General features: G+C 61.0%; 2 protein-coding genes across 7 annotated transcripts; both read right to left on the reverse strand.

Annotated features, from left to right (window-relative positions):
* Window positions 1-2,758: 2,758 nt before the first annotated feature.
* Window positions 2,759-28,369, reverse strand: LOC138806035 (maestro heat-like repeat family member 5). Of its 6 annotated transcripts, none has more exons than XM_069991499.1 (29): window positions 28,286-28,364; window positions 27,609-27,863; window positions 26,649-26,811; window positions 25,826-25,943; window positions 23,180-23,328; window positions 22,388-22,477; window positions 21,984-22,100; window positions 21,697-21,816; window positions 21,019-21,162; window positions 20,561-20,707; window positions 20,080-20,156; window positions 19,469-19,604; window positions 17,273-17,368; window positions 15,942-16,046; window positions 14,404-14,539; window positions 14,154-14,248; window positions 13,019-13,168; window positions 12,660-12,814; window positions 11,750-11,894; window positions 9,342-9,526; window positions 8,988-9,125; window positions 8,685-8,796; window positions 8,341-8,484; window positions 7,693-7,869; window positions 6,803-6,958; window positions 5,652-5,774; window positions 3,296-3,398; window positions 3,077-3,151; window positions 2,759-2,948 (listed from the first exon to the last, which is right to left on the reverse strand). In XM_069991499.1, the coding sequence occupies exons 4-29, from the start codon at window positions 25,911-25,913 to the stop codon at window positions 2,851-2,853; spliced, it is 3,261 nt and encodes a 1,086-aa protein (XP_069847600.1). In that variant the 5' UTR covers window positions 25,914-25,943; window positions 26,649-26,811; window positions 27,609-27,863; window positions 28,286-28,364; the 3' UTR covers window positions 2,759-2,850. The 6 variants fall into 6 exon arrangements, with proteins under 6 accessions (XP_069847600.1, XP_069847601.1, XP_069847602.1 ...); XM_069991500.1 differs by having other exon boundaries at window positions 27,609-27,664; window positions 28,286-28,358; XM_069991501.1 differs by lacking the exon at window positions 27,609-27,863 and having other exon boundaries at window positions 28,286-28,369.
* Window positions 28,370-43,315: 14,946 nt separating this feature from the next.
* On the reverse strand, window positions 43,316-46,501 carry LOC138806038 (activity-regulated cytoskeleton-associated protein). Its single transcript, XM_069991507.1, has 3 exons — window positions 44,656-46,501; window positions 44,330-44,454; window positions 43,316-44,101 (listed from the first exon to the last, which is right to left on the reverse strand). Exon 1 carries the CDS (start codon window positions 46,429-46,431, stop codon window positions 45,241-45,243), a length of 1,191 nt encoding a protein of 396 aa, XP_069847608.1. The 5' UTR covers window positions 46,432-46,501; the 3' UTR covers window positions 43,316-44,101; window positions 44,330-44,454; window positions 44,656-45,240.
* Between the last annotated feature and the right edge of the window lie 14,552 nt (window positions 46,502-61,053).

A 61,053-nucleotide genomic window follows, 5' to 3' on the forward strand; every position in this document is an offset into this window, starting at 1 on the left:
CGCTGAGTTGGGGCTTCTTCTCATGATCTTGGTTTTGAGCTCCTCTTCCCCACGTTGGCTCCGGTTCTCTTGACCCATTTTTCAATCTCTCTCCACGACATCCTTCCCTAGTTCTCTTCCTTCACCTCCACCTTAGCATTGTGCTTGTCATTGTCTCTCTTCTACCATTTATTCATTCTTCTGGGATGTATTGGCTAGGCATGTGCTCTACCATGTGAGCCAGGCCTCCAGCCCTTTCTGCTTTACGTGGGTTTGTTTTAGTCTGTTTGCCTGAGGCCGGCCTCATCTCACAATCCTCAGGACTGCTGCCTTCTGAATAGCCAGTACAGATACACACTACCATGCTTCATCCTTCATTTTAATGCTGTGCTTTTTAAAGAATTCCTCTTCTGTTTGTTGGGCAATGCATCTCTGTGTAGCCCAGGATGACCTAGATGTCACGTGCCTCCCCCCGCCCCCCCCCCCCCCGCCCGCCGGGCCTCTCAAGTCCCAGGAGGTCGGCACTTTGGAGTTTGCTGGTTGGTTAGGTCCTGGCCAAAATCACCTGTGTTGTGTCACATTCTCCCCATCAGCAGGGCGCCGGTGGCTCACGTCTGTAGCCCTAGCTGCTCAGGAGGCTGAGATCTGAGGATCATGACTCAAAGCCAGCTCAGGCAAGAAAGTCTGTAAGACTCTGATTTCCAATTAACCACCCAAAGAGCCAGAAGTGGAGCTAGAGCTGTGGCTCAGGTGGCAAAGCGCTAGCCTTGAGTGCACAAAGTTCAGGACAGTAATCAGGACCTGAGTCCAAGCTAAAGGACCAGCATCAAAAAAAAAAAAAAAAAAAAAAGTTCTCTTTCATTTTTTAGTATTTCCTTCTCTGGCTCATTTCTTGGTTCCATCTTTCACTTCTTATGAATTTGGGCTGCTGCCTTGGTTTAGTCTGGGGTCCGCCTGAATGGGTGGGCGCTGCTGTCCGCAGGCTCCGCCGTCCTGGTTCACGACAGCCTCAGCTCAGCTCCCCGCCCTGTGGTAGCCAGGCGGGTCAGTCCCCACAGCGGCTGCCCACGGCGGTGGCCCCTGGGCCTCCACTGCCGGCCTCCACCACCCTGGTGTCGGCTCACTGTTCATGCTGATTTTGTTTCTAACCCTTTAGGATTTTCCAGCAACACATTAAAAAGCATATTTACAGTCATTTGTCCAGCCCAAGCTGTATTCCTGTGGCAGTCTTCAGAGCATAGACTCCTCACATGGCAAAGGCTGGAAATCCCTGCCCAGGCCCCTCCCCCCCGCCTCCCCCCCCCCCCCCCGCCTTCCCAACCCCCCTCCCCCCCCCCCCCCCCCGTCCCCTCACAGCCTCCAGGATCATCCCGCACACGGTCGGAGGCTGGTCCCTTGCCCCGTCCATCGCACACACGGCCTCTTCACCCCTGGCTCCCGGTCCACACTTCCTCCACCCTCCCTTTCTGTCTCTGACTGTGTTTTCCTTTTTGAGGAGGGATGGTGGTCCTGGGGCTTGAACTCAGGGCCTGGTCACTGTTGTTTAGCTTTTTGGCTCTAGGCTGGAACTCCACCACTTGAACCACATCACCACTTCAGCTTTTTGATGAGTAGCTAGGATTACAGGTGTGCACAATGGGTGTGTGGCTGTGTGCTCTGTGTCCTCTGCCGACTCAATCTCTAAGCATGCCACCCTGAAAAGCTGCAGTTCCTCAAGACGCATTCCCTGGCCCATTCCTCCCCCAGGCAGCCCCCACCCCAGCCACGGCCTCAACTCCATCCCAGACACCGCCATCCACCAGAGCTCCCAGCCTCGGCCCACCCTTGCTCCTCTGTCCGTCCACGTGCCGGCACAGCACTCCGCTTGCACAGGGGCTGCTGGGCTCTGAGCTCGGGCCTAACACTTCTGCCCTCAGCCTGCGGGGAAGGGCCGGGCTTGGGTAGACCTGCACAGACCCTGTGCGGTGTCCTCAGTGTCTCCAACTGGCTTCCGGGCCCATGGCCTCCATGAGTCCTCCTCACTCCCTGGTAGGTGCGGAGATGGGGGCCCTGGTTAGTCCTGGTGTCTGACGTGGCCCCCTGGCTGCACCCTGCACCTCTGCTGGGTTCGCCTGCGTCTCCCAGGAGGCCTTGGAGCCCTTGAAGATAAAAGCCACGTCCAAGGCGCCAGCTGGGACTCCCTGAGCCATTGCTGCCTGGCACCGAGGCAAGATCACTGTGAAGACCTCAGATGCTCAGGCAGCTGCCACCGGCTTACCCTGGTGCGCACCTCTGCGTGCAGGGAGCAGAGGTCCGGCACTGCTGAAGAGCCCGGCGGGGTGGGGTGCATGGCCAGGCTGGGGGGAGGCAGGGCTCTGCCTGGCTGGCGGGTTCCTCCAAGGCCCGGTGTGGCGTCAGCTCAGGGCCTGGACAGAGCGAGGGGCCAAGGGCTGCAGCTAGCAGGGGAGCAGATCGGGGGGCCTTGGCAACACTCCCAGACCCAGACAGGACGCCGGGCAGGCTGACATAGGTCCGACACGCACCTAGAAAGCTGCACTAGGGCTGGGGCGGTGGGGAGGAGGCTGACACGGGGGCTCCCTGAGAGCTGCCAAGGACAGGAGGGGGGGAGGCTCCTCGGGCAGCGACAGCTCCGCCCACGGGTCCTGGGCACTTTCTTCTGCTAATGAACACCCCCGCAGAGCACAAGCTCACGTCACAGGCTTTCCCGTCTCACCGCTGCTGGTGTCTGGGTGGGGCAGGTGGAGGACAGGCATGACCAGGGAAGCCACAGTGCTCTGTCAGTATTTAATAAAGATAGAATTCAACAAGGACAACAACAAAGACAGGGATGAGGACAGGGACGCGGGGACGGCCAGCGGAGCTGCGCGTGGCTCAGGTCACAAAGTAGGACAGTTCCACAATGTCTGCTAAGGACCTGCGGTAGAACCTGCGGCACGTGGAGTCCGTGTCCTGGCTGAGGGCCTCCAAATCTGCGGCAGGACCACGGGTCAGGCTATGAGGCCAGCTGGGGCACTGGGGGGCCGGTGGGGACCCGGCCGTCCTCAGGACTGGCCTCCACAGCCGAGGCGCCTCCCACGGGGCCACAGGAGCCACTCACGGTTCTTAAGGATTTTCACATCGCTCTTCTTCAAGTAGAAGCAGAGGTCGGTGAAGTAGTCCTGCAGCATGCCCCCTGGCGGGCGTGGAGGGAGGCAGGTGGTGGGCATCCCTGGCCTGTGGTCCTGCCCACCTGCTGCTCCCAGAGCAGACCCTGGGGAGGAGAGGCTGGGCGTGCCCTGCGGAGGGAGGCCGGCCTGGTGGCCTGGTCAGTACCCACCGATGAACTTCATGGCTGCCACCTTCAGGTTGTTCTGCGAGCTGCCCAGGTAGGTGAAGGCTTGCATGAGGAACTGGTGGTAGCTGCCAAAGTTGCTCTCCACCTGGGAGAAGAGAGATGCTGGGACCAGCCTGGGGCACGCAGGGCACACGTGGTACCTGGCCTGTGACGCCTGGCATCCCTGGCAGGATTCCACCTGAGGCCCGGGGGAGCCCGGTGCACCACACCCTCCTCCGCACCCAGGGCTAGGGGCTGGGGAGGGCCAGTCCCAGCGGGGCTCAGGGTCAGGAAGGCCCTCAAACGTACAGCAGGAGGCCGGGCTCGGAAGGCCCATGGCTCACACTTAGCTGGAGCTCTTACACACACAGCGCTTCTTATTCCGGAGTGCTCACACTCTAATTAAGAGCCCCACACTTGACAGGGGCCCTCACGCTTAACAGAAGCACTCAGGACAGGAGCCCTCACATGTACAACTGAGCACTTACACGTAACTACCGCACTCACACTGATCGAGTACGGTACATCGCGGCTGCCCTGAGTGCCGGGCTGGCTGTCTAGGCCTAGGCTGGGGCTGACCCTCCTCAGCCCGAGGACACTGCAGACCGGCCAGCCTTGAGGCTGTGGAGGGCCGAGGAGGAGGAGGCACGCCAGTCCCGGGTTCTGGCAGAGACCAGAAGAAAGTGCTCTCCTCCAGCCGAGCTGGAGATGGTCTCCCGAGACACGGTATCTGGGCACAGGCCACATGAGGAGCAGGGTTTGCATTTAGTAGCAAACCTTCTAGGGGAACCTGGAGCCGAGCAGGTAACAGAAAGTCCACCCTGGTTGGCAGCAAGCCGACACCTGGGGGGGTCTCCCCAGGTGCAGCTCAGGCCCCAGAGCCCTGGGTCCACGGGGACAAGAGGGAGTCGAGTCAGCACAGCTAGACCCGCTCAGACCCTCCAGAGCTGCAGAGGGCGCCACTGAGCCACTGAGCCATCTGCAGAAGTGAGAACTCACAGCACATGGCAGGCCAGCCACGGGAAGGCAACGAACTTTAGGAGAGGGGACCAGACAATGCCAAGCCATCTATGTGGCCTCCTGGAGTGACACGGGGCTGACGAGGGCAGATGTGTGACTTCTGTGAGCCCGCTCTAGCTCTGCTCGCCCTTCTGTGCCCGTCACCTCCTCATCTGTGCCGTGGTCCCCCCGAGACTGTCGCCCAGATCTGCTCTGTGGACCTGGGTCCACGCCCGCTGTGCTGCCCTTTGCCAGGAGGCCTGTCGTGCGGCCGTGCCGCGGGGAGGGGACGCAGCGGGCGCACTGTCAGCAGCCAGGCCTCGTGGTGGCTGTGTAGCGCCCCTGCATGCCCTGTGGGAGCAGCACCTGCTCCTGCAGGGGGGGGGGGGTTAGGTGGGCAGGCAGCCCCTTCCCCTTGGAAGGCAGCCCAGGCTGCCCCCATTCTCCAAGGCTTATCACGGGCAGCGGGGAACAGCTGCTCAGACGGTCCCCCCAGGACAAGCCATAGGCAGCAGATCCGGCTGCCCCAGGACTGAAACCCCCGTGCCAACCAGCTGCAACACAAGTGATTGTCCAGGGGCCCATCCCCGGCGTGCGAGGCCTCTGCCCGCGCATCTGTGGAGACGTGACTGAGGTCAGGGAAGATTTTTTGGTGGGTTGAAGGCTGCTCCTGACCAGCTCGCCCTCACGCCCACACTGCTCCCCACAAAAGATCCCATGCCTCTTCCTGGTCTGCTGAGGCTCTGCTTCCTGCAAGAGGCCCCCTAGGCTGGCTCCTGTGCCTGGAGTCCTGCCTGCTCCAGCTCCAACCTTCGCCACACGCAGCCTGCTGGGGATGGCCCAGGCTGTGCTGTGCAGTCTCAATCAGGCAATTGCTCACCGGGCACATTCGTGCAAGAAGGGGAAGGGTGGCAGAGGCCTCAAGGCTCAGGGACAGCAGCCAGGCCGTGTCCTCCGGCTCACGGGCCCTGGAGGCCACAGGGGGATACGGTGTGACCCACCCAGCACAACGGGAGAGGTGTTTCCTGCCCACCCCTGTTTCTGGGCCTGGCGGTTCCTGGGGGCAGAGGCTCTGGCCCTGACCTCAGGCCTACGCTGGACCCCTGGGCCACGGCGTCTCCAGGGCCCTTCATGGAGGTCTTGAACACCATCCAGGCCCACTCTTCCCCACCCTTCACTTCAGAGGACGTGAGCCCCAGCACGGAAGGTGGTGCTTCCTCCTGAGGCTTGGGGTCACTTAGGACAGCCTGTCTTCCCACAGGGGCCCTGCAGAGAGGGTCGGGACAATCATGCACAACGACGCGACCACCTCCCAGCCCCTGCCCCCCCCCCGCCGCTGGGGGCAGGGCCCACACCTTACCATGTAGATGAAAATGTCGTTCTCAGCCCCCAGCCCTCGGCCCCATGCCAGCTTGCTGAACAGCTCCTTCCGGAACTCCCACTTCTGCACGATGGCACAGCGCAGGAGCGTGAGCTTGGACCTCTGGGACGCAGAGCGAGCCGGTCACGGGGGGCCTCCCGGCCTCCGCCCCTCGTCACACCCGCCCCGAGGAAGAGCCTCCTGCAGCGATGCTGCTCTGGGACGCCAGAGAGCTGAACCCCACTCCCCGAGCCCAGAGAGCTTCCGGAAGAGGCCGTGGTCATCGAGCTTCCCAGGCTGAGGAAGGCCAGCCCAAGCAACAAGGTGGAGCAAAGGCCACGAGGCGCTACTGGGATGCAGGAAGAAGGGCCTACTCGCTCTAGGTCTGAGGAAGGGGCTGGGCTTTGCGCAGCGGGGGTAGGGCCTGCGCAGACCCTTTGGCTGCTGGTGGTGATGCCCCACCTGGAACGGGGGGGCGGGGGGAGGGAGACAGGTCCTCAAGGCCAGGGGCACACAGAGCGGGCACTGTGGCCTGTGGTGGTGGCCCTGCCCGGTGCTGGGGAGGCAGAGGCAAGCTCAGGTCTCTGATCAGATGCGAGTACTCCTTACAGAGGTGGGACGGGTGCTCCAAGAGACGGGAGGGCACCACAGAGGCCTGACCCAGAAAGCTTGGGGTCCTTGTGACCCTGGGGTCCTGCCTGGGGTGGATTCTTTTGTGGGAAGGATGCACAATGTCCTCTGGGGGTGGGGCACCGGCAGGCGGAGTACCACCCGGTGTGCTGGAGTTGTCTACACCACTGTCGAAGGGGAGGCAAAAAGGCCTGTGTGCTGGCTCCAGGTGTGGAAGAGGGGCCGGGGTGCTCCAGGCTGTGGAGATTCCCAAGGCACTAGGGACCCTCCCATGGAGCAGTGGGGTAGGTGGGAGGAATGGGGGCAGGAGGGAGGTGGCTAGGGGACCACATAACCACAGGATCCTCTCCTTTTCTCCATCTGCCAGCTGGCCTTCAAGGGCCAGGCCCAGGTGAAGCCTCCAGGATGGTGGCCTCACGCTGGGCTCCACTCACAGGGCCAGGTCCTCCAGCCCCACCAGCAGATGGGTCCTACCCCAGCCGGGCTCCCCGGGCTGCCCCGTTGGGACTGGCACTGCTCACCATGACCACTCTGGGGGAGGAGTCCAGCAGGTGGAAGAGCAGGGGCACCAGGGCCTGCACGGCCAGGGCCTTGAGCGCCTGCTGACACTTGTGGCCACTGCTGTGGATGACGTCCCCAAACAGGAAGATGGCGCCTTCTCTCACCTCAGCCCTCTCCTAGGGGAGAGGGGCAGGCCTTCCACTCAGATCACCCGCGGGCGCCCCTCCGGCCCAGCACGGTCTCCCGGCCGCTGCCCTCCCCTTCCCCGGTCACTCCTGACCACACTGAGCCCTGTCTGCGGCCCAGGCCAGGCCCTTTCCCTGCCCCGCCACCCGGGTCCCCTCCTCTGGCTCCTGGCCTTCCCTCTCATCTTCTTCAGCTTCCTCCAGGCCTTCTTTGTCTTGGTTCTCCCTTGTTTCTCTACCAGTCCTCAAGCTGAGGGTGGCCACATCTCCATTCACGGAGAGACCCAGGCACCAGAGGCCATCCCCAGTCCCGGGCAGACCCGGGCACCGGGCTGTCTCCCTTTATGTAAGTGTCGGCTAACAATGCCTAGATCCTGAGATGGAGGGAAGGGTTGAGACCAGGGCCCAGAACCTCAGTCCAGGCCCTTGCTGGAGGAGGTGCTTCCCCTCGGTCTGGAGAAGGCCCCCACCCTCACGGAACCTCTCTTCTGCCTGTGCTAGGTTCCCAGCAGACTAGAAGACATAGGACCCATAGGACTGGGACAGTTACCCACACACCCCACCCAGCTTGCAGCCCTCCTCGGAATGGCAGACTTGAGCTGCTTGGGGCTAGGGCAGTGCCTGCCTCTCAGCCCCTCAGAGCCATACACACACACACACACACACACACACACACACACACCAGGCCCCCGCCCTCCCTCTCCCTTACCCCCCCCCCCACTTACATCCTCAAACAGGAGCAGCAGGTGCTGGGCCACCTTGAGGCTGAGGGCACCCACACCCTGCATGCCCAGGCGGCGCAGGAGATCGCCCAGGATCTGCATTAGGCCCAGGAGGTCCTTGGGATCGGGCTGCAGGAAGGCTTCTAGCAGCCCCATCAGCTGACTGCGGAGCAGGGTCACCTGCGGGGAACCGGTGACCGGTGTCAGCCAGCTGCCCCGAGGGAGACCCGAGCAGGCTCTGAGCCACAGCCCTGTCAGGCGCCCGCACCGCGCCGTATCTGTCTGACTTATCTGCCCTTCTCCAAGACAGAGGGGCCTGCAGCAGAAGAGGCTTGGGTCCCTGACCGAGGCCCGCCCGCGCCCGCACCCCTGAGCCACAAACTTATCTGGAAGAGGCCAAGCCTGCAGCCTCCTCTCAGCCCAGGGAATGTGTCCTGGGACAGACTGCATGAGGAGGCCTAGAAGGGCAGAAGGACCAGGCCTGTGTGGTCGGATGAGGGGTTCCTACCTGGAAGGAGGCCAGGGGACTGGACTCAGAACCCCCCAGTCTGAGCCATGCTGGGGTCCTCCAAACGCTGCCACCTTCCAGGCAGGCAGGGTCACTCGGGGGCGGTGGTGGGCGTCTTCCCCAGCCCCCCACCCCTCGCTCGCCTTCTTAGGGTGCATCAGGGTGCTGCTGAGTCCGCTCAGGCTCGAGGCCCGCACCCACTTGTTGGGGTTGTTGAGGCCCAGGCTCAGGGAGCTGCTGATGGTCTTGCGGGACGTGTGCTGGGAGATGTCTGGGCTGTTGAGAAACTGAGCGGGGGGTGGGCTCTGTCACCCCTCTGGTCCTCCACGCAGCCGGGGAGTTCGACGTGGGTGGAGTTACACACAGGCACTTTCAGACAGCAGAGCCGACTGGGCTTCGAGGGCGAACGGGGCGGGGCGGGGAGTCTGCCCGCTGGCCTTCCTGAGGATGGAGGGTACCACAAGGAGCAGGGCGGGGTGGGACTGACCTCCGTGATGATGAGGATGGCTACAACATTGTCCCGCTCCTCCACGCTCTTCAGGAAGATGACTGCCTGACCCAGGACAGCCTTGACCTCACAGTTATATTGGGTCATAGTCCTGTCAGAGGGAAGAGGCAAGCCCTGCCCCTAAGATTCCGTTCTCGGGCTAGGCTCAGCCCCAAGCCCTGGCCCTACAGCTGTCTAGGACTCAGGGTTGGGGGGATGGGGGGGGGCGGGAAGCTCCATCAGAGCCTGGGCTGCCAACCCTCCCAGCTGCCCCTAGGCAGATACCACACACTTAGGGCTTACCTGGCCAGCAGGGTCACGCCCTCTGTGTAAGTCTCCACGTGCTCAAAGAGCTCCCAGCCTTGGAGCAGCTTGATGTGGGCAAACACCTCCCAGTAGTGGGTGGTCCAAAACAGGCCCTTCAGTGCTTCTAGGCAGGTCCTGGGTGGGGCAGGCAGAGAGGAGTGCAGTCCTGGGCCTGGATGAGCTACTGCCCCTAGCTCCCTTGGATTCTTAGCAGCTGCCAGGTGCTGTTTCCGCTGCCACCACCCCGCCACCCCCACCCCGCCACCCCTGTGGAACAGTGCCCCCTTCCCTGGGTCTCTAGCACCTAGTGGGCCTCTGCTGGTGGACGTGCGGGCAGAGCACACAGCTCACCTGCAGGGCCCGAGGGGCCTGGCCTCCAAGTTGTCTTCCTCGTAGTCTGAGATGCCCTCCACAAATCCCAGCTCGAACAAATAGTGAAGCTGTGTGAGTAGGCCCAGGAGAATCCCAGCAAAGGCCCAGCGGACAGTCTCCCTGTACTCCTGGGTGTAGAGGAGCTCATAAATGGTTCCCAGAGCCTGCAGCGGGTTACAGAGCAGGGCCCACAAGTCCAGGGAGCCTGGGAGCAGTGGCCTGACAGCCACTGGGTCCCAAGGCCTGCTGCTTTCACCCGGCACCCTGGGGCTCCACACCACTTCTGGACAGACGTGTCTGGCCACACCCTGCAGCAGCTCAGAGGCAGCTCAGGACCAGATCTCGGTTCCAGGCTTGGGCCCCGACCTCCTGACTTTGCAGAGACTTCAAACTCTGCCTGGCCTTCATACCACCCCGGCTTGGTTCCCACTGCATCAGGTGTGCTTCCTACGTGGGCGTCTTTTCCAGAGCCCTCTCCCAGGTGCAGCACCCCAATCCCACTGGCTCCCTGACTCAGAGCAGAGCTGTGACTGGCGGCTGGGGGCCCTGGCTCCCTGACTCAGGACAGAGCTGTGATTGGTGGCTGGGTCCTGGCTCCCTGACTCAGGACAGAGCTGTGATTGGTGGCTGGGTCTCTTGGCTCCCTGACTCAGGACAGAGCTGTGATTGGTGGCTGGGTCCCCTGGCTCCCTGACTCAGGACGGAGCTGTGATTGGTGGCTGGGTCCTGGCTCCCTGACTCAGGACAGAGCTGTGATTGGCGGCTGGGCCCCTGGCTCCCTGACTCAGAGCAGAGCTGTGATTGGTGGCTGGGTCTCCTGGCTGCCTGACTCAGGACAGAGCTGTGATTGGTGACTGGGTCCCCTGGCTCCCTGACTCAGGACAGAGCTGTGATTGGTGGCTGGGTCTCCTGGCTGCCTGACTCAGGACAGAGCTGTGATTGGTGACTGGGTCCCCTGGCTCCCTGACTCAGGACAGAGCTGTGATTGGTGGCTGGGTCTCCTGGCTGCCTGACTCAGGACAGAGCTGTGATTGGTGGCTGGGTCCTGGCTGCCTGACTCAGGACAGAGCTGTGATTGGTGGCTGGGCCCCTGGCTCTCTGACTCAGGACAGAGCTGTGATTGGTGGCTGGGTCTCCTGGCTGCCTGACTCAGGACAGAGCTGTGATTGGTGGCTGGGCCCCTGGCTCCCTGACTCAGGACAGAGCTGTGATTGGTGGTTGGGTCTCCTGGCTCCCTGACTCAGGACAGAGCTGTGATTGGCGGCTGGGTCCTGGCTGCCTGACTCAGGACAGAGCTGTGATTGGCGGCTGGGTCCTGGCTCCCTGACTCAGGACAGAGCTGTGATTGGCGGCTGGGTCCTGGCTGCCTGACTCAGGACAGAGCTGTGATTGGCGGCTGGGTCCTGGCTGCCTGACTCAGGACAGAGCTGTGATTGGCGGCTGGGCCCTGGCTCATTCCCTGAACCGCTCCACAGGCAGTTCTCATGCCCTGCCAGCCCCCTGCACCCCAATGGTTGGTTTTTGCAGCAGAATCCTCTTTTTAAAGGGCAGCATTCACCAGATCGCTCTTTCTGGAAGCCTGGGTACTGGCCATGGCTTGGCTGACCATGCTGGCGGGCACTGGCTGCCTTTACTTCCCAAGTCTTCCCGGTGGCCGCTCTGAGGTCGGTCTCCACCCTCCCTTCAAGTCTTCCATGGACTCTCACCACCCCTTGTCTGTTTTCTTTTTTTCTTTTTTGGCTGGTAGTGGGGCTTGAACTCTGGGCTTGGGCGCTGTCCCTGCGCTCTTCAGCTCAAGGCGAGCACTCTACCACTTCAACCCCAGTACCACTTCTGGTTTTCTAGTGGTTTATTGGAGATAAGAGTCTCACAGACTTTCCTGCCCAGGCTGGCTTTGAATTGTGATCCTCAGATCTCAGCCTCCTGAGTAGCTAGGATTACAGGCTCACGTGAGCCGTGGCGCCGGCTCGTCTGTTTGCCTTTCCCTACACTTGGTCCTGAGGCAGGCCACACGTGGCAGTGCCTGATCATCACAACAGTCTCAGGAGGGCTGCCAAGGCTCTGCTCTTTCCAGCATGTTCCTGCTTCCTTTCCCTACTCTGCCACAGCACACCCTGGAGGACAAGTGCCAGTGGCCGTGGGAAGGCCCAGAATCAAGAGGCTGGGCCCAGCCGTGGACAGCCCAGGCACCTGGTGGGCTCACGGGCACAGCTCACAGCAAGGTGTAGGGCCCTGCTTCATGGATGGCCACAGTCCACCCGCAACTCTGAAGGCACAAACCGTAGCAGGGAGCCTGAGGACTGGGTCTAGCAGTGAACATGGGGTTATCCTGGGATCCCAACACCGAGGCTGAAGGGTCAGTGGCACCTGTGTGAGGCTCTGCTCACCAGCAGGGAGATGAGCTGGACCTGGTGAGAGGTCCGGACATGCTCCATGGGGGGCCGAAGCTTCAGCTTCATGTAGAGGAGGGTGATGACCTTGCGGGCTAACTGGTACTGGGCAGCCAGGGCCTTCCACAGGGACAGGAGCCGCCTGGGGGGACAAGCATTGGCCATCACCGGTTGAGCTGGGTGCGCCACTGGGGGAGCCCTCCGGGGACCAGAAGCAGTGGCCCCAAGTTGGGGCGTGGCCTGTGCCCAGGGCATGGCCAGCCCGGGCACGCCGGCCGATGTGGCCGGGCCTCTGCTGTGGTCTCGGGAGCAGCCCCGGACCAGAGCCCGGCCCTGCTCAGCTCAGCACGGTTGGCTTTGCCTGTGGTTCTCCCATGCTCCCACTCTCCACCCCCACCTCTTCCCAGGCTCCTGGGGGTGGCCGCGGCCCGCCCTCCACAGCCCGCCTCCTCTGGGAAGTGAGGGGGTGCCCCTCAGACAGCCCGAGGAGCAGAGAGGGGCCCGGAAAAGCCAGGACCCTCACCCCGTGACCACATCCCGGCATGTCTCAGTGCCAAGTGTGCACACACGGAGCACAGCTGGGGCCGGGGCTGCCTTCCTGACCAGCCCGTGGGCAGTGCCCCGGCTGGCCCTCAGCCACGGGCTGTGGGGGCCTCCTTGTCCATAGACTCCGCTTGGCAAACCCCGCGGTGCCCGGTGAGCCTCGGGCGCGGGCACGGACCACGTCCTGTCCTCACAACGCAGCTGACCTCTGGCTCTACCGCCTGCTGTCCTCGGGCACATTTCCATGGTGAAGTCCCCTTCTCGAGTACCCCTGGCCCTCGGAGGCTGCCCCCGCCCGCATGAGCGCCTCCCGGGTCCCGTGGGAGTGGGAGGCCCGGGGAAGGCGGGGGGGGGGGGGAGGTACCTCTCTGAGGGGTGGCACAGGGACAGAATCACTTCGACCACCTCCTGGGTGTGCTGCAGGCCCAGGTCCAGCACCGCCTTCATCATGGTCTGCTGGATGCTCTTGAACTGGATGCTGGGTAGCTCCCGGAACAGGCCGTGCAGAATCTCCGCCACCTGGGCGGGGCGGGCAGAGCAAGGCCTCAGACGGCCCCGTGGGGACCTGCCAGCCCAGATGAGCCCCGAGAGCGCCTCACCCCACCCCTGTTCCCGGGGCAGGGTGGTTGGCTTTCCCCGCACTGCCTGCAGGGAGGTTCATCTGATTGGGCACAGGGGTCCTGCCCACCCCGGGGGGTGGGGGGGTCTGGGCCCCGGCCTCACCTGCTCAGTCCGGATGCTAGGTGTGCTGAAGATCAGCTGGAGGAGCTTGGACGCCAGGTCGCAGCGCAGCTGGCTTTGGCCACAGAGGCTCTGCAGCAATGTGAGGACCAGCTGGGTGTGCTGGGCCACAGTCAGGCCCTCCTCCAGGGCCTGGGGGGAGGGCGGGGCGGGGGGAGGCCTCCGGTCAGCTGCTGTGCAGGCCAGGCACCAGAGACAACATCAAAATGGCATGGAGACCACTTGCACCCATGTGAATGCCGTGACACAGACTTGGGGCCCCAGCCGGCCCTGGCCCAGCCCTTTCCTTCTGCTTGACTGCTGAACGGCTGCAGTGAGTCTCGGGCCCACGGTTGTCCCTTCTGTGGGTTTGGAAAAATTGGCCTTGCCTGGGAGGTTAGTGGTGCATCACACACACACATACACACACACACACACACACACACACACACACACACACACACACACACACCTGTGCTTAGCCAGAGGATTCAGGGATTACGTGCCCTGTCTTCTTTTCCCTCACCTGCTCCCCCACCCCACCCTGAGAACTCGCCCTTGGTGATCATGAGCCCGGATGCCTGCTCGCAGGCTCAGCCTGGAGCGGTCTCAGGACTCAGTTGCACAGAGCTGCCATGGTTCTGGTCATAGCCTGCTCTGGGAGCAGCAGGACCTCCAGCTTGAGGGACCCTCACTTGGAACTGAGGCCTAGGAAGGTAGACTGACCTACCCCGGACCACCCAGGAGTTAGGGGGCAGAACACGGACTAAAACCCAGCCCCTCACTTCCTGAGAAGGAAGCATAGAGAGACTTGGCCAGGAGAGGCCGGAGGAAGCCGAGTGTCCAGCTGGCCTGGAGTGAGGGCGGGGCTCCAGCAGAGTGGAATGACCTGCCACACTGGACCACAGAGGGAGGCCTGGGAGGCTCCGGGGAGAGGCTCAGGCCCAGGTCGGTCCAGGCAGATGCTACGAGAGGAGGAGTGGACTTGAGAGCGTTTTGTGTGGAAGGAACAGTGGCCTGGGCCCCGGGCTGGCCTCATCCATCTGTTCCCTCCACAGCGCACAGGAGACCCCTGGACACACCTTACGGGGGCCTCGGGAAGAAGGGACCAGGCGGGCCCGGCAGCCTGGGGGCCCACCTTGGCCGTGTGGGAGAGCTTCACCTCCCAGTCTTTGGAGGCCTTGGCTTCAAAGTTCTTCATTTTATTCCAGTGTGACAAATCCACCGACACCCCTGCAGGAGACATGCGCTCAAGAGAGGGGCTGGCTGAGGAGGTGGTGCCCATCCCACGCACTGGTACCCCGACTCACTGGCCAGGAGTGGAGTCTGCAGCGCCTGGGGGGGCGGGGGGGCGTGGAGGGCCCAGCCCAGCCCCGTGCGAAGCTCACCCTTTTGCTGAGCCATGAGCTGCAGGAGCAGGAAGACGCACTGGTGGGCATGGTAGTGGGTGCACTCATCCCTGTCTCTCCACAGCAAGGTCAGCAGGCCGATCTGGTGGCCCAGTATGGAAGGCATGGCTTCTCCCTGAGGGCGGAGGCAGACGGGAATGCTTGCTGCAATCCAGTCCCAAGGGAACCCATCATGGAGAGGCTGCCCCATCCCTCCCCTTCCCCGTCCCTGCCCTGGTCCAGAGCACCCCCCCCAGGCCTGCCCACCGCCCAGGGCAATGCTGTCTGCCGCAGCCGGGCGTTGGCCCCGCACTTCCTGAATGGGCGGGTTCTGGGGTGTCACGACAGCACCTCAGCTCCACACCCCCCGGGTTTGCGCGTCGGCGGCTGGCTGCCGACAGTCCCTTCCTTGGTGGCCGGGGGGCATCTCTCTGTGGAGCTGTACGTCCTTCCTGCTGGACGTCTGGGCTTCTCCCAGCGTGGGGCCAGAATGAATAAAACCATTCTGAATATTCTTTTTCTGGACACAGATGTTCAGTGCTCTTGAGTAAATAGTTGAGAAGTGGGATTGAGGGTAAGTGGCTTTGAAACTTCCAGAGAAACTTCTGGAAGTTCTGCTGAGTGGTTTGGATATCCTCTACTTCTACAACTGTGAGTGACGCCACCTGCTCCTGGCACTGCGCTGCCAGTCTGTGATTTTACCCGGTCCGGGGCGAGCAGCGTCTCGAGAGCTCTCGCTTCCTCGGTGACAGATCCTGCCGGGCATGAGCGTGAGCGTTCCCATGCTTCTCAACATTTCCTCCTTGCAGCTTGCCAGGTTTTGAGCTGTGTCTCGCTGTGGTAGGACTTAGTACGTCTTCCAGAGGCAAGGCTCTGCGGGCTGTCCGAGTGCACAGGGGCCGGAACGGCCACTTCGTCTGGAGTTTATTCCTGGTCACCCTCAAGTTTGGAAGAAGGCCGGTCTTCCTCCCAATCCTTCTGCCTTCATTTCCCAAGTGCTGAGATTACAGGCATGTGCCATCACACCTGGCTCTCTCTAGGGTGTGAGTAGAGCCCAAGGCTTGCTTCCAGAACAAGCTGGGCTTGTTCCAGCGTCTCCCGCTGGGAGGCCACGCCTTTGTGTGTGTGGGGGGGGGGGGTCCGCAGACTGTGTTGCTGGGGACCTGTATCCCCACCCCTCCTTTCCTGCTGGTCCATGTCCCCCGCCGTGTCCAGTTTGGTCCTCTGCACCGCTGACTTCCCATCCTCTCTCAGCCCACTCTCCTCAGTGACCTTCCTCTCTCCAGGCAGACACAGGGCCACCTACATCCTTCAAGTCTCTGTTCCTGGTTCACTGCTGCCTTCACTGGGACCCCCCCGAGCCCCGCTGCAGCCTCAGCCCCAGGCCCAGGCCTCCCGGAACAGACCGTGTCTTCCATGTGCACGGAACAAGGGGTGGCAACAGTGCCCCATGCTCCTGGGAGGGCCCCGGAGCATGGGTCCATCCCTCTGCCCTCCCCACCAGATGCCCCCGGGGCTGCGGGGTGCCAAGGACTCACTCCGAACTTCATGGACCCCACCACGTGCTGCAGGAGCAGGAAGATGGACTGCACGGCCCGCTTGACCTCGTGGGTCATTTCTGACTCCAGCCAGTGCTCCATGTGCTGCAGGGGGGCAGGGCGGGGCCTGAGGATGGTGCCCAGCTCTGGCTCAGCCTGGATGCGTGGTGGCCCCCACATCAGCCCACGCTGCAGCTTCCGCTCCTGGCTGCCTCACACACTCGGGCTGTCTGAGGTGGAGGAGCATCTCTCTCTCACACACACACACACACACACACACACACACACACACACACACACACACACACACACTGATCCCAGGCCCCCAGGCTGGCTAGGAGCGTCTCTCTCTCTCTCTCTCTCTCTCTCTCTCTCTCTCTCTCTCTCTCTCTCTCTCTCTCTCTCTCTCTCTCTCTCTCTCTCTCTCTCACACACACACACACACACACACACACACACACACACACACTGATCCCAGGCCCCCAGGCTGGCTAGGAGCGTCTCTCTCTCTCTCTCTCTCTCTCTCTCTCTCTCTCTCTCTCTCTCTCTCTCTCTCTCTCTCTCTCTCACACACACACACACACACACACACACACACACACACACACACACACACACACTGATCCCAGGCCCCTAGGCCGGCCCTAATCACCATCATTGGCTCCCATTTCACCTCGCTCACGGCCCAGGGCACACTGTGTTTCGGCACTCAGCGGTGGGGCCATGGCCAGCCAGATGCCAACGTCCCTGCCCCACCCCACCCAGGCCAGGGCACTCGGCCACTACTCACCTCTGCATCTCCGTGTCTCTGACTCTGCTCATCGCTTTGTTCCTGTCTCTGTGTTTCCTGTTTCTCTCCTTGACCTTTTCTGTCTCTGTCTCTGTAACTCTGTCCTCAGGTCTCGGGGCCTCTGTCTTTGGGTTTCTGTCTTTGTGTCTCTATGTCTCTCTCCTACCTGTGTCGCTGTCCCTTTGCATCTCTGTCTCTGTTTCTCTGTCCTATCTGTGTCTCCGTGGCTTTATCTCCCTGTATCTCTGCATCTCTGTCTCTGTTTCTTTGTGTCTCTGTCTCTATGTGTCTCTGTCTGTGTCTCTCAGTCTCCTTGTCTCCATCTCTCTGTATCTCTGTCTCTATCTCAAGAGTCTGTCTCTCTGTTCCTGTATCTCTCAGCCTCTGTGCCTCTGTCTTTGTCTCTGTGTCTCTGTTTCTGTATCTCTCTGTAACCTTGTCTCTGTGTCTCTGTTCCTGTATCTCTCAGCCTCTTTGTCTCTGTGTCTCTGTTTCTGTATCTCTCTGTAGCCCTGTCTCTGTGTCTCTGACTGCATCTCACCTGCAGGAGGAAGCAGACCTCATCCATGCTTGGGTTCTCGGAAACGAAGTTCTGGAGCAGCAGATCGAGGGCGCGCTCTGTCTTCTTATACAGCGCCTAGTGGGGGACATGGGCTGAGAGGAGTCCAAGGGGGGGCCCAGCCCGGGGCTGCGGCTCTGCAGGCGTCCACCGCAGGAGACGCAAGTCCTACCTCCAGACCGCAGGGAGCACCCCGATGGGAGGGAGGCGGTGACACAGGGCAGAGGGCTGCCCCTTCTCCCTGCTCGCCTCCCTCCTGCCTCCCCCCTACCAGGCTGCTCCCCACGGCAGCTGCCCTTCCTCAGCCACCTGTGCCCCCTCCTCCTCCTCCTCAGCCACCTGTGCCCCCTCCTCCTCCTCCTCAGCCACCTGTGCCCCCTCCTCCTCCTCCTCAGCCACCTGTGCCCCCCTCCCCCTCCTCCTCAGCCACCTGTGCCCCCCTCCCCCTCCTCCTCAGCCACCTGTGCCCCCCTCCCCCTCCTCCTCAGCCACCTGTGCCCCCCTCCCCCTCCTCCTCAGCCACCTGTGCCCCCCTCCCCCTCCTCCTCAGCCACCTGTGCCCCCCTCCCCCTCCTCCTCAGCCACCTGTGCCCCCCTCCCCCTCCTCCTCAGCCACCTGTGCCCCCCTCCCCCTCCTCCTCAGCCACCTGTGCCCCCCTCCCCCTCCTCCTCAGCCACCTGTGCCCCCCTCCCCCTCCTCCTCAGCCACCTGTGCCCCCCTCCCCCTCCTCCTCAGCCACCTGTGCCCCCCTCCCCCTCCTCCTCAGCCACCTGTGCCCCCCTCCCCCTCCTCCTCAGCCACCTGTGCCCCCCTCCTCCTCCTCCTCAGCCACTTGTGCCCCCCTCCTCCTCCTCCTCAGCCACCTGTGCCCCCCTCCTCCTCCTCCTCCTGACCCTGGGGTCCTCCGAGCCCAGCACCCCAGCGGTGACCCGGTCTGCTGCCTCCCTGCAGCACAGGGCTGGGGGCCGCCTGGGGTGGGTGGGGGGCAGTAGGGGAGTGGGTTATTTCCTCCCATTCACTCATGACTCAGTGAGCCATGACTGCCAACCACCTCCCCGCCTGGTGCTTCTGGAGCTGCCCAGCCAGCCTGCAGGAGCCAGGGCCTGGGTGTGCTCCCCTGCCGTGAGGCCCACGGCCACTGCGCTGCCATCAGAAGCCACGGCTCCCTCCTCTCCTGCGCTGGTCACTTCCTAAGCAGATGCTGTGCCCCACAGCGGGGAGGGGAGGGGCGCGGGGACGGTGGACGCCAGGCCTGCTCCCGCCCGGACCCGTCCCAGACCCCTACCCCAGACCCCTGCCCCGGACCCCCGTCCTGGACCCCTGCCCCAGACCCCTGCCCCGGACCCCCGCCCCAGACCCCCGCCCCGGACCCCTGCCCCGGACCCCCGCCCCGGACCCCCACCCCGGACCCCCGCCCCAGACCCCCGCCCCGGACCCCCGCCCCGGACCCCCACCCCGGACCCCCACCGCAGCCAGAGAAGGCATCAAGCTAGAAATAAGATACAAAAAGCCAGTTCCCATGCGGTTGGCTGCCACCTCCCTCGTGAGCACGTGGAGCGGGCTGCCTGAGACCTCTGCCCCCTCCTCAGCTCCTTCCTCCTTCCAGGGAGCTGCGATCACCCGGGCACTTCCACGCATCTACCTGGACAGCCCAGCAGGAGGGCCGGAGATCGGCTCCCCCAGGGCCTGCTCCATCCTCTGGGCCTGGAGCCTGGACGCTGCAGGCTCTGCAACCCTGGGCCCCAGAAGCACACTTCTTGCTTGGCTCTGCCTTCCTTCACTGAACAGAACCTGGCAGCCCCTGGAGGCTGTACCCCATCGCTCCTGGAGGCTGTGACCTGTACCCCATCACTCCTGTGTCCTGTACCCCATCACTCCTGCGTCCTGTACCCCATCACTCCTGGAGGCTGTGGCCTGTACCCCATCACTCCTGTGACCTGTACCCCATCACTCCTGTGTCCTGTACCCCATCACTCCTGGAGGCTGCGTCCTGTACCCCATCACTCCTGGAGGCTGCGTCCTGTACCCCATCACTCCTGGAGGCTGCGTCCTGTACCCTGACACCCCCCACCCCGCAGCTCTTCACATGCTCCTCTCTCTGCAGTGCAGGGCCGGCCTGAACCCCCAACCTGGGGCATGGGGGGAAGGCTGGGGGAGCTGCAGGTGGGAGGTCTCACCATGACGTCGGGGGCGGGCTCCAGCGGGGGCAGGCTGCTCCGCAGTGCCTCCGGCGGGGGCAGCGAGTACACGCTCCGCAGGCACATCTGCAGGACCCGGGACTTCACCACGGGCTTGAGGCTGGGCCGCAGGTTGCTGTGAGACCCAGGAGAGAGTGGAGGCTGCTGGGGGCCTGTGGGGTGGGCGGCTGGTGTGGGGCGGCTGCCGTGGACACAGCTAGCAGGGTTGGAACCGGGGTGTGGGCTCGCCGGGGTGTGTGTGGGCTGGGGGAGGCCGGGCACAGGCCGCAGCAAGCCAGCCCTGCGCTCAGCTCCCTTCCCCGTTCCCTGGCCCTTGATTGTGAGAAGCCAGGGGCTGTTGTGGGGGCAAAGAGGTCTGCACCAGTGTCAGGACTCGAGGGCCCAAGATCGGGGTCTGCAGTGTAACAATGGGGAGGCCCCGGCATGTGAGTGGGACCAGGGCCCCGTCCGCACCCTCCTGGGTAGAATGTGCCAGCCTCAGTCCACCCAGCATTCTCTCTCTGTTCATGGTGCCACCCCAGTCCCCGGCGCACCCCCTCCCCATGGCACCCCCGAACGCCTGGCCTGCTCTGTGGCACAGATCACATTACCTCAGCCCCACGATGACCAGGATGATCTTCTGCCGGAGGAGGGTGGCCAGAAAGTTGGGCTCCTTCTGGAGCATGCTCTGGGAGGGCAGAGGAGGCAGGATGGCAGTGGCGTCACACCTGCTCCTCCCCGGCCGGCCCGGGACGCCCCCCACCTGCTCCTCACCAGCCAGCCCGGGACGCCCCCCACCTGCTCCTCACCAGCCAGCCCGGGACGCCCCCCACCTGCTCCTCACCAGCCAGCCCGGGACGCCCCCCACCTGCTCCTCACCAGCCAGCCCGGGACGCCCCCCACCTGCTCCTCACCAGCCAGCCCGGGACGCCCCCCACCTGCTCCTCACCGGCCGGCCAGGGACGCCCCCCACCTGCTCCTCACCAGCCAGCCCGGGACGCCCCCCATCTGGCCCCTCACCGGCTGGCCCGGGACGCCCCACATCTGGCCCCTCACCAGCCAGCCCGAGACGCCCCCCATCTGGCCCCTCACCGGCCAGCCCGGGACGCCCCTCACCAGGAGACAGTGGATGAGCTCCGGTGTCTGTGTGAACTTGTAGTTCTGGGCGCCATACTCGCGCCTCAGGGCTCGGGTGAGCAGGATGGCCGCAGTGAGGAAGCTGGCATTCAGAACCTCATCCTGTGCGGGCCCGGGGCCAACAGGACTGTCAGCGGTGCGGTCGGCCGGCCTTGGACCCCCCGCCACACGGGGCCACACGGGGCCACATGGGGCCGGGTGGCAGGCCGCCCCCCAGGGACGCCCCATGCCGCTCAGAACAGAGTGGAGGGGTTCACATCCCCGGCCCACCTCTGCCAGCTCTCTCCCTGGGACCTCCCACCACCGGGGCAGCAGCGCCAGTCAGGCACACATCTGCCCAGAGCCGGGTCAGAGCAGAGCGGGGGAGGGGAGGGGAGCAGAGCCGGGCTCCGGAGGGGTGGGGTGTGGCTCACGCAGGGGCTGCAGGAGAAGTAGTACACCATCCGGGACGCGATGTTGTCCACCCAGGGCAGGATCTGCTCCCTGGCGTGCGTGGCCATCTGCCCGTAGCACAGCAAGGAGGTGCTGCTCACCCACTTCCAGCGCAGGTCCGGCTGCTGCGGGCCAGGGGCTGGAGCTGGAGCTGGGCCTGGGCACTGATGCCTGGCAGCCCTGCTCCCAGCACGCACCCGCCGCCTGCCCCGCAGCTTTGGGATGGCTGCCAGCTGTGCTGTGGTCCCTGGCTGGACACAGCCTCCCCCTCCAGGGAGCCCCCCCCCACCAGGCAGGCCTCTGTGTGCAGGACCAGGATCTTGTGGGTGCTCTTTCCAGCGGGGCTGCAGGGGCGGGGGCTGGGCAGGAAGACGGAGCTTTTCAACACATGGGGCCAGGTTCAGGAAGAGAAACTGAGGTCCAGAACAGAGGCTGCACTGGAAGTGGGGGTGGCCGTGTGGCCCAGAGCCTCTACCTGGCGGTGGCCCCAGACCTCTCTCAGGCTCTGAGACAGGACTTGCGGGAAGCCAGAGAGGGTGCAGCCTCCGCCCTGAGCCCACAAACTGTCCTCCTGGGGTGGTGGGCAGAAGGCCCGAGCCACCACTGAGCACTGGAGGCTGAGCCCTCCCTGCAGGGCCTGGCTCCCCAGGCCTCTCTACCTGGCTCTCTTCCGGCGTGACCACCGACCTCAGGAACCTGGTGCGGCCTAGGTGCTCCAGCAGGGCCCACACCTCCTTCAGGTGCCTGGCGGAGGCCAGGCCCACGGCCAGCGCAATGCCCTGTGGGCAGAGGACCCCGTGAGCCCCAGGTGGCCGTCCTGTCTGCCCAGTCTGGAGGGGTCAGCTCCTCACTCAACGGCAGCCCTGTGAGCGTGGCGTGGCGTCTCCACGTGGTGAGGGTGGGCGGGGGGGGGGGGCACAGGGCAGAGTCCGGGGCACCAACCCACCTCGCGCTGGCTGGAGGGCTGGTGGGACAGCTCCAAGAGACAGGCCAGGTGGTGCTCCACCCGCTCCGAGGACGCACACTCCCGCAGGATCAGCCCGTACAGGCGGAAGAGGAAAGCCTGGGCGGGAGGGACCGGGGCTGGGAGGTGGCTGTCCCAGGAGCCTGAGCCCTGCGGCAGCTGCAGCAGGTTGGGCCCAGGCCCGGCACCCTCGGCGCCTGAGCCCAGAGGCCGGTGTACTGCCCAAGGGCTCGGGCCACAGGACAGGGGCCCCTACGCACCCCAAAGTTCACCTGAGGGCCACCCGTGCCTGGGGTCTCCTCACTGGGCCGCGTCTGCGAAGTCCCCTTCCTCGGGGTCTCTAGGCAACAGAGGGATGGCCTCGGGCAGCCATGCTGGGCACTGACCTTCTCCTCGGACTTCTTGGGGTCCAGGCCCAGGAACTCCAGGAACTTGTGCACGCTGCTGTCAAACACCGACACCTGCTTTTCTGGGTTCTGTAGGCAGAGCTCAGGTCAGGCCCCTGCCTGCCCCCCTCCTCTACACCACCAGTGAAGGACAGGGCCCAGGATGACCAGGGACCACAGAACGAGGAGAGGCGAGGGGTTTCATCCCCAATGAGTCTGAGGCCGCGCCCGCCTCTGCGGTCTGCAGCAGACCTCCTCCCCTCCCCCCAGGGCAGAGGTGGACTCCTACCAGAGCCAGCTAGCCCTGGACCCCGCTCCCGGCCCCCTGCCCCCCATGCCAGCTTTCCTCGCCTCTTCTCTGAGACCTGGTTCTCAGGTCCCCGAGCTCAGTGAGCGTGCTCCACTGTCTCCCTCCAGGAGCACCGGCCCTGCTGTGAGTCCTCCCTCTGACACCCCCAGTTCAAAGGATCAGGCACTGCTAGTGTGTATGTGGGGGGGGGGGGCACGGGCTAGCTCAGACCACCAGAAACAATCTCTGCAGAGACCTGAAGAGGGCCAGGGCAGCCGGCCCCCGGCGGCACCGTGACCCCTCATGTGGAATGAGGTCTCGCCACCCTCCACGCCCGTGCCCGGCTCTCCCTGACCTGGGGGGTGGGGGGCGCCTGGGGATGAACTAGACACCCTCCTGTGTGGGAGGGGGGTCTCAGGAGGGCTGGGCCCCGGCCCTCCTCAAGTGTGCCCACCGGGCAGCAAGCTGACCGCCCTGGCCTGCCACCCTGGCCCCCGCCCCACCTGGCTGTGTTCGTCCAGACAGCGGCAGATGGTCTCCAGCGCCAGGCTCTGCTCCATGGCCATCATCGTCCTGATCCTGCCCAGCAACGTGCCCTCCCAGGGGGGGCGCTGGCTCCACAACTCCTCCGCCAGCCCCACGTCTGAGTTGTCTGTGGAGGGCCCAAAGGTCCCTGTGACCCAGAGAAGCTGGCTGCTGGAGCCCCAGGCACGCCCGGTTCTCTCTCCGCAGGGCCCCCATTTAGGCCTGTGGAAAGTACTTTCTTTTGTTGTTGTTGTCGTTGTTGTTAGGTGGTACTGAGGAATCAAACCCAGGGTCTCAGGCATGCTGGGTGAGCACTCTGCCACTAAGCCACCTTCCCAGCCCTGGAAAGTGCTTTTCTGAAACTATATTTGGAGGAAAATGAAAGCAGAGGAGACTGCAGAGAGCTATCAGACCAGGCGCCGCCGACGCCCGGCGACCCACGCGGAGTGGCTTAGTGTGCAGCCAGCTCGCCAGGGCACAGAGCTTGGAATGAGCCATGAGCCACAACCAGACCTGGACCTTCAGGCCCGTGAGGAAACCACATGCCCACAGAGCAGCGGAAGGCCAGCGGAAGGGCAGCCCCTAGACCCTGCGCTAACCGGGTCACTGCCCAGCCATAACCAGGAAACAGTGACACTGCAGGGGCAGCCTCACACTGCAGAGCTGCAGGGGTGCTGTGGTCCTGACCGCCAGTCCCCAGGAGCAAATGGCTGCCTAAATAAGAAACAAAAGGACTAATACATTCACCACTCGTGAGCAGCATGAACTTCTGGGGACCCCAACCATCAGTAGCCAGTGGAAACTCAAAAACAGTTCATAAGTCTGTGACGAGGCGTTCTGAATAACAGATGGAAGCCTCTGGGCCAGTCAGCAAGGGACGTCCACCACATCTCAGGCACCAGCCAGGACGCCCTACTAGCTGACAGGCAAATGCAAGATGGCCGACCAGCGCTCTATCAGAAAAGAAATGAGCTGGACGCCGGTGGCTCACAGCTGTCATCCCAGCTACTCAGGAGGCTGAGATCTGAGGATCACAGTTCACAGCCAGCCCAGGCAAGAAACTCTGAGACTCTTATCTCCAATAAACCACTAGAAAACCAGAAGTGGCGCTGTGGCTCAAGCGGTAGAGAGCTCACTCGCCTTGAGCTGAAGAGCTGAAGGACAGCGCCCCGGCCCAGAGTTCAAGCCCCACAACTGACAAAAAGAAAAAGAAAAGAAAGAAATGCACAGGCGAACAGATTTTGTCTCCTCCGTCAGTGACCTGGCAGGGACGAGGTGGGCGGGGCCGTGAGTGGGTGGGAGAATTCTGAAGCATCCTTCAGCAAGCAAATGCCAAGGTGTTGATTAAACCCTGACATGCTATCCCCAGGCTCTAACCCCTCGCTAGTGGCTGCAGGCCCTGAGAGGTGAAAGGATCCTGGTCAGTCCAGGTCTGATGGCATCATGGTATGATGGCATCCTTGGGAGGTGGAGGAGACTGGGTAAAGCAGGTCACTGAGCGATGGCTTTGAAGGGCACACGCTGTCCCAGACCCCTTCCCTCTCTCCTCTCCCCTCTTCTCCCTTCCCTCTCCCCTCTCCCTTCTCTGCTTCCTGGTTGGCATGGTAGTTTGCCACTGTCTGCCTTGGTGTTTCCACAAGTGAGGGAGCCAGCCCGCCATGGACTGAAACAATGAACCAAATAAACCTTTCCTCTTTTGCCTTTTTTTCTAGTCCTAGAGCTTGAACTCAGGGCCTGGGTGCTGTCCCTAGGCTTCTTTTGCTCAAAGCTAGCCGTAGCTCCACTTCTGGCACTTTGGTAGCTAATTACAGGTAAGAGGCTCATGGACTTTCCTGCCTTGGGCTAGCTTTGAACTATGATCCTCAGATCTCAGCCTCTTGGGTCAGGCACCCACATGGCCTCATCGCTGGCCACCTTCACTGTCCGAGAGTACTCTGGGGTCCTTGCCTGGCCCTGGCTTGACCCTGAGCACTGCCGGGGGCTGAGGGGGTACCACTGCTACCATTCTAATGGTGTGGCGCCCACCCTGCTCCTGTGCTGGAGCCTGGAGGCTGTGTAATCAGGACAAGTCCCCTTCATCGCGTCTGCCTTCACTCAGTCACTGAATCCCACTGGTCATCTCTCTGCCAGGTCCTGGGGCACTGAAGGCTTCCAGCATCTACAACATGGAGGCCAGGACCTGAATGGACCTGGGTGGACCTGGGTGGACCTGGATGGAGCAAGATGGACCCAGATGGATCTGGATGGATCCAGATGGACCTAGGTGGACCTGGATGGACTTGGATGGATCTGGATGGTCCTGGATGGACCTGGAAGGACCAAGATGGACCCAGGTAGACCAAGATGGATCTGGAGGGAGCTGGGTGGACCTGGATGGACCCAGATGGACCCGGATGGACCCAGATGAGCCTGGATGAGCCTGGATGGACGTGGGTAGATGTGGGTGGACCTGGGTAGATCTGGGTGGACCTGGATAGATTCAGGTGGACCCAGATGGACCCGGATGGACCTAAGTGGACCAATCCCCCTGCACCATGTAGGCACTAGCAGATGACCACGGACAAAATTCCCCAGCCCTCCCCCTCCCCCTCCCCCCCCAGTCCCCAGCTCCCCCCACCACTCACCAAGCTCCAGCTCTTGCTCCTCCCTGGGAGAGAGGCGGGTGGATCTCCAGGCGGGCATGTGGAAGCCATCGCTGGGCGGGCCCAACATGGAGTGCTCCACCTCCTGGGAGGGCAGGACCTGGCAGATGTGGGGCTCTCAGGTGTCTCACCCTGCCTGGACCAGGGAGGGCCTGGCCCTGAGGACCCCTCAGACACCTCAGCTGGACATGTGGCAGCCCCAGGAGCCGAGTTAGACAAGGCCGGAGGCCACTGGGCCCAAAGAGGGCCATTTGGAAAGAGAAGGCTGATATGAGCTGAGAAAGCTGCTGGGTTAGGAGGCGGGGACCCAGCCACAGACACCCCAGCACACCGACGGCGCCCCTGCCTGTCCCAGGCTCTTCCACTTCAAATATCCTCTCTCCATCCTAGCACAGCCAGGTACTGGCCGGAAGCTGGCCTCCAGTGACTCCGCCCCTTATACCCTTCCCCCCCTGTTCCCGGAGGCTCCCAGGGAAAGGGCCACAGCCAGTTCCTCAGCCCCTGCCTCTTCCCCAATGACCAGCCATTATCCCCCCAAGGCCCTGCCCCAGGACAGCCTCAGCCCCTCCTCTTCTGACCCAGCCACAGCTCCAAGCCTGCCAGGGTCTTGCCCTTCCCTGTCAGCAGGCACGCCCTTGTCTTGTTCTTTAGCTCTTGATAGAGGGAACTGTGGATCCCTCCCCAATGATTCAGCTACACTGTTTCTGGAACATTCCTTTCTTGCCTCCCAGATCACCCTTCACCGCCTCATCTCCCTAGTCTGTCCTCCGCGCTGTGACCTTGCCCCTCAGCCTGTGCTTTGTACCTCGTCTCCGGGGTGTTCTCGGTGGGTCTGGTAAGCTGTGCGCTCTGGAGGGCAGCGAAGAGGCCAGTGCTAGGCCTGTGGTGCAGCAGCCGCGGGCAGTGACACCAATTTGGTCAGACAAAGATTTGTATCACTCAAAGGCAGCTGGAAAATGACCTCCAAGCTAATCAAAGAGCCAAATGAGATAGATGTGTGATGCACTGGTACAGATGCCTTCAGAGATGGCACAAATGGCAGCCGGCGCTGGGGAGGGGAAACACCTCCAAGGGGGCCCGCGCCCCCCCCCCAGGGCAAAGCCCACGTGACGAGTCGGCCCTGCTCCAAGGAGTTTAATTATGGGAAAAACTAGAAAGCCTGAAAATTCACTATCCCAAGATCCTTCCCAGGTTTAAAATAGTCACACAGGAGACAAAAAGCCAAGTGGGTTCTCTGAGCATAGAAATCTTGTTTCTGGAGACGATTTGCTGACATGGAAATTGCTAGATCTGAGGAGAATGAAGAGTTGTATGATTCTAATTTAAAACCCACAGCTTTCTCTGAGCATGGGAATTCTAGATTTTCTTTTTTGAATCCTTTTGGAAATTTTCCAACATGTCTACAGTAAGCAAGGCTTAATTTTATCAAGGAAAAAAATCTATTTAAAATGCAAAAGGATGCGAGGCTTAAAAAGGCCAGACAAGCTGGGTGCCAGTGGCTCACGCCTGTGAGCTAAGCAGCTGAGATGTGAGGATCAGGATTCAAAGCCAGCCCAGGCAGAAAGTCAGCAAGACTTACCTCCAACAACCAAAAAGCTGAAAGTGGAGCTATGGACCAAATGGTAGAGCACCAGCCTTGAGCAAAGTTCAGGGATAGTGCCCAGCCCTTGAATTCAAGCCCCAGGACTGGCATGTGTGCACATGTATGCACGTGCATGCATGCACACACACACATGGGCTAGGCAAGAAAAAAGACTCATATTACCTTCCGCTCTGGGAAGAGCCCTGCACACTCTGTCCGGCCTGGTGGCCGTGGGCAGTCTGCAGAAAAGCAGGAGGATCAGGCCTTCTGGCAGGCGTGCCCAGCTAGTGGAAGCAGGGAAGGGAGGCCCTGGCTGCGCGCCCCTCAGCCATGGCAGACTGGCTGAGGGTTTTGTGTTATCTGTAGCTGATCCAAGATCCAAAGAGGCTAGACCGAGCCAAGCACGAGGGGTGCGTCCTGGGCCCCCCAAGCAGCAGCCTGATGGGGACAGAGGCACAAGAAGCTCTGCGGGGAGCCTGGCCAGTGAGCGCCTACCCCGCTGCCCCAGGAGCACTTTCCAGGGCTCTCTCACTACCACCGAACTTCTCAAAATAGGCTGCCCCTGAACGGACCAAGGACAGGGGCAAAGCAGGCAGGAAGGACAGGACCTGTGCCCCTCAGCTTAGACATGCTGAGGAGGGAAGGGAGGCGCAGGGGGACTCCGGGTGGCAGTGTAGGTGGTGTCCCCAGGGATGCTTTGCCCCCGCCTGCTATTGAGGGAGCACCGCGAAGGGACCTGAGCCCCACTGGGGCCGGTCCTCGGGCAGGGGCAGGCGTGGAGGGACCCTGCAGGGCCCAATGCTTCCCACAGTGGGACGTGCACAGGGCCGGGGGCAGGCGCCCCGCCCCCAAAGCCAGACCTCCCGGCAGTCAGTTGCTGTCCCCAGGGCTCAGTGGGGATTATGTCCTGAGAAAGCCTGTCTAGAAGCCCCAGGAGACTTGAGCGAGCTGTCCCAACAGCCGCGCTCCCCAGGCCCCTGGGAATTCCATCCCCAACTGACGCTGCTTACGGCAGTTGGAGGAACTCTTAGCAGGCAGCGGCACGGGCCGCAGGGCGGCTGTTCCCCAGGTGGCTCTTCTCACATGCTGGCTGAACACCGGGCATTTGCAGTCCTCCAGAATAGCCCGTCCCGATGCCCACCGAGAGCACAGTGTTCCCGAGAAGGCCCGCGCCCACCTGAGGAGCCAGACCTGCCGCTGAGCCCCAGACTGGCCTGGCGGGCACACTCAAACTGCCTGGAGCTGTTAGGACAGACTGTGCTGCCTGTGGACCTGCAGTGCAGACCAGCCAAGCTGAGCCATGCGTGGCAGAGATGTGGCCCTCAGTCCCCTCATGCACGGGAGACAGCCTGGACGGTGACTGGGCAAGCTGGAGACGGAAAGGTCAGCCATGCACAGGATCCCACCGGCCCCCGGCTGCCCCTGCCATGGGACTGCAGGAGAGAGCCTCGGCCTGCGACATGGCCGGCTTGGGGAGGAGGGGGTGTCCCTGTGCTTCAGAGCCCTGTTCGAATGCTGCAGACGTTCATTCATGACCAGCTCTCATCTGCTGGCTTTCTAGGTATTTTCTTGCTTGCCAGACCCCCCCCCCCTTACACACCACACACCAAGAGCTCGGCTGGGGCAGGGTCTCGTAGGAAGGCAGATGGGCCAAGCTATGGCTCTTCTTATCTCCAAGCAGAGAAAAGCCAGGGTCGGTGAACTGGATAAGCCCAGACACAGAGCTGTCCCCGGAGAGCAAGGCCAGCCCCTTCCCTGGCCAAGGCTGGGCCAGGCCGGGGCTGGTGGAGGGGTCCCAGAAGAAGAAGTCACTGTGAAGGCTGGGAGCATGGAACGGCCCCTCAAGAGGGCCATTGGTGGGGTCTCTACTCCCCCAATATCATCCTCCAAGAAACAGGCCCAGGGTCTGAAGAGGACTGGTGTCTGGGAGTTGAGGGCTTGGGCCCTAAGGAAGGCCTAACAGGAGGACCTGGGCAGCTGGAGTCACTACCCCAGCTCAGCGCAAGGGGCCTCCACCCTTGGTGTACTCTAAGGTAATTATGACCTCTACAGAGCGAGATAAGGCATCGAGGCACGGTTAAAGGTGACCAAAAATGTTTTTATTTACACTATTTACACCAGAAAGGAGGCCTGTGACTTCCTTGTCCTGGGCTGGATACCCAGAACCAAGAGCAGCCTCAACCACAAACCTCCAAGCCTCCAGTAGGCAACCCTGACCTTTATTAGTTGGTCTTCAAACCTCCAAACCTCAGACCTCCAAAGCTCCAAAGCTCCAAGCGCCAAGGGGAAGGCTTTTCCTTCTCTTCCCTTCCTCCTCCTCTGCAGCCTCTCCACTCTCCACAGGCCTGCCCTGCTCTGCCCCAGGAGACACCTCTCCACAGCCTCTCTAGAGGAAGGTCCCAAATGGCCTCTAGAGGAAGGTCCCAAATGGCCTCTGGAGGAGGCCCAAATGGCCTCCTCCCTGTCTCTGTCTCTGTCTCTGTCTCTCTCCTCCCCCAGGACTCGGAACTCATAGCCTACATATATATAGGCTGCGCCCACTCCAACAGGACTAATGGTTTTATCTGCCTAATGGTTTCCAACTTCCAACCAACACTCATGACCCTCCCCCAAGCTGCCCACTGTCCAATCACTTCTTGACAGCTCTCCATGGAGCGCAGCACCCCCGATGGCATGGCATGCCCCTCCGGCAGGGCAGCACACCCCATGGGGCAGTGACGCCAGCCTCTCAACGCCCCGCCCCCTCTGGTGGCAGGTGTGCCCCGTGGTGCGGCCAGGCCAAGGCCACGCTGATTATCGGGCCCCACTGGTTCTTACAAGGTCTGCCCCCAGACCACGTAGGCCCCGTGCAGATGCCTCCCTACCTCTTGGCTAAGTTTCCGCCCAGTATCTGTTACCTAGGTAACTGGCAGACCTGGAAACAGTCACCTCCTCCTCCTGATAGGTCACATCCTGGGCCACCTCTGGTCACATGCCTCCCATCTGACCTTACGAGGGTCCCGGACCCTGAGGTCACATCTGGATCCAGTGTGGCCACACCTTTCCCCCACCTGGTCACACCTCTTCCTGTCCCTGGCCTAGATCAGTCCTGGCCCAGGGGTGGGTCGCCCCTTTTCCTTTTCAGCCAGGCCTCTCCACCATGCACGGCAGGGGCAGCAGTTTGGTAAATAAACTTCTTTTCCTTCCTGAATACCACATGGTGTTCTCTTCATCGGCTGCCTAATGAAGCCTACCTATTTAACAAAGCTTCTATATGGTGCTGTGACTTGGATGGTGTTTTGGAGCTGGAAATGTTAGGATTTCCTGACCACCCCTTTTCTGCGAACCGAGCTGCCTTGAGCCAGACGTGGCGCCACGCCAGAGAGCTCCTACGGCCTTTAGCTGAAAGGCTGGTCATCTCCGAAGGCGAGGACGCTTGGTTTGGGGGGCGTGGCCATTTCTCTCTAGAGGGCTCTGGGGGAAGTGGGGACATCACTTCTGCCTGGTCAGCTCTCCTTCGCTCACCAGACTGACTCTCCTACACATTTAATGGGGTGCTGCGAGTCACGCCCGAGCCGTGAAACCCCTCTGAAATGCCTCCTGCGCTCCCTGGAAAGCCAGAGCACCTCATTTTTATGCCATTCTCAGATGTAGACAGTTTTTGCCACTGCAATGGTAAATGGTCAGAAGTCTGTTTACTTTCAGGCTCTCCTCTGTCTGTCTGTCTGTCTGTCTGTCTGTCTGTCTGTCTGTCTGTCTCTGTCTCTGTCTCTGTCTCTGTCTCTGTCTCTGTCTCTGTCTCTGTCTGTCTGTCTGTCTCTCTGTTTCTGCCAATCACTCCAACTTTCCCTCTCTCCATCTTTCTTTTCTCCAACATTTTGGCTTGTACCCTGAAGAGCGCGACTCAGGCTGGGTTCCGGGGACCCCTCTAGATTCCCTCCCAAAAGCTAGCCACTTTAGGTTTGAAAGTTGTCAGAGTTTCCATATGTTGAGATGTTTTTGCCTAGCCACCTCTGCCTCCCAGCCATCTCCTCTAGAAAGGTAACTTTCCTGGTCTTCTAGTTCAATCTCTTTTTCTCTATCTTTCCTTGAGAGCACCACACTCTTGTTAGAGGGTGCCCCTTCCTTCCTGCTTCTGTGTCTGCTTGTCTGCTTGCTTGCTTACTCAGTAAACTCCACCAAGTTTTCTTCCATCATGACTTTTTCAGAAAATCACCGTCTTGGTCACATGGTTTAGTCTCATCTGACCCTTACCCTACCATCCTCCACCCTACTCCTCCACCCATTTATTCTAAGGTGCCTTGCTAACAAGTAGCTGCTTCTTTTCACAGGCCCTAGAAACTGAGGCCCAGAAGTGCTTTGTTAGCAAAGATGTCGAAACATATTGTCAAAAATTCTGGGTTTTGAGTTTTGCCTTTTTTTCTTTGTGTTGCCTATTCTAGCACTGGCCACATGGTTCTAAAATATTGGGCAAAATAATGTAACCTTTCTGCTGGAATTCCAAGAGTCTATGGCCCATTTTGCATGCTGTAAAACTTAATGTGCACAGCGTGTGTGTGTGTGTGTGTGTGTGTGTGTGTGTGTGCGCGCGCACACACGCGTATGTGTGTATGTCTGTATCTATGTAAACTTGTTAACTGGCCTTGTAATCAAGTTATTTGACTTAAATGGTCTGAGATTCCTGAAGTTTGTTGAGTTTGGATTCGCAGTTCAGTGCCAGCCATCTCTTCCTGTCTAGACCAGCCTGACCACCTCCACCATGGTAAAAGTAGACTGTACTCCACCTTAACTCCATCACATACAACTGATTCCTGGTGAAGGATCGCTTTGGATTTGCAAAAGCTAAGACTGCGTGACATTCTTTCTGTAATATTAGATTTGGAATCTTACCCAGCCTGACCTGGAAAAGGCTGGCTATGTTTTTATGCTAGTGAAACAAGTGTAGGCCAGGAGAGCCTCTTGTGAACTTTGGTTAACTTAGGCATCGCTAGGGTCACCAGAAATCAACACATATCTGTGCTAAAACTTTCATCACATCTAACGAGTTTTGTCATTGCAGAATATTTGTTGGTCAATTCTTGATAAGGAGCAGGTACACTCTACTTATTTCTACTTGGTCTCCTTATTGCTTTAATTGGAAATAATAAAGGGTTTTTTGTGGCAAAGCTTGCAGTTCAAAGCGAGCCCAGGCTGAAAAATCCCTGAGACTCCCATCTCCTAACTAACCAGCAAAGAGCCAGGCAGGAAGCATTGCTCAAGAGACACTTATCTCTAATTAACCAGCCAAACACCTGAAGTGGTACTGTGATTCAAAGTGGTAGAGCAATAGCCTTGAGCAGAAGTGCTCAGGGACAGTGCCCAGGCCTTGAGTTCAAACCTCCAAGAATACCAACTGGGACAAGCCATCCCAGCAACGAGCACCTAGACTCAACCAGTCTGGGGAACAAGGGACCATGAAGAGGAGTAAGAGGAGATGATGTCACATCAGCTACTTTGTGCCTGCCCTTTCAAAATTAACCAGAGCCAGGAGGTCAATAGAAGCTAGACGCCAGCCCATCTAATATCCATACCTGTCTACCTTTTAACTGGACAGGAATTTATATTCTTGCCTTTGTCACCTGACACTCTTCCCTACCAGATGTCAGAAGTAGCTAGGGATATTTTCCATCAACTCCAGGACAGCCTGGAATGCAGGGGATAAGAACTAGCCATTCTAGCCAAGTCATCCAATTTTTAATTTTCAGCACCAATCCTTCCTCTTGCCCATTGTTTGCTCTCTGTTTGTTTGTTTGTTTGTTTGTTTGTTGCCCAGCCCCTCTCTGCCTCTTGAGGCTTCTTCCAGACTTCATTCAAGGACTACCCTGCAGGGACAGCTGCTGCCTGCTGCCTTCTCCCAGAGGGGACCACATCTCAGCCTTTTACCCCTACTGTCGACGCCCCTTGCCAGAGAGAATCTTTACCCTTTTTCGTAATTATCAAAGGCTGGAATGTAAGGTCTGCACTGGGAGATCTCCCTCCCTCTTGGCTAAGTTTCGGCCCAGTATCTGTTACCTAGGTAACTGGCAGACCTGGGAGCAGTCACCTTCCTGTCCTGCTAGGTCACATCCTGGACCACCTCTGGTCACATGCCTCCCCTCTGACCTTAGGAGGGTCCCAGACCCTGAGGTCACACGTGGATCCAGTGTGGCCACACCTTTCCCCCACCTGGCCACACCTCTTCCTGTCCCTGGTCTGGATCAGTCCTGGCCCAGGGGTGGGTCGCCTCTCTACCAGCACAGCCGGAGCAGCAATTAGGTAAATAAACTTCTCAGCTTGTGGTGATCTCTTCACTGGCTAACTAATGAAACCTACCTATTTAATATCCCTTCCAGGGAGAGGGGCTCCTGAGCGGCCTGCCCTCCAACTGCTCTTCTGGGTGTGGTGAGGACGCTCAAAGCCCTTCCCTCGGTCAGGATTTAGTGAGGGAGCCCTGTGGCCTGCAGATTCTTCTTACTCAGGACCACTGGCAAATCTCCCCAGCAGTCCTGCAGGGAATTGTATTCATCAGCCAATGGACAAAGAGGGGGAGCGCTGCTATGTTGTCCTCTTGTCATGGCTTTGGGAGCCTGGGCTGGTAAAGGATTTTATCAAGACAGGAGAATAAACAGGGATTATTAAGACTCCATTAAACAATGGAAATACATGGTGGGCAGCTAAACAGGAGTATGACCTTGTACGCCCCGAGGCTGCAGCTGGCTTCCCTGTGCAGAGTGCCCACACTGCCACCAAAAAGTCACACCTTTCAGGGCTGTGAGTTGGTAGAAGAATTTGCTGAAGGAGGGGGAAAACAAAGGAGGAGGCAACAATGCTTGCTAAGAAATGTACTTGTTACCATGCTCATGTAACTGTAACCCCTCTGTACGGTATTTTCACAATAAACTTCTTAAAAGAAATTTGCGGAAGGAGAAGAGGAAGAGAAGCAGAGGTGTGTGGGAGCTGCCAGGGAGAGACGCAGGCCGCCACACCCAGACGTAGCGGGACAGCGCGCGTGCAGGAGGCTGGGTGTAGGACTGTCTCCCGGGCTGGCACTTTCACGTGGCTATGACCTTTTGTGTCCTGGTTAACTGATTGTCTTCCTCAGATGGTGAGAAAAATAAAAGTGTCCCTATCTTGTCACCAGTCACCATTGTGTACTGGTATTTCCTGGAACTACTTGCATCTTAACTTCCGAACTATGAACTACCATCCGTGTTGCTTGTCACCAGCCAGCTGGGTCAGGGATACCAGTCCTTATACTGGAGTTAAAGCCGAGGACACTGCCACCCCAGGCCTTGAGTGGGAACTTTCCACTGATGCTTGGAGTGTGTCCTGACTTCCTTGGGTCACCCCTAACGCAGGGAGCAAGGGTAATTGGAATGTGAACCTGACTCATAAACAGGAGAAGGGGCGGCACTGCTTCTGGATTTTGATAAAAACGGAGCGGCCTGCCCTGCCCAGTGAGCCTGCCTGGCTCTGGGAGAGTGGCTGCCACCCTCTGAGCAGAAGTGATCGCCCTGGTGACATCTCCTTGTCTGTTCCTCGTCTGTCTGTCCTGACACAGGAGGGCCATTTGTTCCCAACAAGCTGGTGGGCTGTGGGAAGGGATTTCTGGGGGCTTTTCCATCTCAATTTGGTCAGATCTGACATGGTGCTGGTGGAGGTATCGATCAGGAGGTCAGGCGCTCAGGTCATGCACAGTGTCAACACGGCAGCACTAGAACCTGAGGGCGTCGGTCCACCGCCTATCAGCAGGTGCCAGCCAAGATGGGCAGCCAAAAGCCCAAGCAAGCAGCTCTGTGAGCACACAGAGCCAGCTGGACAAGCAGTTGGTGATTTGGGTGTCCAGAGGGTGGCAGCCCCACCGCCCAGCCTAGACGGAGGGCCCACTCAGCCCTGCCCCTACCCTGAGCTTCCTTGCCGGGCCTGGGGCACGACGGGACAGACTGGGAAACAGAGGAAGGCTGTGTGGCATACAGCAGGTGCTCACTGAGTGTGGAGCAGTCCGCAGCCCAGCTGAGCGAGGACAGGTAGGCAAGGCTGCAGACAACTGTAAGCTGCGACCAGGCATGCTGTGTCGGAGGTCCCAGGACCTGTGCCTCCCCCTGGCACAGAACTGCTAGAGGCCGGGGGGGTGGCCGGAGCCAGCCCTGGCTCCACAGCCCACCCCTCCCCAGTAAGTGCACCCCACCCCCCCAGCACAGGCACGCAAGCCCCGGGGCCAGGGCTCTGCACTGCCTAACACATGGCCCTCTAGAAGAGGGAAGCATCTGCCCACGGCTACCCAAAGGTGAGTGGAGGATACAGGTGGGAATCTGGACCCCTTTCCTAGAGGGGTCCTGGTCCTGGGGTCCCAGGGCTGGGGTTGGGTGCCACAGCCCGTGGTTCTGGGATCCGCGTTCAGCAGGGGTGCGGCTCCTTCTGCCCCACGGGAGCGGCTGCTCGGCCCACTTCTGCTCTGGGGCTCTGGCCGCACACAGTGTGGCAGCCCCTGTGCTCCCAGGCCCAGCAGCCACTCACCTCTCCGGAAGACAGCTGCAGTCCACTCTGCCTGCCCCGGGAGGTGTGGCCTGTTTCTGTGGTGCGTCTCCCGCTGGCGCCAAAACTGAACAGAGGGAACACAAAGGAGCTGGCCCGTGTGGGCCGCGGTGCTTTCCTGGCCGCCGCCTCCCAGAGTGGCCCTGCCCTGCAGGTGGGCCGAGGTTGGGTGGGGGCCTGACTGGGCTCAGTCTTCTGTGTCTACAGGCCCTGGTTGCTATTCAGGGTCAGTGCTGGCCGTGAGCTGTCTGTACAGCAGAGGACGGACTGGACACATCAAGCTCCAGAGTCAGGTGGAACATTCTGGAAGGAGGGCCCCACTGCACCAGTGCCTTAGGGCTTGGGAACCATTCTGGCCATCTGGGGAGCCGGAGGCTGTCTGAGAAGTGGAGGGGCCTGAGCAGAGCCTTTTCCAGGACGTCGGGGTGGGGCAGGGGCTGGGGGAGAGCTGCTTGGACCAGAGATCAGAAAGTAGCAGCTGGGTGTGCCCAGGACCACTCAGAAAGCCAGGGAGGCCCAGTGTCCAGAGGCCCGCCTGGACCCCATCCAGGGCCTGTGTGTGGGCAGGAAGGCCAGCTCCCATGGCACCCGCCACCAGTCCCTGGGTGTCTCAGACAAGGATGAGTGAGTCACTGGCATGACTTAGCATTTTCTAGTGGCCACAGCGAAGGATGTGAAGAGGTGAGATGAATTTCATCACATACTTGATAGAAGCCAGTGCACCATCCCCCCGCTCCCCCGCCCCCCCAGCATTGTGTGTGACCAGGATGGCCCCCCGCGGCCCGTGACAGCTGGGGGTGAGAGGGAGCTGAACCTGCCTGAGGGGAGAGGCCCGGCTCCAGCTGGTAGGACACAGGACCCTGTGTGGGATGCGACCTGTCCCCCTCTCCACAGACAGCGCCCAGTCCTTCGGCCCCTCCCATGCCGCTGGCCAGGCTGGGAGAGGCAAAGCGGAAGGCTGGCCCCAGGAGCCCAGCCCGGGCTGCCTTCTCCCGGATTCCAGGCACGGAGCCCCAGGGGTGGTGGCGGTGACCGGCAGGGCAGCTGTCAGCAGGAGCGGAGCTCCAGGCTGAGGCACAGAGCCGCTGGCCACGCCCTTCCCTTCGCTTACCTGCAGGGGCCCAGACCATGGACTGGAGAACCCAAAGGCTGTGGGACTTGACCACGGCCCAAATGCCACCACTGCAGAAATGGGGAAATCAAGGCAGGAGGAAGACATGCCAAGGGAATGGTGAGGATTCATCTGAAGGGTCCTCAGGGGCCAGGCCGTCCTCGCTGCTCGGGGTTTGTGTGCGGCCATGGCTGGCAGCTCTTACCATCCATTTTATTCCTGGGGGGCAAAGGCCCAGCAGGGAGAAGCAGCTGAGTAGCCACAGAGGTCAAGGGGAGGTCAAAGGTCAAGCAGTGGGGAGGGAGTTGAGGTCACTGCAGGTGGTGGCCTTGGACAGTGACAGCTGTGAAGGGGCTCACAGCACTGACAGCTGGCATGGTTGTGAGGAAGGGACACCCTGCAGGGACGCTCAGATGCCAGTCCCAGTGCCCATCTCCACCCCAAGCCCCCAGCCCACAGGTGTAGCTACATACACACACACACACACACACACACACACGCACATACACGCACACGCACACACACACACGCACACACACACACACGCACACACACACACGCACACACACACACACACACACGCACACGCACACACACACACGCACATCCCTGCGGGGGACTGAGGCCATCCACCAGGGATGCCATGGGTACCCCAGCCTGGTTTCCATAGCAACGCCTGGGTGTGGGGGAGGGGAGGAGGTAGAAACACAGAGCTAACCAGTGAAGACTATAGCTTCAGAAATGAGCAATGGAGTGTAGTAGCCACAACGCCGGTTCTAGGCCAAGGCTAAGGCTGACAATTACCCCCCCCAGCCCCCTCCCCCCCACCCCCCCACCCCCAACGCCTCACCATAGCACACAACCCAGAACAGCCCAGCACAGACCAGCATGAGGCAGCACAGGCCAGCACAGGCCGGCACAGGCTGGCACAGGCCAGCACAGGCCAGCATATGTCAGCCTGAGGCCGCATAGACCAGCCCAAGCTGGCATGGCCAGTGTTGGCTAGCACACCACTCATGCAGGGGCTGGACCTGGGCCCAGTGTCGAGCATCCCCAACTGGCTCCAGGCACATCCTCACTCGTCCAGGAGCTAAAGGGTCACTGCCCCAGATGGGTGGGCCTTGCGCTGTCCTCGCCCCTTCTTGCTGTCCCCCTCCGCACGTGCCTGAGCCAGGTGCGGACATCAGACCACGTAGACGGTCCACTCTCAAAGTCAGCCACAGCAATGAAACCTGTCTTCTTTATTATCGTCTTTAAGTATACACTCCCTGAGGCTGCATATGTTTTCAGATATATTTATAATCTATATCTGACCATTTCCCCACAAATAATGACATATTATTCTTTCTTCCTGATGGATACACAAAATTCATATATACATATACATATATACATATTCTTGATTCATTCATCTACTGCAGGACCTCTGGACTGTCTGTACAATGTGGCTATGGTGAAGAAGGTAGCAGTGGACACGTATCTTTACTGCCTCCTGACTTGTAATCTTTTGGGTTAAGTGGCCCAGAGTGGTGTTGGTGACCAGACATCTGATGCTGAATGCCATGCTTGGCAGCCTTCCCTCCCCGCCCCCCGCCCAGACCCTGCAGGAAGCACCCACAACCATGGGCTACGCCTGCCAGACGGTGACCAGAGCAAGTCTTCCCTCCTGTTGTTGCTCTCTTGGGTGTTTTTATTTATTTATTTTTGGCCACAGCTATACAAAGGTAACCCGCAGAGCTCCTTACCCAGTCAGGGCTCCTGAGGTTTGTAGGGGTCTTCGGGAACTCTGCCCCTTGCTTTGTGGCAGGATCAAAGTGTTTCTGCTCCCTGAGGTCAGACTTGTCTCAAGAGCCTGGGGAGAAAGGTCCCCAGCCACCCTCCCTCCTTCTGGCCTTCGTGGAGTAAGACCCCCATGTCGGGAAGTGGAAAGAAGAGTCCAGAGACAGAGGATGCCCCCACCCCTCTCCCACAGCAGCCCTGAGTGCTGAGGGACAGACTGGCATTTTCCAGGAGGACCAGGTGCCAGGGCCAGAGACGAGATAATTACAGGGGATAGCAGAAGCTAAAAATAGGCTTCCTTCGTCTCAGCTGTCTCCGGCAGAAGACACCAGACAAACCAGCCCTGGGGAGGCCCACCTTGCACAGGCTGAATCTGCTTCAGGGTGCTGCCAGCGGAGAGGGGCTCTGGGTCCTGAGAGACCGCCAGACAAACGCCAAGTCCAGGGGAAGTGGGGCGGTCCACGGCCCAGGTGGGAGCCTGGCAGGGCAGGGGTGGGGGAGCGGGGATCCTGAGAGGGGAGGGAGGCGCATAGGAGGCTGCACAGGGTGCAGGTCCCCCAAGAAGTAGGGGGTATCAGGGGCAGCCCTGGGGTCCCCTACTGGCAGGGTCTCGGGATGCCCTTGGGGTCGGAGACCAAGTACCCCTGTGCCAGAAGCCAGTCCTGAGGAGCCAGGGCCTGGCCCCTCCCCACCCAGCTCTGCGGCCTGAACCTACCAGCCCAGGACACCACCCCGCATCCATGCGGACACCCGTACCGGCCCCTGGCACTGCTGGGTAGTGGGCCTGGGGCCTGGCTGCCCCTCGACCCTGGCGTCAGCCTCAGAGGGCAGCGTCCTGCCCCATCCCCAGAAGCTGCCACCTGTCCTGGTGACCCCGCCCCTCCGGGGACCCCTGTGGTCCTCAATGACAAGTCACTTCACACCCCTGTCTCCATCCTGACAGACGCACACTGTGTGTGCACAGGCGGGGGGGGGGGGGGCGGATACTCCTGGGGCCTCTGCCAGAGTCCCTGGGGTGGGGTGGGGCAGGGCCTCTCCCATGGTCCCTGGGGTGGGGTGGGGCAGGGCCTCTCCCATGGTCCCTGGGGTGGGGTGGGGCAGGGCCTCTCCCATGGTCCCTGGGGTGGGGTGGGGCAGGGCCTCTCCCATGGTCCCTGGGGTGGGGTGGGGCAGGGCCTCTCCCATGGTCCCTGGGGTGGGGTGGGGCAGGACCTCTGCCAGAGTCCCTGGGGTGGAGCTGGCTACCCTTCCCTGCCTGGAGTCCTGTGTCCTAGAAGTGCTCAGAGACCATGGTAAGCCTTTCTTGCCTGACCCACGTCCCGCCCGGGCTGCCTCCCTCCAGGTGCTGCCCCTGCAGAGGCTTAGCCTTCCTCCTTCGTGGACAGGGCAGGAGGGAGCTGCATTTGCAATGGCTCTGCTGAGGGCCAGAGGTGGGTCCCAACGGGGCAAAGGTGGAACTCCGCCTGAGACGCCCCTCTTCCTGCTGGCCTCCACCACCCACAGGGCTGTCCTTGGGTGACCCCCTGCTTCCGGCAGTCACTGTGTCCTGACCCCTGGACTGGCCACTCCGGACTCCTCATTCCCGGGGAAGCGCAGGGAGGCTCCCGTATGCCTTCCGGTGTCCCCGGCTCCCCCAGGCTCTCCCACGCCTGCGTGGAGCTCCCAGCTTGTGTCCCATTTTCTCTTGCACTGGGGCGGCATACATTAGCCCACTTCCTCCAGGAAGGAGGCCAGGTACCTCTTGGCTCCGGGGGCCAGATCCACGCATGGCAGCCATGGGATGGGGCTGCGCGGCTGGCCACCCTCAGGGGTGTCCGGGAATGGCCACGCCTGCGTGGATGGGGAAACTGAAGCCCAAGAGAGGCAGAAAGCCTCCCGTTGAGCCAGATGCTCTCCTTTGCCATCTGCCAGTCTCTTCTTATCAGTCTGCCTTGCACAACCCAGACTGGCAGCCCCTCCCCCCCCCCGTGCCTATTCCCAACTGACCCTTAGGCACAGGTACACAGGCTACCTGGGTATGACCCTGGTAACTTCCTGCAGACCTTGGTAGGGGTGTCCTGACCTGAGGGTGTGGCAGACCCTGGACCAGGGGGTTCCTAGTGGACTCTCCATTAGCTGAACTCCGGTGGAGCCGTGTCCACCAGCCCCACCTAAGGGAGGCTCCACTGAGCTCTCTGCCCCTTCCAGACAGTGCACCGGTGCCAGGACACTTCCGTCTTGACTGCCTGGGGAGATGGGGGCAGGCTTGCTCTAGCTTCTCTGGTCCTGAGTAATGCCATCTTACAGAGCAACAGGGTGACCCAGCTATGGTGCCCTGTGCCCAAGGGCCACTGGAGAAGGACTCCTTGCTTTGTTTAGACAGATCCACAGCCACCTGCCAGCGCTCCCAAAAGCAGCTCATTTATTGATGCTGATAAAGGATTGTACCTGAGATGTGACGGATCACCTTAGATACCCAGGCAGGCTGGGAGCTCCGCCATCAGACGCCGCCCCTCAGCTGGGCTGAGGCGTGGTGGGCACACTGGCTACCACCTCCCCACGGGCCTTGCCCAGGATTGTCACAGCAAAGGACGCCCACCGTTCTCTGCCTCAGTTCAGGACAAGTTGACACACAGCCCGCTGCAAACTCTTGAACCGTCCCCCTCAGATCTGCTTTTCACAGCTGTGAAGAGGCTTCCCTTGCATGTGAAGCAGCCCTGCCTGGCCTTCCGCGTGGCCGTGCAGTCCTCCGGCATCTTTTGACTTTTTTTAATTTAAACTTTGGTAGTTGTACTAGGGATTAAATTTAGGGCCTTGCGCGTGCTTTTGCCTGGCCCTTGCTCTTCCTAGCTCTGCCTCTGGAGTTCTTGGGGTTACAGCTGGGCACTGCTGGGCACCCTCACCTCCCCCCCTCCCACTCTTCTTAACCTTTTCTTAGCTGCTCTGTAACCTACATACTGTTGTGTGACGTGTAATGTATGATCAAGAATTACTGACGTTCCTGATACGATTAGAAGGCCATGACTTCCAGGTGACCTGTGACGCCTGGATGGGCAGGTGTGGCCAGGCTGTTAAGGCCCGCTGTGCAAGATGTCCAAAATCAGGCTGTAGGAGCTGGGAGGCCTGGGCTGCTCCACATCCTTCCCCTACACAGCCCCCAGCCTGTTTGCCTGGGATCAGAGACACACAGCTGAGCCCCAAATCTCTTGTGATCAAAGAGCTTGTCAATCACAGTAACATTGAAAGAGAAACAATGTCCGGGCTCCCAGCTTGGTGAGCAGCGGGTATGTGTGCCCGCTGGGCTCCGCCCCCCCTCCCCCCCCCCCCCGCTCTCTTCTCCTCCTTCTTGTCAGCAGTTTCCTTAGTTAAAAGAGACAAAGGGGAAGAAGGAGCAGAGGCAGCTTTTCACTGGAGAGTATGGCGCTCGCTGGGGGCACCCCGGCCTTGGAGGGTGAGGAGCTTCCTGGCGGCAGGTGGCTCCCTCCACTCCATCTGTGTCCTGCTCCCGCTCTCCCTCCCCTGGGCAGGTGCAGCACTGCTGTGTCACCAGCAGGTGCAGCTCTGGCTCGGCCCCCCCGCAGCCATTGCTGCTCTATCCAGGACCCCGCAACCGCAGAACAGCCCCATCAGAGCCCCGTGGGCAGTGGAGGAGCCAGCCCTGCAGCTGGGAGGGGTGGGTATGATGGTCAGTCAGACCCGGTGCCAGCCATCCACTCAAATCCTAACTGTGCTGACACTGCTTTGGAAGTGTGCTGCAAGTCCAGAGTCAGCTGACGGGGAGGATCGCCTTGGGCTGTGTGCATAGGTTGAAGGCTGAGTGCAGGGGTGAGGTCCCCCCCCGTACTGGGGGGACACCAATTTTGGCTCAGATCAGGAGTCCCGGCTGCCCCATGGGCCAGGCCTGGCTAGAGCAGCCCCACTATTGGGACAACTCCCATGATCTGGCACTCAGTCTCTGCTGGTGCTGCTTCCCCTTGCTGGAAGAGCCCTGTCCAGGCTGCCGTGGCCTCCCCTCTGGGAACCCAGCAGGAAAAAGGAATTCTGATTTCCCATGGGGCAGCAAATGCCCCTGGCACCTAAGTCCTCCGGCCAGTGCATGTCTAGAGCTAACGCTGGCTCATCTCCTTGGGCAGATGAGGACATAGGCTCAGAGACCAAGCTGGCCTCTGAAGCCAGGACAGACAGGCTGGCTTGAGCAGGCTGAGCAGCCCCAGCCCCAGCAATGGATATTGGCTGGCTCCCCCAAAACCCCCGTCCAGCAGGAGCTATCCTGGGGGACAGGCCCTGGCTCAGTGCAAGCCCCCCCCCAGACTGAGCCAGGCTTGGGGCTGTGGTAATATCCCCTGAGTGAGGGGCTCCAGGGCCCCCAGAACCGCAGCTCAGGTTCCTCTGGGAGGTGACGTGCACCTCACTGTGCCCACAGGTCCTCAGCCTCGGGACGGGGGTTCCCCCGCAGCCCCCCCTCAGAGAAACAGCAGGGATGCTCAGAGAAGTTTCAGTGCTTTATTAACAAAATCTTGTTTTTATAAAAGAATCTGAGGTGGCAGGGGCGTGGCAGGGTACACAGTCCGGTCGGGGAGGGAGGGGACAGTGGGCACCTGTGGTCTCGACCCCAGGTCCCCTGCACCTGTGCCAGTTAATGAGGAGGGGTATGGCTTCTGCAAAAATAAATCTGTGAGGCTGGCAGGGGCACAGGGGAGCGTCTGTATGGGAGTCTGCAGAATAAATCCCCAGATTCCAGAGTTCCAGTGGGCAAGGCCTGCTGAGCTGCAGGCATGAGCGGCTTCCAGCCCCCAGGACTGGTGCCGGGGATGGACAGGGCCTGAATGGGGCCTAGCCTGGGCAACAGCAGGGCAGGGCAGGATGCCTGGAACAACCCAGCAGGAGAGACCTGGGGGCCTCCTGGGCTGGGCTGGGACCACGGGGAAGGGGCAGCGGCCTCAGGGCTGCTGGAGGGCTCTAGCAGGAAGCGAGGACCACACAGCGAGCAGGGGCTCGGGGCCGGGCGGCCAGGCAGGGAACCCCGCTCCAGCTGTGGTGGCTCTGGGGGCAAGCATCTGGTGGCCAGCGGGGCCAGCGTGGCAAAAGCCCGGGCCCTCACGCTGGCCTGTGCACTGCCAGCTCTGGGGCTGAGCTGGGTGCTGCCCTCTGCCAGGCCACTGCTTCTCCGCAGCCACACTCTCTCTGCTGCTCCAGGACGTGTGCAGGCAGCTCAGAGAGAGGAGAGGGGACCGCGCCAGGCACAGCAGCAAAGACTCGTCGGAAGCCTGGAGACCTGGGGAGAAGCAGAAGCAGCCGGTCAGCGCAGCCACGTGCCAGCCTCACTCAAACTATCTATCAGGGACAGGTGGACAGGTGGATGGGCTGTCTTCCCCAGGCTGGAGTGCCCGACGCTGGCCGAGCCTCTCAGCTCACCCGGAGGTCAGGGGAGTGGGCCACCTGGAGGCCTCATGAGGACAGTGGGCAAGGGGTAGCGTTGGGCAGGAAGGACGGGCTCCATTACCTGGTGTCATTCTCCTGGCTCCGAAAGTGCAGTGTCTTGCCTCAGCCAGCCCCTCTGGGACCCTCTGCCGCTGCGGCTGAGTCATCCGAGCCGATTTCGTCTCCAAACTGCCGTGAATCACTATGCTGGGGCGAGAAAGCACAGGGTCTCTGTGAGCTTGCTCAGCAACCTCCCCCGGCCCAGCCCCCAGCCCAGCCCCTTCTTGAGTCCCTGGAGTATCTGTGTTCCCACGAGGCCATCTCCACCCTGTCCCTCAGCGGCTCCCCCTGAAAACGAACCTGCTCCCCCCCCTCCCCAACTCTAAGATGTCACTGAGCAGGGCTCACCTGAGCGCCAGGAGACACCGGGACATCAGGTCTACTGCTGAAGCTGCTGGAGCTGTGGTCTCAGCTCACCCCTGGCAGGGGCGCCATGCTGCCTGAAGCTGGCCGGCTTGTCCCCGGGGTCCACAAGGGTGGCCGCCGGCTCTACTGCGTTTGCCAGGAGCAGGCGGTGTCCCCAGAAGCCGAAGTTCCCTGGGCACTGGTTCTCTGGAGCTTCTGCCCTGGGGTACCCATGAACTGGAGAGCCCATTGGCTCCTGCCGTCCGGACCAGAGGGCCGGGGCTTTGGAGCAGAATGAGGAAGCTGGGGGTCTTCTGCAGTGGCCTGAGTGTGAGGACGATGGGACCACTGGCTTTGGGGGGAGGGGACAGGAAGACAGACGAGGGGGGGCAGGCAGGAGCCTTGCAGGAGAGTAGCTCCTTTGCTGTTTTGGTTGCTTGTGTCTGCATCAGGCCAGGGGGCGTGTGGGGGCCCAGCTGGCAGAGCCCCCCCCGGAGTGGGGGGGAAATCAGCCCCAGCTCAAGTCCTGGTTGGCAAAAGCCACAGGCTAGGTGTGGCAGGCAGGCTGGGGGGGCCCTGGGCTGGGCTCTATTCTGTCTGTGTCCGGTCACTCGCCATGGACTCGCTGGTGAGGGCTGGAGTGATAGTCTCAGCCTCATCCTCGGCAGGCAGAGGGGGGCCAGCCGGCTCGGAGGCCTGCTCCAGGCCGTCCTGCACCTCCATGCCCCTCTGGATGAGCTGCTCCAGCGTCTTGGGCAGCGGATGCCTCAGGAAGCGCTTGAGCTTGGGCTGCAGTGTGCCCACCACATACTGGATGATCTCCTCCTCGTCGGCGTCCACGTATAGGGTCTGGTACAGGTCGCGCTTGCGCCACAGGAACTGGTCCAGGGGCTCGCCCTGCTTCTGCGGCAGGTCCAGCTCGCGCTGGATGGCCTCCCGGGACAGTGTGCCCTCGCTGTACTGCAGGAACTCTTTCTTGAACTCCACCCAGTTCTTGACCGAGCCCTGCTTGAACTCCCACCACTTCTTGGCTGGCCCGTTCATGTGGTTCTGGATCTGAGACAGCCAATACTCCTCAGAACCGCCCACCTGCCTCAGGTACTCCTCCAGGTGGCTCAGGAACTCCCGGGGGTCCTCAAAGATCTGCGTGTCCACGCCCGGGCTGGGCTGCCCGTCCTCGCCTGGCCCCCAGGGCTGGTACGGCTGGGCCTCGGCAGGCTCCTGCCCCGGCAGCTCGCCGGTGGCGGGGGGCGGGGTGATGGCATAGGGGCTGACGGTGTAGTCATAGCCGTCGGCCTCCTGGCAGTAGCCCTCGGGACCCCCCACGCCCACGGAGACCGTGTGGCGGACGGGCTCGCTGCCCACGGGGTACTTGCCGCCCATGGACTCCAGGCGGTCGGCCCACCGCTCCAGGCGGTAGAAGACCTCCCGCCACACGTGCATCTCGCGCTTCACCCAGCGCTCCAGGTTGGCGATGGTCTCCTGGCAGCGGCACAGGCAGGCTTTGATGGACTTCTTCCAGCGCTGCGAGTCGCTGGTGGGCACGTAGCCGTCCAGGTTGCTCTCCAGCTTGCCCACAGACCTGTGCAGCCCCTTCAGCTCGCGCTCCACCTGCTTGGACACTTCGGCCAGCAGGTGCCGGTGGGTCCTGCGCACGTGCTCCAGCATCTCGGCCCGGCACTTACCGATCTGCAGGATCACATTGGGCTTGGCCGCCGGCCCGCCCCGCGGCCCGGGGTAGGCGTGGAGGCCGCCGGTGGTCATGCGGTCCAGCTCCATCTGCGCGCAGGTGGTGGCTCGGGACGGGCGGGAGGTCGGAGAACTCCTCTGGGTCAGGCGCGGGGAGCCGGGGCGCGGGGCGCGGGGCCGGCAGCGGCGGGTCGGCCAAGCGGGGCAGGCGGATCGGCGGATCGGCGGATCGGCTGCTGCCTGCAGCTGAGCCCGGGAAAGGCGGCCACCAGCTCTGCGCCGAGCCTCCGCCGCGGGCTCTTTATGCCGCCGGGGCCCGTGGGCGGCCCCTCGCCGAGCGCCGGCTCCCATTGGCCCCGCGCAGGCCCCGCCCGCCGGCGCCCACCCGCGCCCGGGCCGCGCGCCGAGGACCCGCCCCCCTGCACACCCGGCCTGCGGGAGGTGACTAATGCGCCCCGCGCCGCCCACCCGCTGCGGGGGACCTCGGGGCGCGCGGGGCCGCGGGGGACAGCGGGCCACGGGACACCTGCCATCCGCCCCGGCCAGGAGGAGGTCCTCAGGTCCTCAGCAGCGGCTGGTGCAGTGTGTACATGAGTGTGTGCCCACACATATGTGCACAGTATATACCTCCACGCGTGTGCGCGCACACACCAGCGCCTGCTAGCCAGGTGCGGCCGGGGCCTGCCCGGGGCCTGGGGGGGGGGGTGAGCCCAGTGTCATAATTGGATCGGCCCTGGGGAGGTGCAGGCTTCACTTAGGTCTCCCGGGAATCTGGAAGCTGCTGTGTGGGGACCGGAGTGGGGACCGGTGTGGGGACTTGTGTGGAGGGCCAGGGAGGACGCAGGGCCCTGAACACTGCAGGGTGCAGGGCAGAGCCTACGGCCAGGAGCTCCCAGAGGAGACCGGAGGCTGAAGGGGGAGGGAGGAGGAAGAGAGGGGAGGAGGGCTGGGAGGGAGGGAGGAAAGGGAGGAAGGAGGAGAAGGTGCTGGCAGCACTCGGCAGCCAGAAGAGGCAGAGGAAAGCAAGGCACCATATAAGGAATGGGGCTCCGGAAGCTGAGATTCCCGCAGAAGGGAGGCCCCTTCCGCTTCCCTGGCAACCGCAGTGGGGGGGGGGGGGGAAGGAAGGGGGAGGATGCCCTTCTGGACCTCTGAGGCTGGCTGGGCCCGGTCCAGTCTCCATCCTCTGGTGCTCCCTGGGCGACCGGTGGGTGACACACCACCACCCACTGCAGAGGCCCACAGACAGCATGACAGCAGGGACACGGGTCCCCTCTGCCAACGCCCTCTCCCTCTGGCTGGCCACGGGCGTTGTACACTCATATTACCCCACTCGCAGCCATATATACCTATGCCCCCACTCACTCTGCACACTCATGCCCAGCCCTCCTCTGGCTTGTTCAGTCATCCTGGCGCCCTCGCTCCCTGCCCACCCCTCGGAGCCCTCCCTGGTGCTCTGGAGGAGCCTGGGTCCTCTCGGGGCCAGCCTGTCTCCGGCGCTATCCCTGGGCTTCCACCCCTGGGGGAAATGTCTTTCTGGCAAAAAGAAACTCCCCAGAAAGGGCTTTCTTGGCATTTCTAATTAAAGGAGAGTGGGCGGACACAGAAGGGAGGGCCGAGGGGCACCCTTGGGGAGGGGAGCCAGGCAGAGAAGCTACTAGAACAGAGACCAACGGGAGCTTTCCCATGGAGGAATCCCTGGCACCGGAGGCTGCCGGCTGTGTCTGAGCCCTGAGATGCCTGGCTGTCACCAAATGTCTATGCCGTGGGGTCCGGCTGATGAGCCTGTGTGCCGGAGAGGAGCCAACCCCAGTGGTTTACAGGCCAGCCCTAGGTTCCTGGAGCCCACTCGCAGGACAGGCCCTCTGGCCGCTGCCCGCAGGCATGGGAGGCTGTGGGGATGAGTAGGCAAAGGCTGGAGCCGGTGTGGGGCGGTGGACTGGATGGAGGCCAGCATCCTCACCTCTGTTGGGGAGCTAGACCTGGCCAGTTGAGACCCTAACCAGCCGGCGGGGCAAGCGCACCTTAAACCTGACCCCATGGTGAGGCCCCGAGCCCCCAGCTTCCACAGCCTGGGCATGGTGGACCCCTCCTCACCCCTGTCTGTCCCAGCTCCCCAGCTGAAGAGCAGAATGAAGGTCGATCCAGCCGGAGGGAAGGGCAGAGAGCACAGGGCGGGGGATGGGGGCTGACACACAGATCCCGCCTGCCTTCCACCCTGCAGGGTCTTGCAGGGCCTGGTGACAGGTGACAGGCCACAGCCACTGCTGCAGCTCTGGGAACATTTAATCGCTGCCCAATTATCGCCCCAGAAGTCCTCAGCAACCCCCGCACTGGAGCCTGGGGCTCTATTCTTCCACCTCTGGAAAAGAGGCCGGGCTGGCTCCCCCTCCCATCAGCGGGGGGGGGGGGGAGGAGGGGGGAAGGACTGTGTTCCTCCTGCTCCCCCGCCCCTGCCCTCCTCCAGCCTCAGGCAGGTTTAGAGGGGCTAATCCAGGCTGGGGGCCGCAACAGAGCAGAGGGGACCACTGCCCGTTTCTTGAAGCCTGGCTGTACAGGAGGGGCTGTGGCGGGGAGGGGTTAGGCCAGGGTGAGCATGGGGCCCGTGCAGCCTGGGACTCAAGCAGCTCCCCCCATCTGGCCTCTGGCCCATGGCTCCAGTCTCCCAGTTCCCAAGTCTCCAGGTTTTAGGCAGCTTTTGGAATGTCAGGAGCCCCAAAGCCAGAGGGACCGCCCCCCATGTCCTAGCCCCAGCCCAGGCCCCCCCACACCTTGCCTCTGACAGGACTGACAACTGTGAGCCCCCCCATGGGGGCTCCTAGTCAGCTAGCAGGGGTGGCCCTTCCCCTGCCTCTGCCTTCCATTGCAGGGACACAGCTGTCCCTGCCTCTCTCCAAGGGAGGGGTCCCCCTAGTGGGTCCTCAGTGGGGCACAGCAGCCCGCACCCACCCTTGTGCTCTGCCAGCTACTGGGCCTATTTTCACAGGCTTGGTTCTGACCAGTCCCGCCTGCTCCTATCCTAGCTCAGCCGGTTCTCCCTGGTGACCTTCCAGGAGGGGCAGTCAGCACAGCTCGGCAGAGAGGCTGCGATGTCACACACACACACACACACACACACTTGCATGCATGTACACACACTATGCACCTACGCACCCACAAACATGTGTGCACACAATGCATAAGCGTGTCTGTGCACCCATGATGCCCATGTGTATGCACACATGCACAAACACACTGAGCACTTGTTCCACAGCCCCGGGGCCCCTTGGGTCTAAGCTGAACTGGGCTGGGCTTGCATCCAGATGCCAGGGCAGAGGGGAGGGGCAGTGATCTGGCCCCTTCCGCTCTCACCTGCTGAGGTCCCGCCATCTTTGAGGGTACACAGAATGGGGGCGTAGGCTTCCTGGCCACTGCTGTGGCTAAGCTGTAGGGTTCTTGCCTGGGACCCCCTCAGTCCCCACTCCTTGACCAGCTGTCCTCGTGGCCAGCTTCCTGCCCACTCCCTTTGCACTGGATGTCCTTTACTGTCCAGGTGCAGGGGTTGCAGCCACACAGCCAGAGACTCAGTCCCTGCTGGCCATGACCCACAGTGACCCACAGCCTGCTCCCCACGCGGGGCTTCCCAAGTGCCCTCCTGGGCCTGTGGCAGGCAGAGCAAGGGGCTGAAGAAGGACAAAAGGGTGGACAGCTCCGGCGCTGCTTCAGTCAGGAGTGAGTGGCAGCTGCTCACCCGAGCCTGCTCTTCTCTTGTGTCCCGGGGAGTGAGCAGGCCAGGGCCAGGCTGGGACTGCAGGGAGCCACCTGGAAGAGTTGAGGCAGGGCTGTCCTGCTGGCCGCCTTGCATGGGGTTGAGTGTCTAGGACTGTGTCTGGGGAGGAGGGGAGGTAGGGCAAGCTCTGATACCTCAGGAGAGGGCTCAAGGGGGTTCCTCTCCTGACAAGAGGTGAGGCACTACAGAAGGGGCGGGGGACACCTGACCTGTCCACCCACCCCACACAGAGCCGCCTCAGGCCCCCACTACAGTGCTGGCTAAGATGGGGAAGGACAGCAGGGGAGAAAGAGTCCAGAAGCTGTGAACCGAGGATGGGGACAGGGGGAACACAGAGGGTTGGACGGCAAGACCAAAGAGGATGAAGGAGACCGTGAGGACAAGGGGGAGGCAGAGAAAGATGGAGAAGCAGAGCTGCAGCTGCCCCAGCTTTCTCAGGAAGTCATCCTTGCCCAGTTTCCACAGGGGGGTCTTGAGAGGGGAGAGACCTGCCCAGGCTGCGGACCCAGCAGCCAGACTGAGCTTCAGGGCGGGGGAAGGGCGGGGGGGGGGTGAGAGAGGCAGGGTGCTGGACCTGGAGGGGCTCCCAGCTCCCTCCCCTGTAGCCACACCCCTCCCCTAGCGGCAGGAACATTTTCTCCCTCCCTCCCCCGTTCCTTTCTTTCCTTCCTTCCTTCCCCTCCTGGCTGTGTGCTGTGTGCTGTATCCTTGTCCCCAGAACAGGCAGCCTGTGCATTTGGAGGGGGGGGCACCAGACCCTCCTCCCTCCCCCACCTCCTTCCTTCCTCCTCCCTGCAGCTTCCACAGCTCTGGTCCAGCCTCCAAGGGAAGCTTTGTACTTTTCCATGGATCCTGCACAGCCTGTTACCCAGCGAACCCCACACCCCCTGGCGGCCCTGAGGCACAAGAAGCCCAGACTGTGTCCATCTGGCCAGGGTCAAGGACCCACAGGGTTGGGGGCCCAGGGAGTATGAGAGTCCACCTCGAGGGTCATCTGTTCCTCACCAATGCCACCTCCCAGCCGTTATTCAGAAGGGGAAACTGAGAGGGTCCGCAACTTGCCTGTCACCAGCAAGGAAGGCCAGGGGGCTGGCAGAGGAGGGCAGGGTGTCTGGGAAAACCTGTGGACATGTTCCCACCCTGCATGGCTGTGGGTAACTCAGCCACAGCCCCTTCCCTGGCCTCAGTTTCTCCATGGTGGTCCTCACTCACTTCTGCTCACTGTCTGACCACACCCTCTGCATCCCACCTGCACCCAGGTGGCCCCTGCCTGGGCGGAGATGCTTGGGGCTGTGATGCCGGGGGTGAGGAGGGGGCCGGGACTGGCGGGGGGCCATCTCTGCCACAGCCAGGCTGCCAGCCAAGAGCCTGGAGTGGTCCTGGGGCATGGGGACTTGAGGGAGGTATGGGGACAGGGAAGGGTGGGCAGGGTCTTGGGGGTGACTATGTTCCACCCGGTGAGACACCCCAGCCATGGGGAGAAGGCTGGGTGTGAGGGCTGCTGTGGGCAGTGAGGTGGGGGGGGGGGGTCCCTGGATGCCTGTGTCCAGGGGCCAGTGCGGAGCTGAAGAGCATCCGGCATCATGGGGAGGGGAGGCGTGTGAGGAGGGCTTTCCAGGACCGGCTGGGAGCTGGAGCCCCAGGGCCTGGCCCCATCTCTGCCCCACTGGGACCCTAGCCAGGAGAAGCGCCCCAGCAGCCTCCCAGGACTCCCACCCGGGCAGGATCGTGCGGCAGGAGCCCGGGGCGGGGGACGGGGGGCGGGGGGAGGGCTGGCAGGACGGGGGTTTCGCTGCCAGATGGCCGGCGCAGACACCCCCGGAACAGCAGGTTCTGGCCGCCCGTGCCAGGGATGGGGTGGAGTCCAGGACGTCCCGCCCCCAGCCCTGGCCCCCACCGCGGCGGCTGCCTCGCCTGCCATTCTTGGCAACTCATTTAAATGTCTCAGCGCCAGCCCTGCAGCCTGCTCACTTCCGGAACCATAAAAGGAGACAGGCTGAGAATAGCTCAGCCCTGACGCGGCCAGGAGCTCCACGCAGGCAGATCCGCAGCACCGCCCAGAGCCTGCCAGCGCCATCCCCCCCCCACCTCGGGCCTGTCCCCACCCTGCCAGAAGTGGGCAACCAGAGGCCTGGGCAGAAAGGCCAGAGGATGGGCACCTTCCAGGCCTCAGCTGCTGTGTGACTGCGGCAGATCCTGCCCTTGGCACCCATCCACGTTCGTCCCAAGCTGCTGAACCCTGGGAGGGACTGACCTGCAGGGTGTGGGGACGCTGCCCCTCCCTGCTCAGAGCCTCCACCCTGCACATCTCCTGGGTCCTGCCACAGGCTGAGGAACATGGGGTCTGCGCTGGGCGTGACAAAGGTCAGCACAAGTGTGCCAGGTTGGCACACTCCTCTCCCCCCCCTCCACTGCTTGTGGGTCACCCATAGGGTGGGAGAGGAGGCACAGAGGCCACAGGAATGGAGCCACAGACCCAGAAGGCCCCATGTGGGCTTCAAGGCCCAGGAAGGTGTCCTGGAGGAGGGTCTGGGAGGGCTGCTGAGGAGGGCAGATGCCAGTCCACAGGAAAAGCCAATTGTATCTCCTCCCATGTCTCCCCCACCTCCATCCCCACACCAGTCCCCTGTGCCATGGCCACCTGAGCTGAGGCCTTGGGTTCCAACCCAGGTGTCCTGTGGCTGTCAGCTGCCATGATGCTCCAGGCTTCTTGGAGGACGCCTCCCTGCCCACTGTGTCCACTCAGCCCTGGTGCCACACCTGAGCCGCGATCCCCTCCCTCACCCAGAGGACTCGAGCCTCAGACCCATGACCGCCAGGCCTGAGCCACCTGGGTCCCCAGGTCCTAGCCCAACCACCACAGGTGGTATCTGTCCTGGGGTGGATTGGTCAACCCCCTTCCTCCCCTGCAGGACCTCCCTCCTCCCCCTCAGGGCTCCCTCATCCTGGGTCCTTCTGCCCTCATAGGGCACTGCTAGATGGAGGCCTGGAGGTCACAGGCTGAGCACAGAGCAGCTTAATAATGTCCCAGGGGGTGGTGCTCTTCTGGAGAAAAGGCTATGGTTAGCGTCATGCTGGACCCAGTGCCCACACCATCATGACCAGCGCCCTCCTAGCCCCCAGCCCCCCTCCCTCAACGGCCACCGCTGTGATCACGGTCACCACGACAATCACCCTCAGCCAGCTCTCCACAAGCCTGTCTCCTCCTGGCCACCGTGAAGGCCTCCAAGGAGCACAGGTCCCAACTGGGAGCCTGGCGGAGCTCTGGAGGGCACCTGCCCTGACTCTATGGGCAGCTCCTGGACACACAGCTGGGCGTGGAGGGCTGGACAGCGGCTGGGCATGAAGGGCTGGACAGCGGCTGGGCATGAAGGGCTGGACCACGGCTGGGCGTGGGGACTGGACCACAGCTGGGCGTGAAGGGCTGGACAGCAGCTGGGCATGAAGGGCTGGACAGCGGCTGGGCGTGGGGACTGGACCACGGCTGGGCGTGGGGACTGGACCATGGCTGGGCGTGGAGAACTGGACCACGGGTGGGCGTGGGGACTGGACCATGGCTGGGCGTGGAGGACTGGACCACGGCTGGGCGTGGGGACTGGACCACGGCTGGGCATGGAGGAAGTGGTCATGTTCCGCCTCACCCTGGCAGGAGAAAAGCACAGCCCTGCTTCTGCACCAAGCTGGGAGGACATTTTGTCACAGAGGAAGACGCTTCTCTCAGGAGCGGCCTCACAAAAGGTGCCGGTGAACTTTGAAGCTTTTCCGGCAACATCTGTGCAGTGTTCTGGGCGTCTGCTCTTTGATCCTTCCCTGCCTGTGTCCCTCTCCCCCCCCCCCCCCCCAGTGAACAGCTCAACAGCAAGAAAGAAGCTGGCAGCGCTGCAGTGCTTGCCCGAGGGACGGTTCACCAGACAGCGGCCGGGGCAGCGGGGCCTGGGAGAAACCCAGCTGGGCACAGGGCACCGGCTCTGTCATCAGGGTGTGGAGCAATGAGGGGCACATGGGGGCTGGGACCATCTCCCTTCCTGGGGTCACTTCTGTCTGCCAACAGCTGCCCCAGGCCCCCATGTGTGGGGACCTGTGACACAGGGTGCCCCCCACCCTGGACTCTTGTCCCTGACACCCCCCCCCGGCCAGCTGTCCAGCCATGAAGTTCCTTTCCAACCTGCCTGAGTGGCTGGCGCTGGGGAAATGCCCCACGAACGTGGGGAGTCATTTGCTGCCTCCTCCGGGGGTGGTGCAGGTGTCAGGTGCCCGCACTCCCAAGCCCCCACCAGGGCCTTGGTGGCAGATGCCTGCCTCCTTCCAGGATGCTCGCCCTGGCCCACGCCCGGGACTATGGGTGAGCCCCAGACGCCGACCCAGGGCCTTTCCAGCCTCCTGGCTCTCTGATTGGCAAGGGAGCCTGAGAAGGCGGGGCAGCAGGTGGGCAGCAGGCGGCGGCAGCCCCACCTCGTGAGGTCCATGCTTCCATGCTTCCTAAGCTGCCCAGGGATGCTTCTTTGTAGTTCATGTTTCCAATTAAAAAGAATTAGTCAGTAGAGTGACACGTCTATGGGGAGTGCCAAGTGACACTGTAGCCCCGCTTTATTAATAAAGAAGAGGGGACAGATTCCCACGCTGCTGGGAACTAGGGCAGCACCACAGTCTCCGTGCACCATGGCTTAGAAGCCAAGCTTTCCTAAATTAACTAATTCTTCATTGGACTCTTCTCTGGCTCCTTCTCTTTCTCCTCCCCTCCCACCTTCTCCTGTTTTTAAAAAAAATCTTTGTTGGGCCAGGCTCCCCTCAAAAAAAAAAAAAAAACTAGCACTGTGTGTGAGCACTGTGTGTGATCACTGTGTGTGAGCACTGTGTATGAGCACTGTGTGTGAGCACTGTGTATGAGCACTGTGTGTGATCCCTGTGTATGAGCACTGTATGTGATCCCTGTGTGTGATCCCTGTGTGTGAGCACTGTGTGTGATCCCTGTGTGTGATCACTGTGTGTGAGCACTGTGTATGAGCACTGTGTGTGAGCACTGTGTGTGAGCACTGTGTGTGATCCCTGTGTGTGATCCCTGTGTGTGAGCACTGTGTGTGATCACTGTGTGTGATCACTGTGTGTGAGCACTGTGTGTGATCACTGTGTGTGAGCACTGTGTGTGAGCACTGTGTGTGAGCACTCTGTGTGAGCACTGTGTGTGAGCACTGTGTGTGAGCACTGTGTATGAGCACTGTGTGTGATCGCTGTATGTGAGCACTGGGTATGAGCACTGTGTGTGATCACTGTGTGTGATCACTGTGTGTGAGCACTGTGTGTGATTGCTGTATGTGAGCACTGGGTATGAGCACTGTGTGTGATCACTGTGTGTGAGCACTGTGTGTGATCACTGTGTGTTAGCACTGTGTATGAGCACTGTGTATGAGCAGGAGAGGTAGAACCTCTGCTTCTCCTGTCCAGGACAGAGGAGAGGGGGCCCACAGAGTCTAAGGCAGAACTGGACCCAGACCCAGGAGGGGCTGCCACACAGGCAGGCTCAGCCCTTCCCTCCCCCAGCCCTCGTAATGGGAGCATTTACTCACCATGTCTTTCCTACCCTCTCACTGGCCATCTGCCTAGGGGAAGGCAGAGGACATGGTGGACACACAGGAGCAGGACAGAAGCCTCCACCTCCACTTTCACTTCCACCTCTACCTCTACCTCCTCCTCCTCCTCCATCTCCATCTCCACTTGCACCTCTATCTCTACCTCCTCCTCCATCTCCATCTTCACCTCTGCCTCCACCTCCCCCTCTAACTCTACCCCTTCCTCCTCCATCTCCATCTCCATCTCCACCTCCACCTCCACTTCCACATCCATCTCCATCTCCACCTCTACCTTTACCTCCTCCTCCTCCATCTCCATCTCCATCTCCACTTCCACCTCTATCTCTACCTCCTCATCCATCTCCATCTTCACCTCTACCTCCACTTCCACCTTCTCCTCCATCTCCATCTTCACCTCTGCCTCCACCTCCCCCTCTAACTCTACCCCTTCCTCCTCCATATCCATCTCCATCTCCACCTCCACCTCCACTTCCACATCCATCTCCATCTCCATCTCCACCTCTACCTTTACCTCCTCTATCTCCATCTCCATCTCCACTTCCACCTCTATCTCTACCTCCTCCTCCTCATCTCCATCTTCACCTCCACCTCCACTTCCACCTCCACCTCCACCTCCATCTCCACCTCCATCTCCACCTCCATCTCCACCTCCACCTCCATCTCCACCTCCACCTCCACCTCCATCTCCACCTCCACCTCCACCTCCATCTCCATCTCCACCTCCACCTCCACCTCCACCTCCACCTCCATCTCCACCTCCATCTCCATCTCCACCTTCACCTCCATCTCCATCTCCACCCCCACTTCCACCTCCATCTCCACATCCACCTCCAACTCCATCTCCACCTCTACCTTTACCTCCTCCATCTCCATCTCCATCTCCACTTCCACCTCTATCTCTACCTCCTCCTCCTCATCTCCATCTTCACCTCCACCTCCACTTCCACTTCCACCTCCACCTCCACCTCCACCTCCACCTCCACCTCCATCTCCATCTCCATCTCTACCACCACCTCCACTTCCATCTCCATCTCCATCTCCATCTTCACCACCACCTCCACTTCCACCTCCATCTCCACCTCCACCTCCACCTCCACCTCCACCTCCACCTCCATCTCCACCTCCACCTCCACCTCCACCTCCACCTCCATCTCCATCTCCATCTCCACCACCACCTCCACTTCCATCTCCATCTCCATCTCCATTTCCACCTCCATCTCTGCCTCTACCTCCAGCTCCATCTCTGTTTCCACAGCTGCTCTGGAAGGAAGGCAGCAGCACTCTCCTCCAAAATTCCAGGAACAGCAGTGGGGAAGGGATGGAAACCATTTATCCTTGCAGCCCATGCCTGGGATGTGGGCTTGGAGGGCAGGCATCATCCATGCCTGGCTATAGACAGCTGCACCAGTTCTGTCTGGACAACCCCATTCCACTTAGGATCTCAAAGCCAAACAGTCCACCACCACTGTCATCACCACCACCACCACCATCATCACCATCACTGCCATTACCACCACCACCACTGTCATCACCACTGTCATTACCTCTGCCATCACCACCACCACCACCATCACTGCCACCACTGCCATCACCACCACCACCACCATCACCACTGTTATCACCACCACCATCATCAGTAATATCACTACCATCATCACCATTACCATGATCATTACCACCACCATCATTGACAATAGTACCATCATCACAATCATCACCACCACCATCCTCATCTAAAGAACACCATGGTGAATATTATTGTCACCATCACTTCCATTACTGTCATTTATTTATTTATTTTTTTTTTTTGGTCGGTCGTGGGGCTTGAACTCTGGGCCTGGGCGCTGTCCCTCAGCTCTTCAGTTCAAGGCATGCGCTCTACCACTTGAGCTACAGCGCCACTTCTGGTTTTTTCTGGTGGTTTATTGGAGATAGGAGTCTCACGATCTCTCCTGCCTGGGCTGGCTTTGAACCGCGATCCTCAGATCTCAGCCTCCTGAGTAGCTAGGATTACAGGCGTGAGACACCAGCGCCCAGCATTACTGTCATTTATTATGTAACCATTATCACTGCCATTAACAATGCCCCCTGAGTCCTTGAAACCATCACCACCACCTCCTCCTTTTCTTCCTCCTTCCCTTCCTCCTCCTCCTCTTCCTCCTTCACCACTGCCATGATCACTTTCCCACCTCCCCAGCATGAACATCAAACTTTTCCATCATATATTTCCTTCACATGGTTATCATACACTACTCTAATCACAATGCTCTTGATACTTTCCCATCATGGCTGGACTTGCCATCTGTACAACTTTAACCACATGATCAGGACAATTATTCTCCATCCCCTCAGCTAGTCTACCCTAAGCTAGCCAGCCCCTGCCCAGCCCGTCCCCTCATGCACCCACCCTTTGAGGGCAAGAATGGATAGGATGAACTCCAGTCTCCACTGGGCCCTCCATGGCTCCCAAAGTGTGCTCAGGTCTCTAGGCCGGAGGAGGAGCCCATGCTCCTGGGTCTCAGGGGCTACGTCTGGGTGTCAGCTGCAGATGAATGGTATATGGCTGAGCAGGGCCAGCTGTGTGAGGCCAGGAGACTCTGACCATGGAGTGCCTTCCCTGTGCTGGCCAGGGGTAAGAAATTCTTCAGGAAGGACACGGGCACGAGAGCAGAGGCGGGAAGACAGAGATGCCAGGAGTGGAGGTGCCTTACTCAGATCCTTGGCCACAGGTCCAGATTATTTATGGAACGTAGGGGAGACCCACAGTGGCATTCACACTCTCTCCAGTGCAGCAGTCACTAGCTGGACGTCACCAACCCCAGGACACTGTCACACACGGACCTGGTGCCTCCACAGAGTGGCAACATGACAGAGATCGGGAGTAAGCCAGGGACAGCAGCGGTCGCTGTGGGAGAGTGGCAGGGGGACAGCTCTGGGCCTCTCTGGGTTAGGAACAAAACACAAAGGATGGCTTCTCAGCCCATCAGGGATATCCCAAGATCAGCATCAAGGATCAATGTGGGACAGGGTCAGAGCTCAGTGTGTGAGCAGGGTCAGAGTTCAGTGTGTGAGCAGGGTCAGGACTCAGTGTGAGCAGGGTCAGGCCTTAGAGTGTGAGCAGGGTTAGGACTCAGTGTGAGCAGGGTCAGGGCTCAGTGTAAGCAGGGTCTGGACTCAGTTTAAGCAGGGTCGGGGCTCAGTGTGAGTAGGGTCAGAGGTCAGCATGTGAGCACGGTCAGGACTGTCAGCAGAGTCAGGACTCACTGTGAGCAGGGGTTAGGGCTCAGTGTGCAAAGAGGGTCAGGATTCAGTGTGAGCAGTCAGGACTCAGTGTGAGCAGGGTCAGGACTCAGATAGTGAACAGGGTCAGGACTCAGAGTGTGAGCAGGATCAGGTGTCGGCGTGTGAACAGGGTTAGATTTCAGGTTTTGATCAGGGTCAGGGCTCAGTGTGAACAGGTTCAGGACTCAGTGTGTGAGCAGGGTCAGGAATCAGTGTGAGCAGGGTCAGGGCTCTGTGTGTGAGCAGGGTCAGGACTCAGAGTGTGAGCAGTGTCAGGCCTCAGTGTGAGCAGGGTCAGGGCTGTTTGAGCAGGGTCAGGACTCAGTGTGTGAGCAGGGTCAGGACTCATTGTGAGCAGAGTCAGGCCTCAGTGTGTAAGCAGGGTCAGAGTTCTGTGTGTGAGCAGGGTCAGGCCTCAAGATGAGCAGGGTCAGAGTTCAGTGTGAGCAGTCAAGACTCAGTGTGTGAGCAGGGTCAGGACTCAGAGTGTTAGCAGGGTCAGGGCTCAGTGTTTGAGCAGGATCAGGACTCATAGTATGCGGAGTGTAAGGACTCAGTGTGTGAGCAAGGTCAATACTCAGTGTGAACAGGGTCAGAACTCAGTATGTGAGCGAGGTCAGGCCTCAGTGTTAGGGTCAGGGCTCAGTGTGTGAACAGTGGTCAGAGCTCATTGTGTGAGCAGTGTCAGGACACAGAGTATGAGCAAGGTTAGGACTCTGTGTGTGAGCAAGGTCAGGACTCAGTGTGTGAGCATGGTCAGAGCTCAGTGTGAGCAGGGTCAGGGCTCAGTGTGAACAGGTCAGCACTCAGTGAGTGAGAAGGGTCAGGACTCAGCGTGAGCAGGGTTAGGGCTCAGTGTGAGCAGGGTCAGCACTCAGTGAGAAGGGTCAGAGCTCAGTGTGAGCAGGGTCAGGGCTCAGTGTGAACAGGGTCAGGACTCAGTATGTGAGCAGTGTCAGGCCTCAGTGTGAGCAGGGGTCAGGGCTTAGTGTGTGAGCAGGGTCAGGACTCAGTGTGTAAGCAGTGTCAGGGCTCAGAGTTTGAGCAGGGTCAGGGCTCAGCTCAGTGTATGAGCAGGGTCAGGTCTCTGAGTGTGAGCAGGGTCAATGCTCAATATGAGTAGGTCAGGGCTCAGTGTGTGGCTGGGACTGTGTGTCTGGAGCCAGAATCTAGTCTGGTCTGGGGCTGGTCTGATCTGAGTCTGCAGCACTCTGTGCTGACAGCATGGACTCTCATGTCATGGCTCCTTATATTTCCAGTGGCCCACACCTGTCTTGATCCCATAGCCACTGCTGGGCCTCTCCTGTTGATGGAGCCCCCATGATCCTCGATGGTCTGACAGAGGGCAACTGCTGCTCATAGTAGGAAGCCCCTTGGTGGGTGAGGAGAAAGGGTGTCACCACCCACAGTGGGTGAACCCAACACCACTATCCTGATCCCCAGAAGAGAAATCTGCCCTGGAGACAGCATCCAGGTGGTGGCGGCCTGTGACCTCCGCCTGGACAGCATGCAGGGAACCCAGGTACCGGGAGCTGCCACACTGCTTTCTTCTGTGAGAACTTGAGGGGCGGGAAGCCCCACCCCATGCTGACATCACTGCCACAAGCCACAAGATGGATGTCAAAGGGCAGTTTGGGGGACAGGCCACCAGATATAGTGAGGAGGGGATTCCAGGGAGAGGATATAGAAAGGGGGGTACCACAAGAGCCACGGGGCAAGGAAGCACTTCCCAGAATGGAGGAATGACTGGGCTGACCTTTCGGGAGACCTAGGACCACAGAGGGGCCTGAGGAGACCTTGGCCAGGAGAGAGGCCTGGGTGGAGATGCCCACACAGAGCCGAGAGACCTGTGGAAAAGCCTGTGAAGTGTGGAGAAGCCTGTGAAGAGCCAAGAGGTCTGCGGAAATCACAGAGGCCTGCGGAGAGTTGGAGAGGCCTGTGGAAAGCGGAGAGGCCTGCGGAGAGGTGGAGAGGCCCCTAGAGAGCAGAGAGGCCTGTGGAGAGTGAAGAGACCTGTGGAAAGCGGAGAGGCCTGTGGAGAGGTGGAGAGGCCTGCAGAGAAGCCCAGAGGCC

This window comes from Dipodomys merriami, unplaced genomic scaffold (assembly GCF_024711535.1).
Source record: "Dipodomys merriami isolate MVZ:Mamm:240054 unplaced genomic scaffold, mDipMer1.0.p SCAF_4, whole genome shotgun sequence".
NCBI classification, from domain to species: Eukaryota; Metazoa; Chordata; class Mammalia; order Rodentia; family Heteromyidae; genus Dipodomys; species Dipodomys merriami.

Coding starts and splice junctions, on each gene's coding strand:
- LOC138806038 (XM_069991507.1), bottom strand. CDS start 46,431: ATGGAGCTGGACCGCATGACCACCGGCGGCCTCCACGCCTACCCCGGG.
- LOC138806035 (XM_069991501.1), bottom strand. CDS start 25,913: ATGTTGGGCCCGCCCAGCGATGGCTTCCACATGCCCGCCTGGAGATCC. Junction 21,817..21,983: donor AGCCCTCCAGCCAGCGCGAG/GTGGGTTGGTGC, acceptor CTCTGCCCACAG/GGCATTGCGCTGGCCGTGGG. Junction 20,708..21,018: donor ACTTCTCCTGCAGCCCCTGC/GTGAGCCACACC, acceptor GGGCCCGCACAG/GATGAGGTTCTGAATGCCAG.